The sequence below is a fragment of the Aethalodelphis obliquidens genome, unplaced genomic scaffold (genome assembly GCF_003676395.1).
Source record: "Aethalodelphis obliquidens isolate GAN/ISIS:26980383/991018 unplaced genomic scaffold, ASM367639v1 scaffold23, whole genome shotgun sequence".
Classification (NCBI taxonomy): domain Eukaryota; kingdom Metazoa; phylum Chordata; class Mammalia; order Artiodactyla; family Delphinidae; genus Aethalodelphis; species Aethalodelphis obliquidens.
Genome location: NW_020837967.1, coordinates 9,978,022 through 10,050,110, shown reverse-complemented (window position 1 = coordinate 10,050,110; position 72,089 = coordinate 9,978,022). Strand labels below are relative to the sequence as shown.

General features: G+C 43.5%; 1 long non-coding RNA gene across 1 annotated transcript; it reads right to left on the bottom strand.

Annotated features, from left to right (window-relative positions):
• Positions 1-43,887: 43,887 nt before the first annotated feature.
• LOC113628442 (uncharacterized) lies at positions 43,888-48,794 on the bottom strand. Its single transcript, XR_003436104.1, has 2 exons — positions 48,682-48,794; positions 43,888-46,094 (listed from the first exon to the last, which is right to left on the bottom strand). It is a non-coding gene; the product is annotated as an uncharacterized LOC113628442 (long non-coding RNA).
• Positions 48,795-72,089: the final 23,295 nt, after the last annotated feature.

Genomic DNA, 72,089 nt, shown 5'->3' with positions numbered 1-72,089 from the left:
GTAGACACATCCCCTCAGGCTAAAATAACATTTAAAAGAAAATCTTTGAACAATGTGTAAATGTTCAGTAGGTCATATAAATGCATGGGCTTTTATGTATTTGACTTCTCAGCATATGAAATGCTAGGGTTGCTCACGGTTATTTCACAATACCCCAGGACTACTCTGCTTGCGCTTGAATTTTAATTTTGGAGTGCTTTCTCACAGAAGTCGGGAGATTTATGCAGAAGAGAGAGACATACTTGATCAGGGGTGATAAAGTTTCCCTCCAGAGAGCATACAGATGTTTCAAGGCAAGCTCTCAGGATTTTAAAGGGCTTGCTAGGAACCAGAAGAAGCCCTATGGGAGGGATTGGCACAAGCCAGAGCCTGGGGCTTCAGCCTTGAAAGAGCAAAGGCTGGGAATTTAGAAATGGTCCCCAGAGCCAACTTCCTGGAGACAATGAAGCTAAACCAGCGTGTTGGAACCAAGGCCGGCCCTCAGCACAATTACAAGTTTGTTCTCAGCACTCCTTTTCTTCATCTTCCCTGTCCACGTGATACCATTATGCTCCTGAGATTTACATCTGAGAATGAAGGCCCCGAAGTTCAGACCACGCCTCCACAACCACATTCTGTTCTGAGCCCCTGCTCTGAACCCTGGCTGCCCTGCTATCTGTGAACCCATCCAGGCTCATGGACTATCTTCCACTCAGAAGACATGTTCATTTAAAAAGGGGCACCTTGGAAAAGCTATTTGCCTTCATCCAAATGAATGCAATCATGGAAACATTAAATGCTGGAGACTCAAGTGGGGACCTATTTGGAAGACAAGATGGGCCCCTTAAATCATATGATGTAAATGGCTCTTCTGTCACATGCAGGTGTGACCTGCTCTTACACTCTGAGGTCCTTTCTACATCCCCAAGACATCAGAGATCAATGTCAGCTTTATCACTAAGAGCTGTTCACCATCCAAGAGCAAGCAGAAACCTTTCTCACTCAGATTGTCAAAAAGGACAATCTGAATCAGCAGAGGGTGAACCGTGGAATGTGTTCCTATAAAATGCATACAATTTATAGATCTCGATTTTTTTCAAGTCTAGTAGAGGTCCTCGGGGAGCTTGTTTTAATGAACTGATAAGAATGATTTGTAATTCAGGCATTAATTGCTCGTATGTAAATAGCTACTTCTGAAATGCTTAAGGGTCTGTCTGAAGCCAGTTTGTTCTCTTTACACCTTAGCCTGCCATTTAATTTGCATTTGCAGTTTACTCCCAAACCCTTTATTTTGTTGCTCATGCAAAGGTAAATTTCAGCAAACTAATCCACATATGAGATCCAAATTTCTGTGGTTTTTACCAGAGTTGCTGGCTTTGAGTCCTGGGGTATCTGGTGTTTTATTATGACGAATGCTCCGTTTTAAGGCACATTTAAAACATGCAATTTTGCTCTCCTTGCTTCGTGATGCTAATTTTAGCCAAGGCTGCAGTTATAAAAATCTACATAAATAAATACATAAATAAATAAAATCTACAAGGCTTCCTGGAACTACCACTTTCCTGAAACAATAGTTTCCAGAAATGATTCTAATTAGTGAGCGTTCCATTGGCTCCAGTGGGCAGTTTTATAGATGGTTTCCATTTGCAGTGACTTGTTCACACACGCATCTACTTTCATAAACACACACATACACATGCGTGTGCTTTGTTAGCTTGTTGGCTTTGGTATGTGCCATCCACAGTTCAAACTATCCTGAAACCGCATATTAAACATGGATTTGTAGGGGTCTGCTGACACTCTGAGCACATATCATGGTGGAAATAAACAGAGCTCTCGTTTAAGAGATCTGGTTGCTGATAAATCTGTAATCCCTTTTATAACATTTCTGTACATTGAAAAATAGGGATCCAAGATCCTAGAAACACACACAATGGAAATCCCAATGGCAACGAAGGGGATATTTTGCAGGTGGCCTCTTCAGTCTTGGGAAAGCGTTGACTTCCCATGTAGCTCTTCCAAACAGCTGGAGAAATCCACCCCCAGTGTCAATCAGATTCCAGCGAGTAGAGGTCAGCGCTCACATCTGGCTAGCTCAGCTTCCTGCAGCATACCCTCACATTCTGATCCTTCCCGCACGTGTTCACTCTCCAGGAAATATTTTATTTATTCCACCATCTGCAAAACAAGATGGCCTCTGGAGCATAGACAAGGGATGGACCTCTTCTTCCAATTTGTCTTAGGTCAGTGAACAACTGTGCAGCAGAAAGGAATATTTCTGCACTGACAGAGTGATTAACAACACTCACCTCTCTTTTGGGGGAGTTAGGGCTTTTATTACGTCTCCTATGAGCAGAGACGAAGCCATGAACTTATAGCGATTTTCTTTTACAGGGTGAGAGAATGACAGCATCGTATCAATTAATGTTGGCACAAGAAAAATGAAACTCAATAGTTTTCTATGCCCCAGCCTCGGGAAAGCACTCACTGTTGGAGTTATCCAAGAGACTCATGACAAGCAACAGCCTCATCAGAGGTCCACACCACTGACTTTCCATCATGAACCCTCTTCTGATCCAGAGGGAGGGGCTGCCAGGAGACCTCAGGCAATGGACAGGCTCCAGACTTGGGGACTCTCTAAAGATGTAAATTTCTGTTTGTGTTGGAGGAGCACCCTCCAAATGTTGGCGGACCATGTAAGGATTTTTCTTTTTTTGGAACTTGCTTGAATGGAACTGGGCTCTGCTGGAATTCTCGTCAGAACAGGCTCTCTCATGGCTTCTACCATTTCCTGTCTCTGGCCAGGCTGCAGCAATCCCAGCAGAGCTTCTCATAGTATTTTATCCTGTCTGGACTCCATTCCAGTACAAACCTGAGATTAAGTTGAGGCAATGGAAAACAAGAGAAAAACTGTTGAGGAAAAGATTGGCCTGGCACCTCGATCCCGGCTAGAAGAGCGTGAAAGTTTATTATCGTTGTTTATTTTAGTGGTAGGTCAGTGGAGAGGAAAGCTCGCCGCTTTAAAGCCAGGGACCTGAGCTCCGGCTCCTATTCCACCGCTGCCTAAGGTTGAATTTGCAAAGATATTTGGCCTCATCTGTAAAGGAGACTGGAATTTCTCTCAAAGCCCATCCAGCTTTCACAGAGCCTAATGCATGTTCGGAGGGCCTATGCATTTCATTCTGAAAAGGCTTAAATACTTGGAAAGGCTGCTTTTCTGACCTAGTTCTTGACCTTAAGTCAGAGCACTGATCATCCGTGGAGACTATAACTAGGCATTTTCACTTTACCGCCGATAGTAACATTTCAAGCAGGTACCATAGGAATTAGTTACAAACACATTATCTGTAGTTGATAGTTTTGCTGATCCAGGAAAAAACAAAGCTTTTTGTCCTTTTAAAACTAGGAAAGTCTGATGCCATTTCTCCCTTCAAATCTTCCCCTGTGTAACAAGAGAAAGAGGAAAAAGGGGTCTCCCTTCCCAAGCTTACCCCGTCCTCCCTGCCCAGCCTCTCAGGTTATGCACTAGACCACCCCACAAGATTCTATTCACCTGGGAGACAATGAAATGATGCCTTTTGGAATCATGCAGAGTGATGGCCTTGACCTCCTTCACACCTTCCTGTTCTAATCACAATGGATTACTTGCCTTTCCCGTAATAAGTCAGGCACTTTCCTGCCTCTGTATTTTTGTCCACAAGGTTCCCCTGTCTGAGACCTCCACTATCGCATTAAAAGTATTGCTTTTAGTCTAGTTCCTCAAACACAATAAAATTCTCAAAGGCATGCACTCTGCATGGTGCCTCACTGCACAGGTAAATAAAAGTCTTCGGAAAGCAGGCCGACTTGCTGTGTTTTGCCCAGTTTACATTTTCCAGAAAGACAACTAATGAGGAGAGGGAGAGATTAAACATTACATTGTAGGGCTTCCCTGGTGGCGCAGTGGTTGGGAGTCTGCCTGCCGATGCAGGGGATACGGGTTCGTGCCCCGGTACGGGAGGGTCCCGCGTGCCGCGGAGCGGCTGGGCCCGTGAGCCATGGCCACTGAGCCTGCGCGTCTGGAGCCTGTGCTCCGCAGTGGGAGAGGCCACAACAATGAGAGGCCTGTGTACTGCAAAAAGAAAAACAAACAAAAACCATTACATTGTAAGTGACACACAATTAAAAATGCCTTGTGGGAATCTACACAAACCAATTTTAACCTGTCTTCTCTTGCTTCTGACTTAACATCCCCAAATCAGTCAGAGTCTGTCTCCCTCTGTCATCTTTCTCTGTACCGGCTTGTCATCGAGGCTCCGAACTTTCAGAACATTCCAGAGGGGCAATAACAATTTTCCATATTTCTTTCAGTTTGATCTTTCTTCCATTGTTCGGCATACTGCCATTTTTAAGTGCATTATAATACCAAAAGAAAAAGGAAACATAAAAGAAGGCCCACAGAGCATTAAAATTCAGGGAAGTGGGATAAGACAGACATGTGAAGGGGCCAGCAAATAGAAAAGGCATCAATGGAACTGTAATGTTAGCACAGCCCTGACAGGGCAGTGGTTGGGAGCATGGACACTGGACCCTGAACCTTCCAGATTGAATCACAGCTCCAACACCTGTTTAACATCTCTGTGCCTCAGGGTTCTCACCTCTAAAATGGGAATTATAGGGTTGTTCTAGGATTAAACGCATTAACATACTGTTGAATTGCGTTATCTGCAGTTACATGCGGTATTTATGTTCTATAAAGTTGCCACGAGCTTTGAATTAGTGAACACTGAACCCTGGCTCCTAGGAGAAACACGGGCTTAGCTTTCCGTGAGCCTCTGGTCCCAACATTTTGGTCAATGGACAATACATAACCCTACTTTGTGTATGTTTTTTTTTTAATAAGACTTTTCTTTTTTATTGAAGTATAGTTGATTTACAATGTTGTGTTAGTCTCAGGTATACAGCAAGGTGATTCAGTTATATATATATATATATATATATATATATATATATATATACACACACACACACATATATATTCTTTTTCAGAGCTATACAGCAGGTCCTTGTTGTTTATCTATTTTATATATAGTAGTACGTATCTGTTAATCCTAAACTCCTAATTTATCCCACCCCCCCTTCCCTCTGGTAACCACAAGTTTGTTTTCTATTGTCTGTATAAGTCTAGTTCTGGTTTGTAAATAAGCTCATTTGTATCATTTTTTAAGATTCCACATATAAGTGATGTCATATGATATTTGTCTTTGCCTGACTTACTTCACTTAATATGATAATCTCTATATCCATCCATGTTGCTGCAAATGGCAATATCTCATTCCTTTTTATGGCTGAGCAGTATTCCATTGTATGTATACCACATCTTCTTTATCCATTCTGCTGCTGATAGACATTTAGGTTGCTTCCATGTCTTGGCTATTGTAAATAGTGCTGCTATGAACATTGGTGTTGCATGTAACTTTTCAAATTAGCGTTTTCCTCTCTTCTAGATATATGCCCAGGTATGTGTGTTTCTTTACATAAAGACACTTTATTTAATATACATTGCTGACTCATTAACATTGAACTCACATTCACAGCCAACAGCAGTGTATAACTCATGCCTGAATGAAGCTTATCTGACACACGTATTTTCTTCGTAAAACACATCTCAGCCTTCTTGTGCTTAGGACGCTGGACAGCACTTTAGCACTTGCCTGGGCGCCACTTTAAACAGCATAACCACCACCAAAAAGCACAAAAATGCAAAACTAAATGTGGCACTAAATAGCAGGAAGGATGACTGTTTATAGTCAGAGCTGAAACAAGCAGGCAGAACGTTACCCTGCTCGACCTCAGACAGAAACGTGCGTGTGTGGTGACAACGATTTCTCATCCGTGTCCACAAATGACCATGAAGTGACCACATGGATTGATTTGGGGATTACAAATAAATTTTAGTGTGTAGATGGATCTACATATAAGAATCCACAAATGATTAGGATCAACCATTTATTTTAAGATCTAAGGACTGTTTCTGGCACATGGTAAGCCCCATGTATGTGTTTGTTATTATCGTACAAGGTATTATTATACAAGGTAGTATGCATGGGTGATGGCTCACTTCTTTGCTGTGATGGTGAATTTTACGTGTCAACTTGGCTAAGTTCTAGTACCGAGGTGTTTAATCAAACAATAGCCTAAACGTTGCTGTGAAGATACTTTGTGGATGTGATTAACATCTACAATTAGTTGAATAAGTGAAGGTGGTTACCCTCAGTAATGTGGGTGGGCCTCATCCAATCAGGTGAAGGCTCTAGGAGCAGATTCTGAGGTTTCCTGGAGAAAAAAATTCTGCCTCAAGCCAGCAGCATCAATTCCTAGCTAGTTTCCAGCCTGTTAGCTTGTCACTCCCCACAGTCACATGAGCAAATTCCTTAAAGTAAAGCTCTCTCTCAGACACACACACACACACACACACACACACACACACACACACACACACACGCATCTTCTATTGCTTTCCTCTGGAGAGCCCTAACTGATAAATTCACTTTTGATGATTTTCTCTCTTGTGATGACCAGTCAAGTGGGAGGGGCACTGGACTGGAAATCGGGAGGACCAGTCCTCGTCTCATCTGTGACTCCCCATTCCCGTGGTTGCACTGGCCATTCTCTGTGGGTTTTTCCAGTTCCCTGATTCCCAGGTAGCGGAAATAGCTGAGCAAAGCCTTCCCCTCCCCCATCCTCTCTTCGGATTCTTCCGATGGAGTGTGAGAGTTGGATAGAACCTTCAAGATTATATCATCCGAACTTTTTGTTTCTCTATTTCTTCAAGTACAAATGGCTCGCGTTCCCTTTCTCCCTCCTAACACGGGGCATAAACTCTCATAAGACTTGCTCGGTCTGTTGCCAGATTCTCTGAACCCTTGGGAAGTCCTGCCAAGCGCGGCTCCGACAACAAAAAAATTAGGAGAAATTAGTGGTGGGAGTGGGAAGGAGTGGGGGAGATGGGACTCTTTGAAAGCCCTGAAATGCCAGCAGAAAATTGATCAAAGCTGAGATGAATTTCACCCACCTCTTCTAACGAGCTGCTAACATTGGAGTGGCAGCCTTGTCATGATAATTTGTCACACATGTGACCGTGTGGGCTGAAGCCCCTTCAGAGTCATCTTCCCAACCCACTGCCACAGGCAACTTGTCTGAAACAAAGCTCTAAGACATAATGGAAAGGGAAATGCGGGAGGTGAGGGGGCGGGGAATGGCCCCCCACTCCCCGCAAGTCTCCCCGTCCTCAAGTATCCACCCTCATTAGGCTTGAAGAGCCTGCTGGGACTTCCATTACATTTGTGCTGTTGCCGCGGCTGCAATGCCCACTGCCACAAAGATGCTGTCCAGGAAAAAACACCACCTCCTGAAAAATAACACGGTGTCAACACTAGTTAGCCTACCAATAAAGCTCTGTGATAAGCGAGACTCCCCCCTGAGGCAGGCTGGCAGGGATCCCTCCACCAGGGCGAAGTTCTCTCGGGCAGAGTGACTGCTTGTGACCCCAGAGGGACCTGGATCTGAGCATCAGACGTGGGATGTGTGCTCACACAGCGAGTCCATCCATCAGAGGGGACCCTGGTACTCGCCTAAGTGGCTCTCGGGCAAACCATCAGTTGGCCGACGCTGTTGTCACCACTGAGGCTCACAAAGGTCCCATTCTTTCTACTTTTAACATAAAAACATCAACAGAACATCTATTGTGTGTAGACCAGAAAACAAAGAGATGGAACAGAATCCAAGGTGCAGTGGGTACTGGGGAGAAAAATAATGCCCATGTCAGAGGCCAGGTTATACAAGGTCTCTTCTGGACTGAGCTGTTCAATGTGGAGAAGAGAAGGCATCATTTCCCCTTATTTTTCTGTAGCTTTAACAACATGCCAAATTATAAAAAAGCTGCATTGTGTTTTTTCAAGAAAGACTTCAAATTTACCTATAGGTTGATAGATCTATTTATACACAGCCCGCTCCAACCAAGATAGGTTTGAAGATGCATCATTTCTGTAACAATGTTCACCGCATAACCTTTTTATATGGAAGCTACTTGACTAAGGCAAGTTAAAGACTAGTCACGCTTATTCTAGGACGGTATCTTCAATACCATCCAGCCGGGCCACATCCATCTTTTAGCAGAAAAGTGATTTGCCCACATTGGTGAAGTGACTTTTCAAAACTCATACAGTTAGTGCCTGGCAGAGCATGTTTCAAACCTAGATGTCCTCAAAACCCAGTGTTTCTCCTATGACCACCATGTTAATTTTATAGGAGTAAAGAAAGAATGAAAGCCTAGGGGGAGCTCTCTGTGGACAGGGAGGGGCATCTCAAATTCAAATCCTCAATTAGGCCTCAAAAGTCATGCCATCTGGACTGGATAGGCAGCTAGAAAGTCAGGCTTAATGCCAGGAAGGCAAGGAAATAGGATCCTAGCTAGGGAAGGATGTAAAAATGGTGGCAACCAGGAGATAATACCAACTTAAACAGTGGAGCAGAGAAGGAGTTAGGTTAATATGGAGTAGACTTGAAAACCTTAGGAAAAAAATTATTCAGACTATGAAATCACTAAATCCAACTTAAGTTTTACACTAGGAAAAGCAGAGTGTATAACCGTGTTGCCAGCCTCTTCTGAGTAATGTACAGGTTTACTTACCCGTCAGTCAAGGTGTTCCTTAACCTCCAGATGTGAAATTGCAGTGCTGATGACTGGTAACCTAGAAGTCGAGTTAGAGAACATGGCACAGGTGCATCCCCACACCCCACCCAAAGGTGGGTGGTGACAACGTAGGGGAAGAATGGGAAGCAAAACTCTCGTAAAGTTTTAAATAATCTTCCAGGAGGAACAGCAAGGCAGCATCATGCTATAGAAACAGCAAAGGAGAGAGAACAAATGTTTTCTTTCCCCTTTACTCTGCTCTCTGCCTTCCCCTCTGCCGTATTTCATGCCTTTTTCCATCTGAGAAGGAAATATGAGAAGTTTGAGAAGGAAATATACAGCAAGTTAATTCGGCAGGTACTTTTTGGGGGAAAAAGTCCAGAGAGAAATATTCCTCTAACCAGATGTTGGTAGTCAATTTTACCCATCTTTCTTCTGTTGTACTTTTTCGTCCTTGTTCTTCTTCCCCAGTCAGCCAAAGTAAACAGAATCTAGATGTTCAAGATCTTCGTGAGGCAGAGTTTTAAAGAGACCCATTTATCATACATCATAAAAGCAACTGGGAAGCAGAGGAGTAAAGGGCTCAAATGCATGACCCCAGCAGCTGGGGGTCTCCATGCTTTTCAACTTCTCCCAACAAAGGAATCGTTGCAGAGTTTCTCACTCCTTCTTAACCCTGTTGCTGAGTTGCTGAATTCCCCTGCCACTTTCATTGATCCACGAATGATCCAAATCCTCAACTGCAGAGCACAGAGAGGCTCCAAACAGGTAATGAAGATAACGCATGTAAAGCGCAGAGCACGGGGCCTGGCGTGTATAAGCATATTGTAGCCACTCTTGTCGTAATTCCTATCCTCTGTCTCCTCTTCCTCTTGTTTCTTCTCCTCATCATCTTTATTATCATCTCCAAGGAATGATCTGGTTGTTAGGTCATATTTTGTGTTCCAAGTTTGCTATCAAGAATGAATGAATGAATGAATGTTAAATTTTCTTAGAGTCTTTCAAATGTCTCTAGGGTCTTTGATGAGTAAGTAGACAGAGTTTGGCGAGTAGCTCAGGGTTTAGCAGATCCAGAGTTTCCTTCTCTCTCTCTCTCTCCCTCTATCTCTATTTCTCTCTATCTCTCCTTAACTTATTTCTTGGGAAGATAGAATGTATCAAATATTTTGAACCACTATATGACTATATGAGATCATGTGATTTTTAGTGATAAAATTTCACTTTCATGGTATATATAATTGAAAAATCATTTAATGGTTTAGTGACCAATTTTGATAACTAAAACTATGAATTACATTGCACTTAATATCATTTTGTATTATTATCATATTTTTAACATTATGCAAGTAATACAACTGCTTTATCCATTGCTTCTTGCATTTTTTCCCTGAAAATATGTTTATTGTATTCTACCTTTGAATGATAATTTAGCTAGGTATAGAAGACTAGCTTTTATAAGTTAGGAATTGCATCTGGCTGCATGAATAGCAATTTGATCGATGAGGTTGGTTTGGGACACTTGCCAAAACAGAGATTATTTCTTTTTAATGTAGTAAGTAGTTGGAGATTGGAAGTCTTAGGGTGTTGCAGTTGCTCAGAGAAGTCATCAAATCTCCTTCTACTTTACAAGTCTGCATCTCTCACCATGTGGTTTTAGTTCTCAGTGTCACAAATGGTTCACATATCTATATTCATTAAGTCTATGTTCCAGGCAGGAAGAAGGAATAGGATAAGGACAACATGTACAGGCAGCTTTGTCTGTCTTTTTTACTAAGGAAATAACAGATTTCCAGGGACCACAGCCCAAATAACTTTCTGCTTCTATTTCTGTGTCACGTGGCCAATCCTAGTCCCAAGGGAGTTTGGGGAAATGAGTATTTTTAAGCAGGTACATTGCTGTTCTAAGTAATAGTAGACTTATGTTAGTTAGCAAGAGGTGAAAATAAAATAAATACTATGTAGAAAACTAGCAGTGTTTGCCACACAGATTCATAATTATTTCTTTTCTGTACAGGAAATTGCTCCTTTTTTTTTTTTTTTTTTTTTCGGTACACGGGCCTCTCACTGTTGTGGCCTCTCCTGTTATGCACAGGCTCAGTGGCCATGGCTCACGGGCCCGGACCGGGGCACGAACCCGTGTCCCCTGCATCGGCAGGTGGACTCTCAACCACTGCGCCACCAGGGAAGCCCTCCATATTTGTTTTAATCTAGTTGATGGGAAATCTGATACTAGTCTTTTTTTTTCAAGTCCCCTTCTAATTATTCCATTGATTCTATAGTCTTTGTGTAAATTCTTCCATTTTTTGATGGTATTGCTTCTCTTTCATCATGTTGGCTTTCATCAAATGTTGGAGGACTCTCACTTGAGCACCTGTTTCTGTAACTGAGTTTCTAGGCTAGTTTGCTGGCTGGCTCTATTGTACTGCTGCTTGACTTGACCTTCCAGGGTAATCTGGGGAGTGGGGGGGGGGGCACTGCTGTAGCACAGGGCATCTCAGCATTTAATCCTCCATATGGGGCAACCCTGTACTTTCTGGGAGTTGCAAGCCAGCTCAGGCTCTGCCAGTTCTCTCTTTCTTAAGATCTGAGAGTCACTCCTCTTTTATGAGTCAGATGCATCTACTACTGCTGCTTGTAGAGTAGGGAGAGCAAAGTACAGGGATAAACCCACCTGGCCCCTCCCTCTGAGGTATCACAGTGAATCACCCTCCTGACTGTTCTTGGTCTCATTAGCCTGTAGTTCCCTCCACCTCCAGGCAGAAAGATTGTTCAGTGCTTCTTCCATCTGTGTCTTGCAGCTTCCTCCTAGGCTTGTCCTGGCCTCCAGCCTCACTCCCTGGCTGCTGTTGCCTCTGCAGTTTTCCATTTGCATTCTTTTAAGATTTCTCATAGTTCCTGTCCTCTCTTCTTTCCAAGTAAGACAATACATATGCATTCATTTCCATGGATATGATGGATTTGATGTGAGAAGAGGAAGTCTGCAGTCTATGCTTTTTTCCAACTTGAAAATTAAAGCCTTTTTCAAATATGTTATGAAACACATCTATATGTTTTCTTTCATGAGATTATCTCTGTTGCCCCATAAAGGAGCTTGTGTAGTTATTATGACATGTAATTCACAGATGAGGAAACAGAGAGTAGGGTTAATTATGCTGATCTCCTACATCTAAGAAATACCTTTCTCTTTGCATAGCATTTGCGTTTTTATAGTTGCATTTGCTGTATGTCCTTCTGCTTATATTTTCACTCCTGAAGGCCACTTGTTGCACCATTAGGGAAATTTGAAAGGCAAAGCACCAGCTCTTTCTTTCCTGAGTGACAAAGCCCTAATGAGAACGCTAATCCACATGGCATCCCAGACTGAGTCTGTCTCCCACCTTCTCTTGTGCCTGGCGTTCTTGCTTCCACATGGATATTTCCGCCTTGGTCTCTCCGGTGCCTTCTAAAACTTCTAAATTTATCTCTCTTGTGTTCTCAGCTCCTTACCCTCCAACCTAGAAAGAGGTCAGAAAAGTAACTGACCCTAAGCTTTGGTGCTTGAAACCAGAACTATAATAGCATAACATTCATGTCCCAAATGTTCAAGGTAGGGAGAGTCCAAAGGGAATCGAATCCTGTCCTTTACAAAGTTAAAAGGAAGAAACCCAGGGAAATGAATAATCTCAAGGGATAAAAGTGGTGCTAGACAGAATCAGAGCCAAAGAGTAAAAATATAGAAGAATAAGAAATAACAAAGAGAAACAAAAAGAAGAAGAAGGGGGCTTCCCTGGTGGCGCAGTTGTTTAGAGTCCACCTGCCGATGCAGGGGACATGGGTTCGTGTCCCGGTCCGGGAGGATCCCACATGCTGCAGAGCGGCTGAGCCCCTGAGCCATGGCCACTGGGCCTGCGCGTCCGGAGCCTGTGCTCCACAATGGGGGAGGCCGCAACAGTGACAGGCCCACGTACCGCACAAAAAAAAAAAAAGAAGAAGAAGAAGAAGAGGAAAAAGAGCAGGAGAAGGAGGAGTAGGAGAAGCAGAAGAACAACGATTACCGCCACTATCACCATCACCACGGATTAAGGGCCTTAGATAGTTTTCTCAAACTGAATTATGGTACATGAGGCTCAAATGTTCTGACTCCTGGTAATCTGAACTGTGGGTGGGTAATGTTGATGTAAAGACACAGGTTTGGAGTTAGCACCCCTCACCTTTTCTCTCAGGCCCTTTCTCACCATCAAAGCTAGATGTTCTGATGAATTTAGGAGAAGACTAACATGTTATTCTCTTCTATGCAGTATATTTAGAATTAATTTCAGGTCCTATATACATCTCTTTAATTTACTAATGAGAATTTGGGGCTTCATAAGAATGCTAGAGTAGGTCATTTGGAATATGTAATAGAGAGTCTATATTCTATGGAAATTTGGAATTATCTTGTTGTCCAAGGGGAACCTTGCCAAGAACAACAGTAATTATTTTCAATTACTCTAGACATTCCACAACTGAGTGAAGATGAGGTGTGTTTATGCCCATAATAAATTAACGGACGATATACCATCTTAGCTATAAATACCTCTTTCAAGATCGTGCAACCAATATCAGATGTAATAATAATTAGTGGGAAGAGAAATAATAGCTTTTGGGAGCTTTGATAGTCCTATGAAGTAGATATTGATAGGCAGAGTATGTTTGCCCAGTTTCCCTTTTAGAGCTTTTTCACCTTAACTGTTACAGAAAAAAGCCTAATGAAACTGAAGAGTAGAAGATGACAGAGCTCTCTGTATTTCTAGCATATTCTTTACAAATGATGCCTACTTATAGATCTTGGCATCTTTCCTGGTATACATGACTCCTTTTCTTTCTACCAGATCAGCTTGCCTCCTGAGAGCTTGCTTTTGTAACTCCCAGGACCTTGATATTCCCGTGGCATACTGAGCTGCAGAGCAAGCAAGAGGAAAGCAAGATGACAAACACAAACTCCAAAGGAGAAAGTTCAGTTCTGTGGATCCCTGCAAAATCTCGCAGCTGTGATACAGAGAGATGCCCACTTTGCATATTTCTTCACTAAACTCTCTCAGGTGTACCCTCACACCACCAGCTTTGTTATGAAATGACCCCATTCTTCCTGTGGGTTCTGGAGGAAAGAGCCTGAAATGACCCGTGGGATAGACTAATGGTCCTAGGAAAAAGGTTTAACGGGATGGAGGTTGCCCCGAGCTTACTTAAATTTCATCTCCTTCATAAAAATTTACCTGGCTACCCAACTGAGGATGCTTTTCCAGTTCTCTGAATTCCTAAAACCCTCAGAATATATTGCATATTCTGATGTTTAGCTTATATTCCTAAGTACATTTTTCTGGTTGCTGTTGGTTTAGAACTGGGTCTTCCCCACGGAGGATCATCTCCATATGTTCAGGGATGATGGTTCCGAGCTCTCAGGGCTACAGAGAACCCAGACACTGGACACAGGGACTTAGTAAATACTGGTTCACTTGACCTTAGAGAAATTGACCTCAGGCCAATAAGCTTTTATTTAAAGAAAATGAAGCCATTTTTAATGTCCACAGAGTCCTAAACAGAAGGAGTCTGACATGAATCCAAGAAGGAGAGATTCCTTCAGTCAGGCCCAGAATATATGCACAAAACCTCTGCAGCTGTGGCTGGTGCATATAGGAATGCTTTGTTCCATGAATGCTGGCGACTAATGAGATATTAACTGAAAGTTTCTCGGGTAGGTAGGAGGCTGCTCCCTGACTCTTTGCTATAAACCTACCTAAATCACAGGGTAATAGTATGAAGTGAAAAATAAAATGCTTGTAAGATAAATCCAGCAGAGGGATTTTTTTAAAAAATAAAGCAACATTATTGAGGTTGCTTTACAATAAAATGGACATATAATAAAACGTACCCATTTAAAGTGGGTTTGATAAGTTTGGACAAATGTACACATTCACGTACCCAACACCCCAGTTAAGATAGAGAATATCTCCAAATCTCCAAAGGGTCCTTGCTGTTCTTTTGCTGTCAATTCCAACTTGCCCCCCTACTCACAGCTGCAGGCAACAACTAATATGCATTCTGTGGCTGTAGGTTACTTGCATCAAAAACAATAAAATACTTAGGAATAAATTTAACCGAGAAGGTGAAAGACCTGTATATCGAAAACAACAAAACACTGATAAAAGTAATTGAGGAAGACACAAATAAATGGAAAAGTATTCCATGTTCATGGATTGGTAGAATTTATATTGCTAAAATGTCTATATTACCCAAAATGATCTATAAAGTCAATACAATCTCTATCAAAATCCCACTGGCGTTTTTCACAGAAATAGAAAAAAATCCTAAAAGTCTTATGGTATCACTAAAGACCCTGAATAGCCAAAACAATTTTAAGAAAGGAAAACAAAGTTGGAGGCATCATACTTTCTGATTTCAAACTATATTAGAAAGCTATAATAATCAAAATAGTATGGTATTGGCATAAAAAGAGACTCACAGACCAGTGGAAAAGAATAGAGACCAGGCATAAACCCAGGCATATACAGTCAACTGATATTTGACAAGGGTGCCAAGAACATACATTGGGAAAGGATAGTCTCTTCAATACATGCTTCTTAGAAAACTGGATAGTTACATGCAAAAGAACGAAACTGAACCCCTATTTTATACCACTGCATTGGGGAACTTGTAGTTGATGTATTAAATTAAGAATATGCAGATCATGACCTGCTGAATGAGGAGGCACAAACTACCCACACGCATTGGCAGATAACTCACTTAGCATCCGAATTCTTACTCTGGGGAAGTGAAAACCTCGGGGTTGTTTTCATTTAAGGCACAGATTCAACGCACTCCCACAAAGGAAGCAGAGGGAGAAGGACACAATGAGCTGGGGAAATGCAGTCTTCCATCTAGGTCACAGGTGAACAGGAAATAGAGAACAGGGTAGCAAGTGCCTATTATTTATAAGGTGGCTGGGGAGGAGGTCACTGACTTTTTGCAGGCTCAACTCTAAGTGTTTATTTTAAAAGGTGCCCCAGGAAAAGCAAAGCAGGAGCTTGAGGCAGGAATTCTAAGCTTGGGTCCTTATCTAAATGACCAGACTCTGGTGTGACCAAGGTCGTCATACTGTAAATGCCAAGGCAGCAACTCAAAGTAGTTTTTTTTCTCATCTCAACCATTCACAAACATCAAGTCAAAATGGATTACAGACTTAAATTCACGACCTAGAACCACAAACCTGCTAGAAGAAAACATTGGAACAAAACTTCCTTGACATTGGTCTTGGCAATGATTTTTTGGATATTACATCAAAAGTACAAGAAACAAAGCAAAAATAAACAAGAGGAACTATATTAACTAAAAATCTGCACAGCAAAGAAAACAATCAACAAAACGAGAAGGCAACCTACAGAATGAGAGAAAATATTTGCAAATCACATATCTGATAAAGGGTTAATATCCAAAATATGTAAAGAACTCATACAACGCAATATCACAAAAACAAATAAACTGATTTTAAAAAATGGGTAAAGGTCCTGAATAGAATTTTTTCAAAGAAGGCGTACAAATATCCAGGTATGTGAAAAGATACTCAGCATCAATAACCATCATGCAAATGCAAATCAAAACCATAATGAGATACGACCTCATACCTATTAGGATGGCTTTTATCAAAAAGACAAGAGATAACAAGTGTTTGTGAGGATATGGAGAAAAGGAAACCATTGTACGTGTTGGTAGAAAGTAAATTGGTATAGCCGTGATGAAAAACAGCATGGAGCTTCCTCAAAAGGTTAAAAATAGAAATACCATATGATCCAGCAATCTCACTTCTGGGTATATATCTGAAGGAAACAAAATCAGTATCTCAAAGAGATAGTGGACCCACATATTTATTGTGGCATTGTTTACAAAGCCAAGATGTGGGAACAGCCTAAGTTTCACAATGGATAAATGGATAGAGAAGATATGGTATCAATTATGATTCAGCCATGAGAAAGCAGGAAATCCTCTCATTTGCAACAACATAGATGAATCTAGAGGACATTATGCTAAGTGAAGTTAGCCAGACAAAGACATATTCTGTATGGTGTCACTTATATATGGAATCTACAAAGAAAAGGTCAAACTCGTAGAAATAGAGTGGAATGGTGGTTACCGGGAGCTGGGAGGGTAGGGGAGATGGGGAGGTGACCGTCAAAGGGTACAAGCCTTCAGTTATAAGGTGAATAAGCTCTGAAGATCGAATCTATAGCATGGTGATTATAGTTAGTAATACTGTAGTGTGTAGTTGAAATTTGTTAAGTGAGTAAACCTTAATTATTCTCATCACACAAATAGTAACAAAGCGAGGTGATAGGTGCATTCATTAACTTGATTGTGGCAATCATTTCACAAAGTATACTATGTCAAATCATCACGTTGTACACTTTAAATATACACAACTGTATTTGTGAATATTACTTCAGTAAAGCTGGTAAATAAATACACACACACTTACATAAATGCACAAATACATACATACATGAATTTTTAAAACAGACTCCTTTCCACATTAACTTACCTTGGCACCTCTTTCAAAATCAGTTAACCGTATAAGAGTAGGAGTATTTCTGGACTCTCTATTTTTTTCCATTGATATGCATGTTTATTTTTCTGCCAGTACCCCACTGTCCTGATTACTGTAGCTTTACAGTAATGTTTGAAATCTGGTAGTGTATGTTTTTCAGCTTTATTCCAGTTCTTCTCTTTTTTTTTTTCAAAACTGCTTTGGTTTTTGTAAGTACTTTGTTCTTATAATATAAATATTAGAACCAGCTTGTTCACTGGGATTTGTATTGTGATAGCATTGATTCTATTGATCGGTACAGGGAGAACTGTCATTTTTTGGCAATATTAAATCTTCCAATTCACAAACATTTATATCTCTCCATTTGTTTACATTTTGTTTATTTTTTTCTCAGGTGTGTCATATACTATTTCCACAGGTATTAAGCATATTTTGTTAAATTTGTCTCTAAAGTATTTCATATTTTGGATACTAATAACAGTATTCTTTCATTTCGATTTTCAGTTTTTCAGTCTTTCTTCCTATTGGCGGCTGGCCTGGGCGTGATGAAGTTAGGGTCCCACTCCTGCTTCTTGTGTCAGTTCTCACACTTCTTAGCATGAGGTCTGGGTATCTTATAATTTGGCCGTGAGGACAAGATGCTGAATACAGATGTGCCTTCAGAAACCCAGCTGCCTGACCATCCCCTCCCCCTTGAACACTGGTCCACAGGCTTCTTCCTCTGCCTAAGGTTTTCAATTGCTCAGACAATTAAGAAGATATTTATTAAAGAGGTCTGCAGTGCCTAGATTTCAGTTGTTGTTTTCTAAACAGTGGCTACTAAACGAGCAGCTGTGCTTGTTCAGATCTGATTGCCATACACATTTCCTATTCTATTCATTAAGGGGTGAATCATGTGTTTATTAGTTGAAGCACACCCCTGGAACTGTGCTTGTATTATTAGTCCCATCTGAGAGCAAAGGAAAGAGTTTCAGTGAAAGAACATCATAAAAATGCCTCTTCTTTGCATACTACCCTACACCTTCGCTTGCATGATCTCATCTGGTTTTCAGAGACCCTCCTGGCTGGGTGAGTTCCTTGCTACGACCTCTGTTGCAGCAGATGAAGAGACAAGGATGGTTTGACATCCACGGTCCTGTAGAAGGTCAGTGGTGGAGCATAAGACAGAATGCTGGCCTCCTGCTTCCTGGCTCAACCCTCTCTCCACCCCTACATGCTCTTAAATTATAGTGACTCAGTGGGATGGGAGGACGGGAACAGAGCCTGGACAGAAGACAAGGCAGCGCTGACATCAGGGGACTGAAAGGAAGCCAAATCGAGGACACGTCCTAATTGCCCAGAAACGGATGAGGACTCTGTTGAAGGTCCTTCCTGACTGAAGGCGCATGTCCCACTGCTTGGGCACATCTCCCAGCCCCAGTGGTCCCCCAGCCCAGAGAGATCAATGTCTAGAGTCTTGGGCTCAAGATCTCCATTCACTGCTAGCCTAGAAGCTTCTGCAGAAAGCTGCTCCTCTGTGATTTAACATCCTCTCTTCTGCTTCTCCCCTCCCTCCAGCCTATCGGGTACACCTACTGGAGCTCATCAGAAGCTCTCACCTGAATGCAAAACGGTTTCAGAGGGGATGTTCCCTAGGGGAATGGGATGCTCTCCTGTTGCTTTTGTACTGACCTGGGTTTTCATCGGGGCTGGCGCCCTTTGCTCAAGAGAAGAGAGCTGGATTTTTTTTTTTTTTCTAATGCATTTTCAAGCACTTAGAGAGAACTATTTCTCTAGAGGGGAAAAGGGTGATTATTAGTAGGAAGAAAGAGGTGATAGAGGAGCAAGTCCAAACATGTCCTGCAGGAAAGGGGCTCAGTATTTCCCTTTATTTGCTCCAGCGAAAAGAAAATGCCAAAGGTGACTCCAAGGTCAGCGACTGACAGCCCCCTTCTCCTCTACTTGGAATGAGATCTTTGCATCAATTCTACTTGTTTTTAGATGGTAGCCGAAAAAGGAAATTGACATTTCAAACTGATGTGGGAAGAAAAATATTTGGGGAGAAGCCCAATGAATATTATAGTTTTGGGATTAAGATACAAACAGTGAGGGAATCCCAATGGTAACAATATCTCTAAGGATAATTATTATTGAAGCAGCCACTATGTACTACATACTCTGCAATATCAATATATATTCATATCTATATATATCAATGTGTGTGTGTGTGTGTGTATATATATATATATATATATATACACACACACACACACAACTCATTAAGTAGGCATGACTGTTCCTCTTTTACAAATTAAAACAGAAAAACAGAAACAATTGCTCAAGTTTGGTAAGGCAAAATAACTTGCCCAAGCCCTAAAGTTTGTAAATAGTGTAAATAGAGTTTGGAATTAATTCTATTTGGTTCCCCAGACCATAATCCTTGGTAAATGTTTATATGTTTAGCACTGTGATCAAAATGCTTATTTCTCTAAAATAACAATATTAGGGACTGGTGTCCCAGACTGAGGCTCCAATGAGTATTGCATCTCAGTGGGGTCACCACATATGTCAAACATTGAAGGTTTGGAGACTCAGCTACATGCATTCATCCGAGGATGACAAAGCCTTGGTGAGTTGATCTGTAATAGCCAAATTTATAAGAGCATGATTTTTATACCAGTAGACTGTCCACTCATAGCAGGGTGATTTCTCCTTTCTGAGCATATTTAGATCAATTCCTTAGAAAGATTAATCTAGCACTTGGAGGTAGGTAGGATTGGATCAAAGAGGAAGATGGGGAGAACAGTTTGGAATAAAAGTAATAAGTACAAGCACTAGGATAATGGAACTGGAAATAGACAAGAGCTACTGAAACTAAACTCTGCCTGACTCGGCAGCTGTCTGACCTTAGTGCAGGGGGAGAGGAAGAGGAATTAAAGATTTTTCAGTTTTTTAGCTTCGTGCGGAAAAACAGGTGATCTCTTTTTAGGGAAGTAAATAATTATAGCATGAGGTGTATATAGATTTGAACATGGGGACTTTAAATTTCAAGTAAGTTCAAAAGAAGATGCCGATTTAGCACCTAACATTGCAGGATTAATTAGGATAAAACAATGGTTTAGGGTTTTCAGGGAGCACTGAAGATACAGAGGACACCTAGATTGAAATTTTATTGGGGGCAGGAATTATGACTATTAGTTATTTGTATCCCCCTATAACACATCCCGCTCCTACTATCCAGCTCCAATGCCACCTCCATTCTCAGCACCCTAGATTCTTCTGTAACTTCATGTCATGGACTTTGAACAAGCTTTGGTTGAATGATACAGTAAAGCATATTCACTGGGGTCCCTTTGTTCTCAGCACTAGAGAAGCATTACCTGCCATTCAGGAATGTTGCCTTTAGTTGGGGGAGGATGTTTCCCTACTTAGTTTAGATACTGAGTGTTGCTATAGGGCCCACATATAGGCTTTTATTTATTTATTTATTTATGGTTGCATTGGGTCTTCGTTGCTGTGCGTGGGCTTTCTCTAGGTGCAGCGAGCGGGAGCTACCCTTCGTCGTGGTGTGCAGGCTTCTCATTGCGGTGGGTTCTCTTGTTGTGGAGCCCAGGCTCCAGGTGCGTGGGCTCAGCAGATGTGGCCTGTGGGGTCTAGAGCTCAGGCTCAGTAGTTGTGGTGCACGGGCTTAGCTGCTCCGCGGCATGTGGGATCTTCCCGGGCCAGGGCTTGAACCTGTGTCCCCTGCATTGGCAGGCGGATTCTTAACCACTGCGCCACCAGGAAAGTCCCTATAGGCTTTTCTCTACTCCTTGTGGTGGAGGAAAGAAACCCTAGGAGAGGCGGATGCAGTCAGCTGATGTCCTCGGTTGGTATCCCAGGGGCAATCACTTTAGGAACAGCTGGGTGAAGGAAAGAGTTTTAAATATGGTAGGAAGAAGAGCTGACTCCTTTCCCACACCAGAGCCTCCGAACAACATGGAAATGTCCGCGGACCAGGCATCTTGCCGAAGACCGTATGAGTCAGGTTCCCTGAGGCTCTCAGACGATGTGTCCAAAAGCCTTGTTTGGCCCGTTCTCCTCTCTAAGGCACTCGAGAGTCCTAAGAGCTAAATCTCACCATGGTGGAAAGCAGCAGGGCTGAGCAGATGCCTCTGGCTAGAGGGGAATGAGGAAGTCATTCTTGTGACAATTTTTAAAGAGCATCACTTAGTCCGAAATGCTCCCAGGACCCCCAAACCTATTATTCTTTCTCCTTGTAAAACACTATTGTAATAATAATATAATTATATTTATATATTATATTATGTACTATATATTAAATAATATATAACATATATCAAATAAATTAATGATATATCATTAACAATGATATTTATATTATATGTATTATATATGACATAACAAACATAATACATATTTATAACATATATAATATATATACTACATTAATGGATGGCTTTATCTTATTAATAATAATCCAATAATAGCAACAGTTCACACTTGCTATGTGCCAGACACTGTGCCACACTTTACACTCTTCAAATTTAATCCTCACAGAGCTTTTGTATAATATTTTTATTAGGTATTTTTTTAATCCCCATTTTGTTTACCATTTTGTAATCCTAGACTCTCAGAAGGGAGAGCTATTTCGAGACCACCCAGGCTAGACCCAGTCATGAACCTGGCAGTCCATGTTATCTAAGAGTAGGCCTGTCTGATTCCTACTTTTTCTAGCCTTCTTAAACCTACCTATCGGTTGTATCTTGGATTCTTTATCTCTCAGAGTGTCTGTCGCAGTCTTCAACTTCTCACTGCCAAAGAACACCTAATCCTGCATCCTGAGGCCCACAAGATTCTGAGAGTCCTTTTTGTCCATATGCAAAAATACCAAACTCATTTATTCGCATTAATCTCACCCGGTATGTACCAGAAATCCGTTTTTTACTCTAAAGTTACCCAAAGAGCCAATTATTCCCCTAGATTGTTTTGAATTAAAAATAACCTTGCGGGGACTTCCCTGGCGGTGCAGTGGTTAAGACTTCGCCTCCCAAGTCAGGGGGTGTGGGTTCGATCCCTGGTTGCGGAACTAAGATCCCACAGGCTTCATGGTCAAAAACCAAAACATTAATCAGAAGCAATATTGTAACAAATTCAATAAAGACTTTAAAAAAAGTAACCTTGAGTACTCATATGTGCACCCTCTTCTGCCCTACCTGGACATCACTACTGAGTTCTTGGGAAGTGCTTACCCCCCTTAACAGGTTCAGTAATGATCTAGCCACTCACCAAATAGCAGATGATGGCACTGAAAAGTATACCACAGGAAACTACTCGAAATCTTGACTCAGAATCTCCTCTACACGGTTGTCGTTTATTAAATAACATGACAAAAGAATTTGAAATTTCACATCACAAATATTTGCTTAGAACAGGTCTGTGAATCTCTTAACACACAGAGTTGGCAGTTCTGGAGTGTGAATAATGTCATCCAGGTGGACGTTGAACCGCCGACACTTTGCCCATAGGCAGCTGGGTCTTGGCTTATGGAACACGAGCAGGTAACCTGTGTAGAAGGACTAATTGGCAGGTGACATAATCAGCCCCCACTTCCACAGTGGACACTGTTGTAGGGATTCTCAAGACGGGACGCACAGAGCAAATCGACGTGAGCGTGAGCTAAGTGCCTTCCCTCGCAGGTCAACAACAAAGAGTCTGTTGTGTCACGATTCATGTGTCAGCAATTCACCTGTGTGTGAATTCCCATTTCTTGAGCGCTAAATTCAAAGACTCTGAAAGGCATTCCTTTTAACTTCCAAATTCCTTGCCAGTATTGGTCTATTGGATCAAATTGTTCTATTCAGTCTTTTTTCTACCAGACAGCTGGAACTTGGGGTAGAAGTAACTAAAGAGTGCTGTGACTGTTTTCACGTTGATTCTGGTGTATTTTAATTGAAGAAATATGACGTCCTAGTGCAGATTATACAACCTCTGCTCAGGAATCAGAATGGTGTGCCCTAATATCCAAACCATGCTGGCTAACTTAGTGTCCTGGAGCCCTGTGACCTGCAGTAAGAAGAATGACCGACTCCCCAGGCCTCATTTTCTAAGAGGCATTAACTCTACTGCATCATGGACCCGAGGGTTGGGAGCAGCATGGAGAGTGTCCAGCTTTTTGGAAAAACTAGTCCCTGTCTTGAAACAAGATCCACTTGTGCTTAGCTTATTTACATCTGAATTTTATTTTTCCAAGAATCCCAAATTAAACCACTTTTAAGGGCATGATTCAAATATTTTTCAATCTATGGTGGTTTCTGTGTTTTTCATCTCCATTTTGCCGACTTTTTTTTCTGCTGCAGAACAAAGGCAGACTTGAAGGGAGACAGATGGGGTAAACATGTGTAAGGTGAGGGCTGCTTTAAATGACAGCTCTGGGGAAGGACAAAAATGGGCTCTCGTCCTCATGTTCATGGAACACTAAATATGAAGGAATCAAGCTGCTTTAGGACTCAAACGCTTATGGTAGCTCATATTGCATTGGGAGAAAATGTTAACATTAATAAGTTACATAAGAAAAGTTTCCAAGATCAACACGTTCAAGGCCAGCATATACATTCAGACATGCAATTACACCAGCCACATGAACTCACAGGAAAAGAAAATTCCAGTTTGCATGGCTGTGAGGTTTCTTTCGGTTGCCAGCAGTTTCGAGAGTGTATTGAAATTTTCAAATTAGCTGGGGATGTTTTACTCAATTGTATCTCTCAACGATCTTGTGTCAGTTTTTCTTCAAGGTCTGTGCATTTTACTGATTGAAAGGCTCACACGCTGATTCATTGCAAAGGAACAGATCATCGTTATGAGTTTTTGTGTTTTTTTTGAAAGAAGAGTGTCAGAACTTTCTAAAATTCCTTTCTGTGTCTTCTCTCCATTTGCTTTCCCTCTTCATAACCCTTCCCTCTCTTTATCTGCATCACCTCCTCCTAAGTCATTTCCTATTACTTCTCTGAGAAACTTTTTCATCTGGTCTTTAAAAAGGATCCCTCCTTAATCCTAATGCATTCTATGGAGAACCAGCTTCCTAAAGTCAGAGTAAGATTCCCTGAGAATACCTGGCTATGGAACAGGGTACAGGAGACCTGGAAATGCTGGTGTATAATCTTAAAATTCAAATCCTGTTCAGTAGAGCAATACCATCTGAGCTAGCTGCAAATGGTAAATAAACCCAGCTTATAACTTAATGATCCTTGTGTTTGTGTGTCTGTGAATACATTAAGAGCTCTCAAAGAAAATAATTGTGTAATCGTAAGTAAAAGACAGCAGTGAATCACAGGCAGTCACATAGAAACAGGTGTCAGTCCTCTGGCTCTATCAGTGGGGTTATGAGCACAGGGTTCTTCCCCCTTTCAGCTCACGGTGGCAGCGTGAATCCCACTCTAGAGGCAGTGGCTCAGGGTGTGAGGTTTGAGGGTCTTCATTACATATTGTCTGCCCTGCAAAAATCATCTGCTTTACTTGGAATTGATTTCAAAGCCAGTTTCATGTGGTGTCTGCTATACCAAAATAAACAAACAAATTAGCCTCTGAGATACAAAAATTTACATGATTCGGTGAACTTAAAAGCTGTTAACTGTGAACTTATTAATTGAAAACCGCAGGACAATAATCAGCATGTCCTTCAGTGGAAAAAAAACCAAATCGCTTGTTTAAAGTGAATTTGTAAGGCAATAAAGATGTGAATTTCAAATAAACCTATGCCTCCAGCCTCTTGATATGATATTTTTAACTTTATCTTTCCTTTGTTTGTGGACTATATATTGATTGCTCTCCGAAAAAGTGCGCTAGAACTCTATTTCTCCACGTGGGCTTTTTTTTTTCCACTGCTCCTTGCAGGTTATCTTCATTCCAGTCATTCTTGTTTCTCTGCCTCCTGTCTAGAGAACTTTAATTAAAATGGTCTGCTAAAGCTTGAATCTCTTAAAGGGAGCGCTTGGAATCTTAAATGACGTTGTCATCACAAAACTCCCGAGGGACATATGCCTTCCCCCTCAAACGTGTGCTCCAAGGGGAATGTTTGTCTAGAAGTTACTAGGTAGCACTGAGGACTGAAACATAACAAACTCTGGGAGGAAAATGACAACGATTTTTACATCCAGGAATTTAATCAGGCACATTTCTGAGGTTTGGCCAGTCGAGCTGGCCAACCCACAATCCACCAGGATCCTCATTTGATCTCAAAAAGAGGTCAGTAGAAGATGATGCTGTCTGTTCGCTGCCCCAACAGGCAGAGCCCATGGCGTCTCAGAGCTTGTCTTCCAAACTGTCCCACTGTGGCCGATGTTCAGACTCCCCTGAGAGCAAGGTTCCTGAACAGTAGTTTCATGTGATGATAAAAAACATGAAATCTGCCTTAGACCATTTAGGTAAAAATTTAGTTTAAAAAATTTTTCAATGTCTATCATGTCACTTTACCAATGCTACTGGTTTCCTGTAAGAATCATATGACACCTTCCCCTTCATTCTTCATCTTTTTCCCCTGTATTTTCCTTTCCTGGTTGACTTGTCCTGAGCTACCTGTGAAGGGGAAAAAGCCACCCGTTGCTCTTGATGGTTTCCTTCCCACGGAATTTAATCCTGAAGGTTGTGAGAGTTTCAGAGAAGGCCGAGTGCCATGAGCCCTCAGCTCTCCTGGGTCAGAGCAAGACACCCCCTCCTGCAGTGCTCCATGAGCTGGAGCTCTGGCTTCAGCAGCAACTCGGCACCAGCGGCCACGTTCAGGGTCAACAATCAGACTATTTTGAAGAAGACGCTGATGAAGTGCAGAAATTATATGCATGGTTCATTAGGGCCTTGACTGCCATGTGCCGTTATAATATACTCAGCCCACCAAATACAACGCTTTTAAGTGTTCCACTGATCTTTAGACATGCCTCCAAAGCTGACCTGCTGAAGCAAACAGAAAGTCCGTGTGGGTCGAGCATTACAAGTGCATCGCCCATTCCTATGCTCATCCCTGCTTTCCCTCTCTGAAGAAAGCCTTAACAAAGATGTGTTCTCATTTGATAAGACTTGATAGATTTGGAAAGTGGTCAATCAGATGCCAGTCAGATATGTTTTCAAAAGAATGACCTCAACTTCTCTGACATTATTCCACTGACAGGCGGTGGTGGTGGTGGTGGTGGTGGGGGCTCTTCCCTTGAATCTGGGCAACCGGTAGAGTAAAAGATGCTTAGTGACTTGTGAGGCTGGGTCAGAGGAGACTCAGCAGCTCCCCCTCTGGTTCTCTAGGAACATTCTCTCTCCGGATGCTTCTTCTTGGACCCAGCCCCATGCTGTGAGAAGCCTGAGCCACGTGGAGATGCCACATGTCAGTGTTCAGGGGACAGCCACAGCTGAGCCCATGTGCCTGGCGTGTGAGGAAGCTTCCAGATGATTTCGGCTCCCAGCTTTTTGAGTCACTGGCAGCCATTCACATCTTCCCAGCTGAGACCCCAAACATCACAGAGCGGAGACAAGCCACCCTGCTGTGCCCTGTCCAAATTCCTGAGCCACCATCAGCCAGCATCAATAAAATGCCGGTTGTTTCATGTCACTACATCTAACAGCAGGCAAGGAAGGTGAGTACAGGATAAAAATAAAGATGGTCTCATATATTCCAGCCAAATGATTTGAAAGGGGAAACAGACTCAAAAGCCATTGTCATGTCCTGGAAGGTAGACTTAGATGAAGACATAGAAGGTGGCTTTATTTGCTCCGCAGCTCACACAAAGTTTAGAAGGATAGAAAAAGGTGGGATTATGGAACAAGCTCAATAAGTTCTTGTCAGAATGATACGATAAACCAAATCTCACAAGATGAAATAAAGTAGAGATAAATGTAAAATATTCCATCTGTGTTCAAAAATAAGTAACCTGAACAATATGGTATGAAGGAGTCGTGACTTAATTAACCAGCAACACGATAAAAGGTTTCGACGTTGAGAGTAAGCTTCACATAAACCGAGAACCCAAAGAGGTTGCCTTGAGCAAGAAAGTGGTCTGAGGCCACACTGAAAGGAAGAAAGCCGCCGGAATAAGGAATTAGAAGGCGTATTGGAAGGTCTTCCTCTGCTCTCTGGAATCTGGGAGTTCATTCTGGCCATTTCTCTTCAAGACCAACTGAAGCAGGCAATGTGGTCTAGAGGGTACTCGTGAAAGATCTGTCATGGATGGAGAACCTGGATTATTTACTTGGAAAACGATAGTATATGGGTTTCATAATAACAGTCTTCGATTTTATGGAGGCAAGTAAAGTTGCAGAGGTTGAGCATCCTTGTGTACAGCCCCAAGGATGGGGCCATGAACACTCTGAGTGGAAACTCCAGGGAGCCACACTGAATCAATATAAAGAAGAATTTTACACAAAGTCATCCAAAGTCGTTCATTCTGTCCAAAGCTGGAGCTAAGTGCTGAGAGTGGCAGTGAGTATCTCAAAATAAAAAGTGCTTGGTAGAGATGGTGTAGAGGAGATTAAAGAACCAAAAATCTTTACTAGTCATTTAACCACTGAGTTTCTCTGATTCTTTTGGAGATCATTTATAGTTCAACTTGTTTGAATAAAAGTGTCATTTATTCACTCATTTGTCCATTTATTCAACAAATAATTATTAAGTGCCTATGAGCTAGGTACTGCACCAGGCCACGTAGGGGACAGAAGAATGACTAAAAATCTATCCCTACCCTCTAGGATCTCATGTTATGGTCAATGGCTTGAGGTAGATATTGGAGTTAAAATTATAAAAGAAACACCTGCAAAGAAGTAGAGTCAAAATGCCTTTAATTACATGTAGAGTGCAGTGCAGTGATCCTGAAAATTTTCACTGCTGCCTTTTAATGGTATGCTGAGATAGACCCTGATACACGGTACAAGTAAGAATCTCACATCACTACCTATTTGCATCAGCTTCGGGCGCAGTGTTCGGGTTCTGTTTGAGAAATATATGAAATCTATACTGACATTTTGTTTCAGAAGCATTCATTCAGAGCTCCCCAATTCCCCAATTTTCTGATTTTTATCCCCCCTCAAAAAGAGACTTTAGCAATAGGAGGGAGCGATGAATTAAGAAGATTATTTATTGTGGTTAAAGAGGAAATAAATAGAAAAGTAGGACGGCCCCCGGGGTATTCAAACCAAACACAAAGATTACAACATTTATCACTACCCTAATAATGCGCCATTCATTGTAACTATCACCTCAGTGATAATTACACTGGCTTTCCCAGGAGAACTCTTAGTAGCATATAGACCTAAGTGACTTACTTAAGGTTGGTTTAGTTTTGAACACACTGTCTGCTCTCTTACTGCTGCAGTGAAATCTCATGCCCCCCTCCCCCTCCCTCGCAAACCCAGAATAGTGGGTGCTTTGACAGTTGGCATCAGGGATCTTCCTCGGCCAGCTGTCAGAGGTGTCTCTTCCTTGGAGGCGGCACGCATTATGGAAGCGACACACGTGTGCAGCTCCTCCCAGCCCGGCAGCCAAGGCAGGCAGAGCAGCGAGCCAGCAGCCCTGGCTTCCCCGTGCAACCGGCTGCTGCACGCCCAGCACCTCGGCTCTTCATCAGGAAGGAGAAGAAAGCGTCAGAGGGGGATCTAGGACCATCTTGGCTTTGGGTTTGAGAAGTTTTAGGGTTATTTAGTTCCCCTTCTCATCCCACAGCTGGGACAATCTATTAAACATCACCGAAAGATGGCCATTCAGAGCAGAGAGAGATCACTACTTTGGGGTGACTCCTCATTCTTTTATAAGTTCTCTGTGTATTGAAATAAGACTGGAATCCCTACAATAGATGATGTGGCCGTCATGGACCCGCCCTCCACTGATTTTAGAACATATGGAGAGTAACGTATGTCACTCCTCACCTCCAATCTACTCCACCCAGACTAAGCAACTCTCGCCCCTCTTATTTCTTTTATGGACTGATTTCCATGTTCTCATCCTCGCCACTGTCTGCTTGGACACTTTCTAGTTTTCTAATGGTCCTCTTCATGTGGTTTGCAGCTTTCAATACTGCCGCTGAGATAACTTCTTCAGGGAACCGTGCAGCTACCACTTCCTTAAATTGGGCACATCCTTCCTAGATTTGACATATTTATCTTCTATGTCTTCATTTGTGCCCATTCCAAGGCCAAGTCCAGGCCCACACAGAGCTAAGATTAAAACCCTGATAAAGACCTTCCTCTATGTAAATATAGATCCATTGTTCAAACTGCACAATTCCACCTAACTTCATGATCTAAATCACTGTTTATTTACCTTCTTCCTAAGGATGTTGTTCATGCATTAATTCAACAAAGATTAATTGAGCACCTATTCTGTGCCAAGCACTGCACTAACTTTGTTAAATTCTTTGCTGAAACCAACTTATGTTAAGACCGTGTCACATTGCCCCCTCCAAGGGGGAGCGAGCTGGGTTTGATGTGGTGAAACCATGCTGTTTCTCAGGCATTCCGCTTATTCTCAAAGTACTCGCAAGCCCTCACGTAAATCATCTATTTCTGGGGTTGCTGTGGGTCCTATTAAGCTTACCAAACTGGGGTTGACGTTACCTCCTTTTCTCTGCTTTTTGAAAATCAGGGTGTTTGACCAGCTCCAGTATCCGGACTCTCAATCTATAAATTCTCATAAGCCCTAGGGTAAAATTCACCAAAGCCTAGGGGTCTGGACCCATTTTAAAGGTTAGATGATCTCCTTGACCAACTAGATTTCTATCCTTTCCAGTTCTTGAAGGAGAACAAGGAAGCAAAGGGAGGCTGGGAGGCTCTGTTCCCTCTGACAGCTGTGAACTTCACACCATCTGCTCCAGTCAGGGCCTGGTTCCTTTCTGCCTCTCCTCCAAACAGAAGGAAAAGTCGTTTCTGTTGCCTTCAGTTTCAGCTTTTCCTGGCACACGATGCCCCTTGATAATTTTATGGAGTGGATCCCATATTTTGTACATGCCCTTTTATCAGAGAACACTGTAAAAAGCAGCAAAGTTCCCTCTCGTCTCTGCATCTCTTTCCCTTCCTCCGTGTAATCACGTATGGCTGTGTTGTCAGAGTTCGCTTTTCTCTTAGATCCTTCCCTCCTAGTGAAGAACGTTCACGTTTACAGTCTGTAACCAGGAGGCTATAACACACTTCCTTTGCAGTCTTTGAAATCTGCTTTCCTAAAGTCCAGCGTTTAGGTCTAACTGATGAATATTTAACTTCCTTGCTTCTCTGGACTCCTGGATGAGGCTTTCCCTTAATTCCAATGTCTCTGTCGTATCTTCATCCTCAGTAAGACCAGAACAAGTCTGAAGTAGACTGTATCTTCTGAACCAGGAAATGATCAGCTAGGAAAAGCAAGGCTTTATGAGCTCCATGTTGCACTAATAACTGCAATGGTCAGGTAATTGAATTCTAACAACCTCCTGATGATGCAAGTATAATTATTCTCCTTTACAAATGGAGACATGGAGGCTGCCAAGGATAATGTCCTTGCCTGAACTCAGGCAGATAGCTTCTTTCTGGGGCTGACCACGCTTCCCAGCCTCCCTTGAAGTTCAAGCCAATGGAATGTGAATGTAAGCAATTCGTGCCATTCTGGTCCAACCCATTAAAAAGTCCCCCTCACCCAATCCCCACGCTCTTTCTTCTTCCACTGGTGTGATGCAGATGCCGGAGGGTCCTGGAAGCCAAATGTGGAATACAGCGGAGATGAAAGAATGAAGGAAGCTGGGTTACCGAGGCTGTGTTTGAAAAAGAGCCTCCCATTAATCAGGAACACCTTTTTTGAACTTAAGTAAGAATGAATCTTTTATGTCATTGAGACTTGAGGTTTTACCTGCTACTCTCACCAATGTTACCCACATTACAACAGTAAGAGCAATTAAAACTATCTGGAATGCAAACCCGTATTTAGTTATAACCTCCAATCTTCAGGTTCCTCCTTTATATAATAGGGATGGTAACAGTACTATCTCAGTGGTTGCTGGGGGCGCTATGTGAAATAATGCTGGCGAAGTGCTTGGCAATGAACGGTGCGCCCAACATTTAGGATCTGCTCAGCAAATACACAGCAGGACTAATACGATCAAGACATTGCCCCTCCCTGGAGCCAGACCTGCCTCTAGAGCCACTTTGTAAACGCTTTATAGTGACTTTATCTATGCCATTTCCTTGGCCGAGTGGTCTTTTATATCATAACCCCAGCACATTCTTTCTAATTATCTTTCCCTTACCTACACCTACACGTTCTTCTCTGTGATTTTTTCCTCAGGTTAGTACCATCCTATATAGAAAAATGAAGACCTTTTTTATTGATTTCTATGGGTGTAATCCATTGATTTCAGATTAAGTATACACTTCCTTCATTGTCATCATGTTACCAAATATAATGATATAGAGTCATCCCTCAGTATTCATGGGAGATTGGTTCCAGGACCCTCATGGATACCAAAATCCAGGGATGCCCAAGTCCCTTATACGTAATGGCACAGTATTTCCGTGTAACAAACGTGCACACTGCAGTAGACTTTAAATCAGCTCTAGATGACTCATAATACCTAATCCAGTGTAAGTGCTACGTAAACAGTTGCTGGCGCATGGCAAATTCAACTTTTGCTTTTTGGAATTTTCTAGAAAATTTTGAATATTTTCTATCTGTAGTTGGTTGAGTATCCAGATTTGGAACCCACAGATATGGAGGGCCGACTGTATGACCTTGGAGATAAGATTTGCCTGCTTGGCTAAAATTTTCAAGTGACTTTACTCCAACATCTGAAATAACATTTAAGGTCTGAGACAGTCTTTTAGAGCAGTGCGTCACAAACTTTTATTTGTAGACAGATCACCTGGATATCTTGTTAGGATACAGAATCTGACTCAGTGGAGCTGGGGTGGAGACAGAGATTTTGCAGAATCAACAAGCTTGGAGTAGCAAGACCCTAGAGGTTTATAAAAATATTGGTCAACCACCAGTTTGGTTGCATTTCATTTAATGCATGCCAGGTGATAAACTTATTCTTTGCAAAAGCCAGATAAAGAGGAAACTAAGCCATTCAATAAAGAAGAAGAGAAATGAATAGGTCTTTTAGGGCCAGAATAAGAAAAGTCAATGCAGAAAGTAAAACTCCATTTTCAAAAGATTCAGAGAAACAATCTCAGAGTCTTTTAATGTATTATACAAGGAAATAGAGAAATACATTAAGAATGAGAAGGATAAGAGAAAATGTTGTCTTTTATTAATTCTCAAATTGAGCGCACATCAGAATCGCCTCAAGGCTGGTTAAAACATAGACTGATTATTCTGTGGTCAGGACTACCTGATAATTTGCATTTCTAACAAGTGCCCAGGTAATGGTGACGCTGCTGGTCAGGGGACCACACATTGAGAACCTCTGGATGAAAGGATGGGAAAAATCGTTGGCAAACGTCCAAAAAGTCAGGTTATTCTATCTCAGTCTATACACAGGGAAACCTGGGAATAGAAGAAAGGAAAATGAAGCAAAATAAGAGAAACAGTTAAAATCCATTCCAGGCCCTGAAAACTTGAACTACAAACACTCAGGAACATGCCCAGAGTAATTTCAGGATCATCAGCTGTCATTTTAAAGATTTTTTTTTGAAGGGTAAACAATTTGACCAAAGCAGGAATGGAACAATTCAGATTCTTCTCCTAAAGGGAGAAAGAAATGACCCTGAAAAAGCCTGGACTTCTAACTTCTCTACATAGGAAGTTTGGGAAAAAGACAGAGGAAATCATCACAAAAACTATTGTCAAGCACCTTGAAAAGAAGAGGGCAATGAGTAATAACAAGGATTGCTTTCCAAAGAAAACGTTCTTTCACATGGTTTTGGATTTGGAAAGGATCTTAGAATCACATGGCCCCAGCAGCTTATTTTAAAGCTAAGAAAACTGATGTACAAAGACATTTTTTTGCACCCAAGGTCATGCAGCAGATAGAGATGAGGGTCTCAGTCTCCTGGGTCATTCCTGAAGCAGCTGCGGGTTCTGCTGCTTTTAACTGGTAGGCTCAGCTATACCTAGTCCTTGAGCTGGTCTGATGAGGGAAGGCAGCATATTGGGAGCCCCAGTGTACATCGTGGCCAAGTTCAACCCATGTGCAGCATCCTAGGTCCTATTCCCAAGCACTGTCCTGTATGTCACATGGCCACTCAGACTCTTCCAGTCAGGTGGGACAGGGGTGGCAGAGAGGCAGCTATCTGGCTGTCCTGGAGAAGCCCTGTATCTAACTGCCTTATGACAAGACTGCTCATTCCATGTGTAAAATGGACTCATCAATACCTTGGGGAAGAATAAAGTATATGGTCATCCATCCAGCACCAGTAAGTGCCTACAACACACAAGGGAGCGTTGCTCCGGACACCTGGGAGCATCAAAGGAGAAAAGGTTTCCTTATCCCCAAGTGCTTACTGGGTCCACAGCTGTATCATCAAAGGGCCCTCATCTCCACACTCACAGAACAGAGCACTTAGTACCATCTTTGGCACAAAGTGTGCAACGTGAGGGGGTTTAGAACCCTTCAAGTCCGACACCTTCAGGTTACAGCACCCACAGGTGAGGCTTGGTACATCAGATCATCACTCTTTGGTGAAGAGCTTGGACTAAACTCTGACATCCTGGCTCCTGATTCAGAGTTCTTTCTACTTCACTGCATTGCTGTCAAGACAGATCTTCTTAATGTTAATTAAAGGCCTTCCTATTATTGTCAAACTGAGGGAAGGAGAAAAGGCTGTGGAATACGTGTTTAAGTCACTCTGTTCTGTGAATGGAAGGGATTCTCCACAGCAAGCTCGACTTCTCAACCTCAGCTGCACGCTACACTCACCGGGGAGCGACGCCTGGCGTCCCCCCCAGAGACTTGCACTCAGTAGTCTGGTGTAGTCTAAGCACCGGGGACTTCAAAAGATGCCAGATGATTCTAATGTATGGACAAAGTTGAGAGAATCATTGCTCTATAGGAATTACCCTGAGTCCATTTTGACCTAATAGAGGCAGAGAGCTTCAGAGATGCTGGCGGTGTGGCTTCTTACAAAGAGAGCACACATCCCAATAAAGGAATGAAATCCAGAATCTCCTGGTTCCACTCGTGAAGGGAATTTCCAGGCAAGGGGAAAGACTGAGGGTCCTCCATGCCCTTCGCCCAAGTTTCAGCTTTCCTCGGGAGTCTCTTCTACTACCATCACCACCACCACCACCATCGCCATCTCCACTTCATGTTCACATCAGCCGTGGCCCAGAGGCCTTTCCTTGGCTCCTGTTGTGCAGTTGATAAAGGCTCTAACATCAGTCATATTGCAGAGAACAAGAGGAGAGAAGCAGAGCCAGAGCATGGGATAGACATATTCTGCCTTCCAAAGTACATCTGGAGTCTACCTGAGCCCCTTCCTCCCTGACATATTGCCGTTCCGGTCATGTGTCCAGGAGAGGGGTCCCTTCCAGGGAAGCCCCCTCTCAACCCCCCTTTAATGTTCTGTCTCTTTTTCCCAGTTGAGATCGGGCTCTGTGTGGCTCTCCAGCAGCGCCTTCTGTGATGAGGGAAACATCCTGCACCGCCCTGTCCCATGCAGCAGGCACTAGTCAATACCAGCTACAGGAACTACTGAGCTAGCAACCATTGAACTGAATTCTTGTTGTATTAATTTTAATCAGTTTAAATTTAAGTTGATATATGTGGCCAGTGGCCCATGTGTTCGATGGGAACACAAGAGGATGCTGTCTAGGACATATTCTATTCTGCAATACTTTACAGCCTCACTCGTGTAGCTCTTAGTTCTGAAATGAAAAAAAAAATAGTGCCCTTTTGTGGAGTTGCTTCAGAAAGGACAGTGAAACACTGTCCATGACCTCAACATGAGCTAGAAGGCTCTGCCACCTGGCCAAGACACGACCCAGGTAAAAGTTAAACGCATCATTGGCAAAAACCTCTGACAAACCAACACTTTATTTGAACTGGGGAAAAAGTCAAGTCGAAATGTTGCAATAACCACCTTTTTTCAAGTTTCCAGCACTTCCTGATTTCTTTGGTATCAAATGACTCTGCCTGTCACATTCCTGTTACATTAGCACTTCCTGGTTCCATAAATACTGGAAATAGACATTCGGGATCCCCAAACCAAACAAAGCAAAACACCCAGGTTTTTGTTTTTAGTAACTTAACCTTTTGAACCTCCTTGTTGTTCATTCCAATGGGTAACAAGGGCTGGATTTAGATCCTCAGATAATCTGAAAGACAAAGAGGGCTGGATTTAGATCCTCAAATAATCTGAAAGACAAGGAAGCAGTATTTAACTCAGAGTTGGAAAGTAAAGGATTAGTTAAGATCTGCAATTAACATCTGAGCTCATTAAACCCTTAACAGTTGCCTTGGCCCGAACTGACTTGCCCCCTACCCGTTTTCCCTCCCTCTGTCTGGCCCCTCCGGCTCTGTGCCCTTGTGGTTAAGAGCTGACCTCTGGACTCCCATTGCCTCCAGCTGGAGACTCACCTGAGTGGCTGGGTGGCCTTGGGCCAGCTACTTAATCCCTTGCCTGCATTTTCCTCACATGCTAAGTGGGGATGATAATAATCTCATTCACAGAGTTAAGAAATAGATGAGTTCATGCTTATAAAACACTTAGAAAAATGCCTAGTACATACTTATTTCTTAATTCACTTAAGCCATCGCAACTAGTGACATTAAATTTTTACTCTGCAGACCACTGGTTATGTAACCTTCATCTACCTGCTTCCCTTCTAGGAACCTCGGTTTGTCTCCATTGAAAAAGGACAATACACTCATGCTCAGAGGGCTGTCGTGAAGAGTGGAGGAGAGGATGGAAGTGGCATTAGACAGGAAGCAGGTGGACGTTCCCAAAGGTTCAAGGGCAATGGCAGCTGGGCTCCCCCATTGCCTCAGGAGGGTCCAGGTGTACATGCTGGACCTCAGCTTCGCAGACTTGAAATCTAATGGGCAGCACAAGCGGCAGACCCATCCCGCCGGGGGGAGAGGGAACTGACCACAGCCGTGCCGTGGTGCACTCCAGACAAAGGGGTTTCCTGGGCACAGGTGGTGACTCCACGTGTGTCCCTGTCTGCAACAGGCTGAGGATCCAAGCTGGGGCCAGACTGGTTCCTTCCTCTGGCCTGAGCACTCTCTCCCATTCGGTGTTGAAATAAGCATCACCAAAATCTTGCCCCCAAGACCCACCCACACGGATTGCTGACAAGCACGTTGCTTCATAGATGCGCACATGCTCACCGGTTATTTCCTCGTCCTGAGGACCAGGAAGTCATCTGGTCCCTTTTTACTTGTCTCCATGCTCATCCTTTAGATGTCAGTGTCAGCGTTTGATGCTCACAGGGTAACCTTTTTGCCTCTCGGTTCTCAGGGACTGCATCCCAAGTGCCTCTAAGAAAAGGCTAAACAAATATGTGATTGCTTTTATGCAGCTAGTGATTTAAGGTGATTTCAGTTACCTCCTGAGAGAGTCTGAGGCCATTTTTGTCCCTGGGGTGTGTTTATTTGTTTCTTGGTGTGACAGATGCCTTCTCTTTGATCCTCCAGAACCACACTCTGTCTTCTCCACCCTCCTTCCTGCCCCAGAAGGTTGATGGAGATGGATTCCGTCAATGGACTCCCCGACTCCAGACTTGGCGGAAGGCAGGGAGGGAGGAGAGGAGCTCAGGTTATTTACTGCCCTCAGCCCCATTTCTGAGATATTGCGATGGCCTATTTGCGTTGTTCAAGCCAACGTCCCTGCCCCTCTCCGGAAGGTCTCCGCTATTAGTGGCTTAAGAATTCCAGACATCACTCCCTCCCGTCGTCTCCCCAGCCTTAGTCATGGTGGCTTCTCTGCTGCTATTAACCCCAGGTTACTGCAATATTCCTTTGTGCTTCCCTACATTTTCATAAAGAGTCCCTTTGTGAACCAGCCTTTGAAATTTCCTAATTCAAGTGAGCCATCTGTTCCTTGTTGATATCCTGAATGATGCGCTTTGTTTCGGGTCTTAGTGTTTGCAATTTTCCACGTCGATGTATGGAATGTTAACATCTTAAGGGGTGAGTGAGCGACCTCACGGCAGAAATACTTCAATGGCGTGGGAGGCAGGGACTCTGGGTTCCCTGGCTCAGACCCCGATGGCATCATCCACCACCCAAAATCCCTACCCACAGCCCCATGCCCCGAGCCACAGCTGCAGGGATGCAGGAAACGTCTCATGAGTGTGCACGGCCCCTCCGACATCCAAGAAAGAACAGGCAGGGACCTGAACAGCAGCATCAGGAGAATTCACATTTAGTGTATTTTTATTAATTACAGACACAAAATTTTTAGAGCTAGAAAGTTCATTACAGACCCCAACCCTTCATTTCCCTTGTAAGGAAACAAGCCCAGTTCTACCAAGCCATCGGAGATAAGATGTTTCACGGAACCTGGTCAGGGACTCAGCTTCTTCATTTCCAGTCTGGTGACTTCTAGAAGAAGACAGCTACTCCTTAAAATTTAAGGAGCCAGACTTCCATCCGAGGTTTTAAAATATTGAAGACATTTCATTTGCTTAATGCAGAAGTTGTACCAACTTGCTTCCGATTTAGAGTTCCATTAAAACTCATCAAAAAAAAAAAAGCACGGGAATAAAAAGAATTTTTCAGGCACCTCTATTATATTTGCACATATGTGCGTGAAGGTGTGTATACCCATATGTGTGTATGTATCGTGTGCTGTGTGTGTGTGTTTCCTTCTTAGCCTGAGCTTGGCTCTCATTAGTTTAGCTTGCTGTAGCCCTAGGCAATGCCTCTCTTCATGGCTGGTTTAGCATTCACACTTGGGAATTTTGACAGGCTCTTTCAAACCATGAGGAGAGAGCTGGATATTCGAGAGAAAAATAACCCATCAAATCACATTTTCTTGATGTGAGTTAACTTACAAAAAATTAAGAAGAGTCATTTCTTAAACTTGCTATCTGAGGGTAAAAAGGGACTTAAGGCAATGCCAGGATATTGAAATTCAGGCAAAATAGGGAGGATTGGGTTCACCGAAGGCTTGTCGTATGTACTTTGGCTTTTTATTCAAATTCTTTATGGGGGGACTTTTTGAAATTTGAAGTTTCATTTTGTCACTTAAGAATGTCAAAAGCAAACATTTTCCCTTTTGATATAATTTTCTTATTTGGACAAAATCAAGTTTAAAAGGCCAGATGGCATCTACAAAGCAATATTATACTTCAAAACCCAGGAGTTAAACCCAAACTCTGCCACGTGGGGGCCCAAACCCCAGGAGTCAGGGAGTGAGATTTCCTTCTGGGCTGTCTCTTGTCTCTGGCGAGCTGGAAGACACAGCACCAGCCTGCAGAAGAAGGTTGCCACCGATATGCGCAGAAGAGGAAGTGCCAGCATCTGGGGCATGAGATGTGTGTGAGGGTGATTCCAGAGAAGGTGCCCAGTGAGCTAGTGAGTGAAGGGCAGAGGCCACTAAAAGCCAAGACAAAGCTTTCTAACAATACCCTGGGCTTTTATTAATGATTCCAGGATGATTTCCAGAAGCTTCTTCCTGTTGATAAATGCTGGCATCTTAGCTCATGTAAAGAAAATGAAACCTGACCTTGATGTGCTTTTTTTCCCCCCAACTTCCCTCCCAGAGCAGCACCTGCTGGGCTGGTGTCTCAGGGCCTGGGTGTCAGCGGTTAGACATCGAGGTTGAGCCAGAGACAGCACCCAGGAGAAAGCTGTACCCGAGAGCACGCAAACGGTCCAAAAGAGGCATCAGTCTGAAGAAGCTATTAAAGGCAGGTCCAGGTGTGAAGCTGCAGGACTCAAAGCAGGAGTGAAAGGGGTTGTCATGGGGACGGGGCAGCATCTGGAGGGAACACCTGAGTCACTGGAGCACGACAACCAGGAGGTTTTCTGGGAGCCTAGCGGGGCTGCTAGGACGCCTTGCTGCCCCAGAGACGGAGGGCCTCGCTTTGGAAAGCAGTTTTTCTTTGCCTGACAATTTGTATTTGGAAGTCGACCTACTTAGAAAGATAAACTAAAAGAAACTAAAGCACAAAGGAAAGTCTAAGGCTTTCTCATAAAATTGGTTTGCAAATATCCGGATGGCATCTGGAAGGTAAGAGCAGCATGGAGGCGGGTAGAGGAACGCACTCAGGGGGTGCCCAAGTCTGTGCTCTTCAGCTCAGCCTCATGGAAGTTTCCGTGATCTTCTCCCCTTGGGGCAGGGCAGGCCTGCCTGAGGTGCAGTGGCCTAGGAGTGTTAGAAGAGTTAACCTGGTTTGTAACCCTTAAAAGTCCAGGGGTCCTTCAGTGGCAAGAGGCGTATATGCCTGTGGATTTTCATCAAATGAACTTTCTCACCACCATGCACCACAAGGAGAGTCGCTGTGGCCATGAGCCACTCACTGAGGAAGGGGCCTTACCCTGCAGGGGCTTTGGGGCATAAAAATGGATGAAAGTGCAGCCTTTGTTGGTTCCATTCCTGCCGTTGTGATTCCTTCACCTTTATCTACCCTCCAGTCACATCCCCCAGTGGAACATTTGGACATCTGCTGGCGCCAGGACCCTGGTGAGTTTTACACACATAAACATGGATATACTAGGGCATCTCGTCCTTATCGCTGACCACAGCTTGCCATCTTCTGTTTTTCCACTTTCCATTTTTATTTATATTTATTATGCAGCCACCATGTTATTTCACTGACAACATAGATTTAAAAGGTTCTATTGGCTTGAGATTTTTTTCCCCGCCAAGATTATTCATTTGGGGAGAGGACAAACCACAGGAGATCCTGTCAACTTGAGCTCCCCAAAGGACAAGACCTTGATATGTTAAAACAGCACTAGGTGCCTTCCCAGCCCCGCTCTCAGGATGCTGGTTCTGGTTTTGAAAGCTGACCAGCTGGGTTCATGTCTCGTCTCCACCATGGACTGGCTGTGAGAACTTCTTCCACAAGCTACTAGACCTCTCCTAGCCTCAGTTTCCTCCTTTACCCAGTGGGGACAATGAGAGTGTCTAGCTGAGATTGTTGGGAAGATTAACGGTGTTTGTATCTGTAAACACTCAGAATGGAGTGTGGTACAGAGTAAACACTGGCCCTGGGGATTGGTGAGGATGGTGACTCTACTCCACGTTGGTGTGAGAACTTTCTTGGGTTCCAGGAGCTGAGTTACAATACCAAACAGGTGTGGAATAAACAGAACATTTCCCCTACCACTGGGGAGGCCCTCGTGGTGAGGCATATTTAGCTTGAAAACTTGCCCTGCCCCTCCCTGCACCAGTGCATGCCAGAGACCTTAAAACAAAGACGGATAGTTCTTAGGGCTCTGCAAGTGACTGTTAAACAACGCTCTCTGCTTCCCAGGGTCATTGTCAACTATCAAAGCCTCCTCTTCACTTACATGCTGACGATTTTCCTTGAGACGTTGAGCTGAGCCCCCTCTCTGAATAGACCAGCAAGTAATCACCAAGGATTTGGAATCTGTGTTTATTAATGTACCTTTATCTTCCATTCAGACTGTTTTTAATCTTGTACATCAGTAACCAACCAAGGTGACTGCTGCTGATTTTAAATACTTCATGTTGTTTTTAATGGGTTTTACAGAGCTGGGGTCTGATGAGCATATATGTAATAAAAATACATCCTCCTTTTTTTTTTTTTCTTAAACACATTTTCCTCATATGATTTGGCAAAAAGACAGATACTTATAGAGTAAGTTCTTTTGCTGTGTATATTTCTCCTGGCAGAGCTCCAAAGAGCATTTAGCAGTGTATTAGCCAGAATGTGAGCTCGACAGACCACTGCCCTTTCCTGCCACACCTGAGAACTCCGGCTGAATACTCAGCGCTCTGGTTGAGCCCAAAATGTCTTTTCAGCGTACATTGAATTCATGGATTGCCTATTCTCACCTTTCCCTTCCAGGTGAAGGCAGAGATTGCTAGTGGGATCTCCTAGCTCTGGGATTGGGGCAGATAGGAACCATTTGCCCCTCTAGATCTCGGGGGGAAAAATGGTGAGCTCTCTCTTACTCATATTACACCTTAGAAATGTCCAACAGGATTGCCAATAAGGGTGTAAGATGAACATAGCCATGAAAATGGGACAGTGTGATTAGTTACCCTCTCCTTGGTGATGGATTTGAACAGGGGTGTCAGGGGCAAGCTAGGCTTGAATGAAATTCAGCTGCTAAGTTTTTTTAAAGTAAAAATGGAATAAAAAGAGGAAATGGATTTTGGATATTTTTGTACAAGAAAATCCAAAAAGTCAATTTATCTTCCTTTATTAGATTTGCACAGATCTAGGAACTATCAATAAATTTCAAGTAATCTAGCAGCTTTTCTCTAGAAAGCTGTGCTTCTAGGTCTTCCGAGGCAAGAGTTGCTTCTTGCCTTGTCTATTCTTCTTGGAGACTTTATATAATAAGCTAAACGTGTGAGTTGCCAGCTCTCAATCACACAAGAGAAAGGAACGCTGATCTCAGAGGCCCTGAGCACTGAAGTAATTGCCTCAAGGAGTATGAAGTCGACAGTGTGCCCGGCACTGGTAGGAATAATCTAGAACGAACAGCCATATCAGCAAAATTAAATCCCTGGACATGAGCATTTTTTATTTTATTTATTTATTTTTAATTAATTTATTTTTATTTATGGCTGTGTTGGGTCTTTGCCCCTGTGCGTGGGCTTCCTCTAGTTGTGGCGAGCGGGGGCCACTCTTCATCGCGGTGCGCGGGCCTCCCACTATCGCGGCCTCTCTTGTTGCGGAGCACAGGCTCCAGACGCGCAGGCTCAGCAGCTGTGGCTCACGGGCCCAGCCGCTCCGCGGCACGTGGGATCCTCCCGGACCAGGGCTCGAACCCGTGTCCCCTGCATTGGCAGGCGGACCCTCAACCACTGTGCCACCAGGGAAGCCCCAGAGCATTTTTTAAATTGGACTTATTGCCTCTAGTTGTGAATTGTGTGTGTGTGTGTGTGTGTGTGTGTGTGCACGTGCACGCGCGCACACACATTTGCACTCAAAGCTATGAAGCTATGCCATGAAAACCTAGCTTGGCTTACAAACTGCCCCAAAACAAACTTCTGAGCATAATATTTCCATAAAGGTATGTCTTGCAAACAAGGAAGGCTCCTATATTTGTATATTTTCTCTAACTCTGTTTTATTCTTGGAAATCTGAGGAGTTGATTCCCTGGAGCCTGTTTCTAACGATGCTTCGGGTTCAGCTGTGTGTCCCCTTTGGCTTTCTTCCTGAAGTGGAGAAGCATTTGCACAGAGCACACCAGGTGTTACTTTCATATCCGTAGACATACGAGAATACATGAGCGCAAACACTAGATCAAAACATAGCAAAATTAATGATCATCGCCGGGGTATCTAGACCAAACTCCTCATTACTGCGCAGGATCCGCGTGCATTGCGTCTCTCTTCTCATTTGATACTGAGATTGGACAATCTGATACTGATACTAATCAGTATTTTTAACTGTTAGTTGATGTTCACATAAATTATAGACCAGAATTCATCTCTTTTAGTCAGCATCATGTCATCCATTTCCTTTGGCTTGTTAGGTAATGACATATCCAAAGACCGAGTTCTTGGGGTTTCATTTTGCTGGCCTGGACCCAAAGAAAACTCACTCCTCTGGCTTGAGCCCCAATTTCATGCCTGGGAGCTAAAGCACATGACAACTGTTCATCATTCCCATTTCTTTCTTTTATTTTTTTCCCCCACTATCTGGAAACCAAGTCAACAAAGGAAACTGGTAAAACTCTTTTGTAAAACGTTAAAGAAACTGAAGTGGGTGGGTGTAGCTTTCCTAAAGATGCCAAGGGCACAGGGTTACTGGACATTCCACAGACCTTTTCTTTTGCAGTACGCGGGCCTCTCACTGTTGTGGCCTCTCCCGTCGCGGAGCACAGGCTCCGGACGCCCAGGCTCAGCGGCCATGGCTCACGGGCCCAGCCGCTCCGCGGCATGTGGGATCTTCCCAGACCGGGGCACGAACCCGTGTCCCCTGCATCGGCAGGTGGACTCTCAACCACTGCGCCACCAGGGAAGCCCTCCACAGACCTTTTTAATTGTATCCACACCAGGCAGCTGTATATGTGCCCAGTCCTCTCCGAGATAAACTCCATCCCATGCAGCTCAAGTAAAAACATAATTACCTGTCACCTCTTCTATTAGCTGTACATTCTTCTATTACGCTCTAATACAAATGTTTCTAGATAAAATATCATCTTTCTGATTATACTTTCTGGGTTCAGCCGTGGTAACCCAGCAAAAGGGAATGTATAACTTGCTCAAAACCTATGGATTTGGAAAACAAAGTTGCTGTAAGCTACCCCAATTTATCCAGCTTACAAAAACTGCAGAAGTGAACATAATCGGTTGCCACGAAGAGAGGAATGCAAACAAATAAATCTCACTCGAATTTCTCAGTAACTGGGTGTTTCCCCTTCCCCACAAAGGAATGACCGGTTTTCCTCTTACAGTGGCAATGGAGGAGTGAGGAAGCTCCTGTCAATCCACTGGAAAAAAGATTGGGGAAGGATTTGCTCCACAGGATCCTTGGGGGACCACCTTTCTGGACTCCAGGTACATCTCTCTGTCTATGATAAACCCGAATTACATTCCTGAGAAAGTTCCTGAAAGGCCAGGACGTGTATTGAATGATAGGTGACCAAAGGAGATAGGGAATTCCCCAAAAGAAAGCAGAAAATGATTTATTCATCAACAGGGGAGTTAGATATTGCTAAAATTATTGAGTCAAAACTTTGCCCTTTCATTCACAAAGGAAGTTGGGGAGAGCTATCAGAAGCAGATGGTAATTTCCCAGATGGGGATGGAGGAAACCCTACGTAAAAGAATAAGGAATGTTCTGGTCTCACAATGAGTCAAGGACTTAGAATCCTTAGGAGATTGTGCAATTTCATGGCCCCATAGGTCTGTCTCTAAATTCTGAAGTAAAGAGAGGATGAAATGAAAAGAATTAACCTATCTAAGCTTTCATAAGTAACTGTAAACTTGAGTAAATATTGTAAGAGTCTGAATGAGGACAAAAGATGAGAGAGTGACAGTGCAGGGGATGATTTTGGGGCCCGTCAGTGGTGCCTCAACCTGCCCAATTCTCTCTCTGTTCCGTATCTACTCCTAGGCACTCACCGGCAAAGGAGTTAATGTCTGGTTCATTTTCTCAGTTCCCAGGATCCTGACAAAGAGAAGATGCCTACAACGAACCTGGTCCCTCAGAAATTACTGCAGGTGTTTCTTCCTACTCTTCTGTTTCATTTTGATTTACTTCAATTCGAACCAAAAAGTGACTGGTATGCACTTAGTGTGTGCTAAGCCCTGGACACGGATGACAAAGATGGACAGGACCAAGCCCTGACCACGAGATGCTCAGAATGTAGCGCGGCGGTGGGAGGGGGCGAGAAACCAGCCAATGACCGGGTGATGGGTGTGATGTGGTGATGAAGAGGATGAAGAGCAGAGGAAAGGGCGACTCTAACTCTGCACTAGGGGATCCGGGAAGGCTTCCCAGAGTACATCAGAGACGTGTCTTGAAAAGGGAGGTGACGTGTGCAGGGAGGGCAAGGTGGAGAGGGAGTCCAGGGAGTGTGGGGAAGGGCGCTGAGGAGGTACCAGGAATGCGCCCTGCTTTAGAAGCCATGGGGAGTTTGATGTGGGTAGGCTTTTTCCTATGGGAGATGAGAGGGAGAGAAGAGGCTGGAGAGGAGTGCAGAGTCCGGAGGGAGCTGGGCCTCACATGACAGACCAAGGAGCTCGCACGTATCTGTAGAGGAAGAGGTGCCACTAAAGAACTGTAAGCAGAGAAGTACCGCCATCAGCTCTGGGTACCGGCGTAGGGCATAGGCTGGAAGAAGGCAAAACTAGAAAACTACCAAGACGTGAGGTCCCTGCAGTACCCCAGGTGAGGAAGCAGAGCATCCAACTGACCGATCACCAAGGGTCCTTCTGTCGACCAGAACAGATTGAAGCAAACGCTCTGCCTCATATCAGGTCCTGGTTTCCTTCTTGGGACAGTGCTGTGGTCCTCCAAACTCATGCAGGTTATGCAGTCAGGTAAGGAACACCTGAGAATATGGAAAGAGAATAAAAATGGGCTGCTTCTCTGGGCGGGTCCCAAAGTCACCTGATGGAAATACATCCCCATTAATGGTACCTGTCACATAGTTCCATGAGTGGCAGCTCTGCAAGTGACCAGGGGTCTCAGCAGCCCTCGGCCGCAGACTGGCGCTCAAGTCCACATTCTCCCTCAGCGCCAGCCAGTGCAAAACTCACCTTTCGGGGCCACCTTAGTCAAGTGCAGTATTTTGAGCACTGGCCAATTTAAATCTATAATTCAACTAAAGAGTGACAATAAAAAGTTCTGCAAAATTTTCTCTTAATGTGATTTTTCCAGGGTTCAGAATTTCCTCACCCATCAACCTCACCACCAAAGTCAAGACTTAAAACAACATAAAAAACAGTCCATTTACCTGAGTGCTTTAATAATGCTTTTTTTTTCCTACCAGAATTTGCTGCCACTACTGGTCAACATTTAGAGCTTTAGTTCACCAATATGACATGACTTAAGGAAGGTTTCATCAGTCAGTAAGTTAACAGATATTTATGGTATGTCTCCTGGATCAGGATGCTTTCAGTTGTGGAAGATGAAGACCCAATTAAAAGTGGCTCGAACAACCACTGATATGCATTATCTCGCATAAGAAGTTGGCAGATAGGTTGGTTCCAAGGTTGGTTAATCAGTAGTAGCTCAACAATGTTGTTAAGTCCCCAGAATCTTTCTTCTTCCCACTCTGCCGTTAATGGATCTTAGCTTGTGGTCTTGAGTTGACTCCCCTCATGATGCCAAGATGGCTGCCACAAATCCAGGCATCACATTGCCCTTTTCTAGGGGCAAGGACAACAGTCACAAAAGCATAGAACATGCCCATTCCTAAGCCAACCGTTAGCAACAAAAATAGGAAAACCTAGGATTGACTTAGAATGATTACAGCACAACCTCTGGGCCAGGTTGAGGGCTAGCCTTTTCTGAAGCAGTCAAAATTAGGGTTGTGTCAGCAAGGAAGCAAGGGCAGCAGCCGATAGCTAAGCAGCTAATGAGAGCTGCTCTGTTATTCTTAGTACCAGAGACCCATCAGCACACAAGCCCCACAAGATTCTGGCTCTCAGGAAGTTTGTTTTCTAGTTGAGAGATGGGAATGCTGGTGGTCACCTTAAAAGGAGAGAGGGGCTTAGCTGAAGTAGCTCCCAACCTCAAGAAGTAAAGTAACATGATGCACATGTCTCTTGTTGGGTGAGTTTTAGTTCCATCAGGTGTAGATGAAATATATTAAGTATCAGTACAATAGACTTCACAATTGTGAGAGAGAAACATTTTAGACCTGGGAATGTAATGGGCAAATAATAGGATGGGAATAAATTAATCCTCACTTAATTTCTGAGTATCTAATGCATGCAGAACACTGGGCAGGACTCAGAAAAGGTATAAGGTATATAAACCTTGGCCCTCAGAAAAGGTATAAGATATAAACCTTGGCCCTGAGAACGTCAACGTAGTTGGGTGGCAATGGACATGTGATGGGTATGAAATGTAGCAGGAGTTCCGAAGAGGACCAGAGATAACAGGCTTGTCACTGGAATAAATCCCATCAACTCGGTATTTGGAAAATAATATAGGAGGAAAGAATATAAAGGGAGTAATTTTTTTTTTTTTTTTTTTTTGTGGTACGCGGGCCTCTCACTGTTGTGACCTCTCCCATTGCGGAGCACAGGCTCCAGACACGCAGGCTCAGCGGCCATGGCTCACGGGCCTAGCCGCTCCGCGGCATGTGGGATCTTCCCGGACCGGGGCACGAACCTGTGTCCCCTGCATCGGCAGGCGGACTCTCAATCACTGAGCCACCAGGGAAGCCCAAAGGGAGTAATTTTTTAAATTATATAAATTAATGGGTAGCTAAGAAGGAAGGTAACAAAATTAAAATTGGAAGGACCAAGTGTAAGAGCATAAGCTTGAAAATAATCCCAATGCATGTCATTGACTAATATCTAGAAAAATTAATTTTATAAGAACAAGTTCTCCACGCATCAAGCAAGATTCATCTCAGCAGTAACTACTGGATAAATAATACCGATATGATAATAACGGTAGCTAACACTGACATAGCACTTTCCATATACCAGGCCCTGTTCTAGGCACTTTACATATCGGGCTATGTAATCATTACATAAACCTTAAGTGCTACTTTTATCCTTATTTTACAGATGAGGAAAATTCTGGAGCAGGGAGATTAAGTAACTTGCTTAAAGCTCACATAAGCCAGTGTCAGAGCCGGATTCAATCCCAGGCAGTTGGATTCCCGAGTCTCTGATTTCAACCACTGCTTTAGCAGGAAGGAAGCAAGCCCTGAAAAAGCCAGATTATCAGAGGGAAAATAAAGCCCATCTGAGCAGTTTCCTTCTCAAGTTGGAGAAGAGGCCCGGTGAATCTGGAGCATAATTCTTTGCAACTCTGGCCACCTACGTAAAAGCTGTTTAAAAAATGAGGTGCTCCCAGGGGTGTCCGGCTGCTGTCAGGGACGTGTGGGCAGGAAGCATCCTACCTGCAGAGGATTTAGGGGGGCTGAGCAGAGAGCTCCAGTGGTCCTACGCCCCCGGGCACACATGCGGAGGGGTCACCCCGGGAGTCTGTAGGTAAGACCATCACGTCTTAGAGGGTGCTGCCCCCATCCTTCTGATGGGGACTCATAGAATAAAAGCTCAGCAGTCACAGCAGGGACACACAGCGTAGAAGCTTCCAGAGCAGCCGACAGCCAGGAGGACACATCGCAGGATGTCCCCAGCTCACGCCTGACACTTCGCCCGCCCATGCTTCCCAGTTCAGCCTCCACTGGGTTGCCCCAGGCTTGCCTTTTGGCATCATCGTTGCCAATTCCTGCAGTTTCCATCTTGTCCTCCGTCTCATAAAAAGACCCTGCTGGGCTCCCTCATAGCTGCTTTCCAGCTACTCCACACCTGGGAACTGGGCCCCTTGGCTGTCACACAGATGCTGAAAACCACGAAAGAACTGAAATTTTCACCAGCCCAGCAGAAGTCCCTCGGCCTCATCCACTTGGAGATGCTCTGCATAGTGAAAAGGATACTGGGTCAGGCTGCAGTGGTCCCGGAACATCAACCCTCGGGGCGATTTCAGACAAATTACATATATTATGTAGCCTGTTTAATACCTCAGTTTCACCAGGTATTATGAGAACCGAATGAAACGCCGTGCATGAAAGCCACCTGAGAGGAACGAGTCACAGGACAACAGCAGGGTTATTGTTCCTCTCGTCCTCTTGCCACAAACCTGGTGTAAGGGAGGGCACACACCTGCCGGGGGCTCGGACCTGCCCTCCCCACTGATCACCACACAAACAGCTAGGCTTGAGGGCACCTCTCAAGATACCACAGAGTAGTGGCTTAAGCAACACAAACTTACCTTCTCACGGTTCTGCAGGCTGGGTGTCCAAGGTCAAGGTTCTGTCAGGGTTGGTGTCTGCTGGGGCCCCTCCTCCTGGCTTGAGGATGGCTCCCGCTCTTTCCACATGGCTTCCCTCTGTGTGGGAACAAGGACAGAGGCCTCTGGCGTCTCTTCCTCTCCTTATGGGGACACCAGTCCTATCAGATCTGCGCCCCACCCTTAGGATCTCATGGAGCCTTAATTATCTCCTCAAAGGACCCATCTCCGAAGACAGTCACATTAGAGGTTAGGGCTTCAAATAAGAATTTTAAGGGAGCCCAATTCAGTTCATAACAGACACCCAGAGACAGGAGCGGGCGGGCTGAGTCTTTTTAAGGAGTCAGACGGTCTCTGCCCTGTGCTGTGGGCATTGTCTGTAACAGGGAGTCCAGCCAAGCCCCTGGGGCATCTATTTTGGCTCTTTCTAGAACAAAAGGACTGGGGACCAGTCAGTATCCATCAGCATAAATCAATATACAGGAGGGTGCCGTGTTTTTAAATGAAAGGAGAGGGTTTTTTTTTGCCAATGTCGTCGTTTTATTGATTTGGACAGAACCACCTGAGAACAGGGCAGGGTGACATCTGCCCCAAGCCACACTTCATGGTGGCTTGGAGTCCTCTGCAGGGTAGGGTTAGCAGCAGAGGCTGAGGGAGGGCTTAGAACCCATCACTCCTGGGACTTGGTAGATCGGAAACATGACAGGCTGGAACCTCAGCGCCCCTTCAATCGAGTTCCCAGCCAGCGGAGCTGGATGGATAGGTGCGGGGTGGGAGCTGTTTGGCTGCATCTGTGAGCGTCCCAGACCTCAGGGGACAAGCATCAGGGGAGGGAGGTGAAATGGAGATTGGCTTCACAGGATTGCAGGCAAGAATATTTAAGTATCGTATTTGCATTACTTTTTGAGTTAGATGCTCACGGTGCTAGGTTTCAGGGCCCAGATTGAGGAAAGGGATGAGAAAAAGCCGAGAGAGCAATTTCTGACGGTGACCTCATGGGGCCTTACCTCCCCAGTACAGGTAGAGCTCAATCCCGCAGGTACTGACAGAGAGAGGTGTGAGGCGGACTCTACTGGTCCCACATCTCCTGGGACAGGACACCCATGGTGTCTAATCAAAGCACAAGGTACCAAGAGGATCAGCCCATTCAAGGGCTGTAGCCGAACAGAGGAGCCAGGGTCCAAGCCTCTCTCCTCCCCTGGAGCAAGGTCAGCAGAGTCAGAAGACCCGCTCTAATCTTGACCTTGTTCACCTGACCAGGGTAGTCAGTACCTGTCACAGCAAGGATTTAGTGCCATCCTTACACCCTGATAGAGATCAGGTGTAGGGACCCTTAAACTTTACTAATGCTTTAACCAGGGAGACAGTTTCCTTGGGTCCCTCACTTGCTCATGTGAACGCCGTCTGAACAAAGCCCGTGAACTCACAGCAGGGACTGAGTGCCAGCAGCAGAGCGGCCCGTTGCCAGAGATGGGGACTCGGGAATATGCTGTCCTGGGCTCGGAAATCTCCCTAGCCGTGGCTCTGTCGCCAGAAGAGACAGCCGGAGTGTGCGATGACTTAATCAGAATCCACTGCTTCAGCCAACAGGGCAGGTGGGAGGATGCTCAGAAGTTGGTCTTGGGAAAAGCCAGAGAGGATAGGCGTCCGCCTCTAGTCTGCTGGAGGATCGCGGGCAAGCAGGCAGGCAGGGAGGCTGGACCTTGAATAAAGCTCACGATTGTGAAAGAAAAAAACATCTCCATTAAGATCTCCTGCTCGCAATCTCTGAATGAGTTCCGATTTATTTCAAGAACACATTTTCCCCCAGCCCTGAAATAAGTGTGAACCGAACTGTGAAAAACAGACCGTGACCATATTGTTGTCACTACCAATTCACAGCAACAATCTTCAGTTTCGAATTCTCACCCTCTCTTTCTTTTTTGCATGGAAGGATTTGGAGATTTAAAGAAATCTCTAGCCAAGATGACTCAAAAGATTTCCACGTTTGAAATTGTGATGCTGCTTCTCCCATCCTGCAGCTCTGCAGGGCATCACCCAGGGGTGCTGCCTGGGACGTGCCTCAGGAGAGGAGACCTTCTTTCCCCTGGGTCTCCGGCGAGGTCCCTCCAACATAACTGAGCTCTCCTCTTCAATGAGGGGGAACTCCCCGGGGAAGTCAGACCTCCAGCAAAAACCTGTTCTTTTCCATCATGTTCTCAGTCCATCTGAATGCATTACAAACCACAGAGTCGCAAATTGTATTTGATTATTTATAACCATAAAATGAATGGAATAATGTAGATTTTGTGAATTTTTTTTTTCAGTGACAGATAAGGCAAGGAACAGAAAACTCCTGGTGGGGCTAAATGATTAATGCATGATGAATTCATAACCTTCTTGCATTTGATGACCTTTCTTGAAGGAGTGGGAACAAGTTTCCAGGGTGTGATGCCTGAAGCTTCCGCAACTTTCAGGTTTCCTAGCCCTGAGCTCTTTCATGAACTACTGGGGTTCAGAGAAATGCATAAAATTTGAAGAAGAATACATATTTTTTCCCCGCTCTGGGCAACTCATCTCATGGCAAAGGCAATAGCATCCTTTCACCTGCTTTTAATTTGGTATAAAGGCAAAAATAATATGCCTAGGTATTTACTTCTAAAATCATGCTAGAAGAACACTTTGAGATGAATGGGAGTCTTGTGAGTTACTATCTGTCATTGGCTTCCCATGATTAAAGGTAGGGTACCTGTGCAACCTGGACAAATCACATCAAAGCCTTTATCAGGCTGACAGGTACGGTGCCTAGAATCTGGCTACAGTGATGCTCTGAAGTTAATACGCTTTCATTTGATGAAAGTCTGGACTCCTGACAAAACAGTGATATGGAGACAACAATGCTGTTTCTCTGTGCTCCCTCCTTTGCATGGACGTCTCTCCTTTGTGAAACTTCGGGTAGCTGGACCACAAATTCCCTTTGTTGTTGTTATTAGTTTGTTAATGGCTGACATTCGTTGACTTATGTGCTCAGCACTTTGCCAAATACTTCAGCCACATTATCTCATGTAATTTCTACACTGAGACTCTGAGATGGGTTTTACAGGTAAGGAAGGTGTCTAACATCCCACAGCAAGGAAGGGGCCAGCCAGGGTCCCCAGGCTAGACTACCTCCCCATTTCAACTTCCTACTATCTACTCAGTGAGAGGAGCTTAAAAAACCCAGAGCAGCCTGGCCTGTGAGTTCATTCAAGGATACCCTCAAAGGGCCCCTTATCAGCAAGGAGTCATGCAAAAGTCAGGTTAGCCTGCCTGGTGGCTGCTGTCTTTTGGAGCAAAACCTAAGGGAAAAAATCACCAATTTGTTTCTTTCTATTCCTGAACCTCAAAGTCTTTGCAAAGCAGTCTAAATGAACCCAAGAGTTCCCCTGCCCCCCTAAAGCACTCATAATCCTATACTGGTCCCCTAACGGTTACAACAATGAAAATCTTACACTCCAGCGGAGGGGAAGGGGAAAACAGTAAATACAAGATGCTTCCAGCCCCACAGTGCAAGAACCTTCTTTGAGAACACCTGCAGTTCCATGGGCAGGACGTGGAAGCTGGAAGTAATTGCCTGTGAAGTAGATATCACGGCTGTGAGTGCTGCCAACACTCCCATCCGACGTGTGCTAACAGGTCACATGTAGGATGTGTGGAACTATTCCACCGGGAGAAATCTGTCCCATCAGCCATGCAAGTGCAGCCCGGAACAGCTCCGCTGAGCAGGCTTTTTTTCGTGGCAGGTAGCTTTTCGTGGCAAAAACTACCCCTGCCTTGAAAAGAGAATGTGCTAGAAACTTAGGACCTCTACTATACCTAGACTTAGGAACAGAATATCCACCAGTCTTCCACAAACAGCTGTGAAGTCTGAACCCAGACAGCAAATTGACATGACATTGCTGCTGAAACAAACATGCTTACCACAGAGAACTATTATGCCTAGGACACTCTTTTTAAGTGGTAACAAACTCCATGGCTGCACAATTGGACAGGCATCATCTGTACCCATCCACGCCATCAAACTTCCTGGTGTTCCTGAAAGTTCGTCTAGAGTAAACGGTCCACATCTTAATATCTTTCCATACATTTTATTGTCTAGAATTGGGGCAAGGTGAAGAAACGTTTGCCTAATACAAAATTAAATCGGCAGGTGTCAGAACACTCCAGTGCTTTCCTCTGCCCGACACTTTGCATGATGGGAAGACACAAAGGTACAGGAAAAGCATCCAGGACTGCAAGCGTGCTGATGTGTCTGAAATCTGGAGTTCTTTTTCGTCCTTTATTGCTAACTTTCAGAAGTAATTAGGGCACTCATTTCTAACCTAATGCCTTCTAATGGTCACTTAATTCTGAACAAACTGCAGAGTAGTATGCTTTTGAAACTAGAATTAATTGTTTAAAAGACATTATTGGGGTTAGTCTGGTAAATGTAGAGAGAGAGAAAAAAGATCTTTTACTGAGACATTAAAAATAATGAAGTCCCCTCCAGTTCCAGACCTCATACATTTCGGGGGGGGTTTTCTTTCTTTTCCGGAAAATAATCAGCCAAAAGAATGAGGCAACACCAGAGATCTTTACACCTGTTTATGAGAGTTCAGTCATGTCTGCTATAATTGTATCAAATCAGTCGGACTAAGGGAACACACAGAGCCAGAGTGGGCTTTGCTGTAATTATTTTTCTCTCCTCTGTCATTTCAAAACATCCATCTAATCACTGCTGTGTTCAGAGTCTCAAAAAAGCCCGTATAAAGCACAAAGGGAATAAGTTTCAGTCGTCTATAGCTACAGGCTACCGAGGGACAAAGACGTGTAAACCGCAAAGAGCACAGAGGCAAATGCTATGACCAAAGTGCAGAGAGGATGCAGTAAGAGTCCATCAGGTGAGAGAATTCTGAGTGGGAAAAAGCTGGGCAGGTTTCAAAACCTTGACATGTGTGTCGACCCCAGCGGTTGGATAAGGAAAGGAAGGAAATGCCAGGCTCAGGGGGCAGCTGGAGCAAAGACCCCGAAGTGGAAAAATCATCACGGAGCTTACAGGTATCTGACTGTCCTGGGGTAAAGGCAAGAGGGTGGCCACATCAGGGGAAACCCTGAATGCTACAGAAAGAGTCAGGATGTGGGTGTATGAATAACCGTGAGCCATGAATGGTTTTTGAGCAGGAAACTGCATTAATCAAAGTTGTAAGTTCAAGTTGGCATTTTGAGTTTCTTTCCTCCCCACAGGAAAGATAGGACAGCTATAATTGAAGCATGAAAAGGAAAAAGGAGGAAGAACCATGGGAAAAAAGACGGAAAACAGGACTGGGAACCTCAATGATACATATTTCTACTTTGCCATGTTGTTTGGGGCAAACCTATCATTTTCTTTATCTACCTTCTCATTTCCTGTTTGTTGTCAAGTGCTGACATTCTTCTCTCTTTAACTTCTTGGCAATATTTAAATATCACTTCAAAACTGCATCACCATACTGGACTTCCATCCTGAGCTTTTGTCCCAAATTTTCCAATGGAAGCTTGCATGTGAAGATAGATAACGGCATTGATCTTCAAACTCAACAGAGCCTGGTCAAATGCTATTACACCTGGTCAAATGCTATTACACCTGGTCAAATGCTATTACAAAACCTCTCTTAATATCTCTGCATCCACCCCCTTCACTTCATCCCCTCTGCCACAGGCCTGTTTCTAGTCCCCTGGCTTCACTTCAGCCCTGGACCACCAGATTAATCGTCTGATTGGTTTCCTTATCTCCAGTCTCTTCCCTCACTAATCTATCCCTCGATGTGTGGCAAAAAACACAGATCAGAAGGTGCTATGCCCTTCCTCACGAAACGCTGCTGTTCTCTTCCCACTGAAGTCAGCCACTGAGTGTAGCATCCAGCGTCTGGAATGATCAGCCCCAAACCTCCAACAAACCCTCCGCACTTTCTAGACCCCCTGTTCTCCAAGCCCACACCTTGTCCTCCAGATCTGCCTGCCTGCTGAAATCCTGCTCTTTTTTCAAGTGCTAGCTTGTAGGTTAGCTCCTCCACAAAACCTTTCTGATTTCCCCAGCTCAGCTGAATAAACGGCTATTTCCTCTTTGTGTGTGTGTGCACGCACACACAGAGTTCCTTGAGTGTCTTATTTCTGTCTGTCATTTATTATTTTCTACGTGCTTTCTCAATTTTAAATTCCTTGCATACAGAGTCATGTTACATTCATCAATATATTCCCTACGATCTAGCATAATGGTCTGCAAGTAACAGGCTCTCAGAGAATGAGTGCAGATTTGATTTATCCTTAAATTTCTTCCCAGGTATTAAAATTTCTAGAATTCTAAGTTTCCTGACCAGGAACCAAATCAGCCAGTCAAACAGGGGAATTGTGTCCTTACTAGTTTGTTAAGTAACTTGGGCCTTAAGTTTCTAATAGTTAATCAAATATGTCTTGGGTCCTAACTATGCATTCTAATTAATAATTTATTTACTTACTCATTAAACAAATATTAAACATTTACTTTGTTCCTAGGACTGTTCTAGGTGCTACCGATACAGCGACGAATGAGTCAATTGGTTCGATTTCATCTAGTTTACATTCTAATGGGGAAACTGATTTTTTAAACTGGATAGAGCGCTTCCCTGGTGGCACAGTAGTTGAGAGTCCGCCTACCGATGCAGGGGACACGGGTTCGTGCCCCAATCTGGGAAGATCCCACATGCTGCGGAGCGGCTGGGCCCGTGAGCCATGGCCGCTGGGCCTGCACGTCCGGAGCCTGTGCTCCGCAACGGGAGAGGCCACAACAGTGAGAGGCCCGCGTACACGCCCCCCCCCCCAAAAAAAAACTGGATAGAAATGCATAGGGGAAGGAAGATAAAACAGAGTAATAGGATAGTTACTTGCGTGGTCAAGAAAAGCCTCTCTAATGAGATGACATGTCATCCTACAAACCCAGGTGCTTGCAGGTAATAGGGGTACATGTTAGGAACTCTAAGGGACACCAGGGTTTTTTTTTGTCTGTAAGTGAGTTCCTGGATCAGAAGTAACGTTGCGCGTTAAACCATGATGACACTTTCCTCTCCAAGATGGAAAGCCTCCCACTGGATTACTGCTGGCTGCCCACCTCCCCAGCCCAGGGATATAATACATCCGGGTTTCAGGAATGCTCACGGATGCTAAAGAGGCTCTTAGGGATGGCAGTATCAGATAAACTTTACCGACAAAATGTCCAAGTTGTTGAAGCTATGCTCTGTCTCACCCCTGCCACCATGGTCACCCATGGAAGAGCCTGAAATAGTTGGGCAATGAGGTTAACTAATACCCACAAGGATACTCCTCTCAACAATCTAACAACTGAGACATATTTCTGTCGTGGAATCCTCTTGGTGAGCATGAGTATGAGACACGAATATCTCATTCTGGACCCATTCCAGTAGGTCCACCTGCATGCTGCCCTCCAAACCTCATTGTCTCACAAGTCCTCCAACATTTTTCCTTCTGTGTAGCTGACAACAGACCTACCATTAACCAAGCCCTGAGCATAAGTTGGTATAGATTTCTCATCTCACGTTCTCTCTCCTTTCTGACAGCATGGCTCTGAGATATTCTATTCAGTTATTTGTGCTGGAAAAAAATGTCCTTTCTCCACTCCCCTGAGGACCACCTGTGATAAATGCAGCTGTAATAACACAGCAGTCCCTTTCCAGTGGGACTAGCACACTCACACTTAGCAGAGCCATCTGGAAACCAGGCTTAAAAATGATTCCTCTGTAGCCATTTTTCATGGGGACCTCCTAGGAGGTTATAGGGCAGATTCAAGAGGGTGTGGCAGGCGGGGTGCGGGGGGGGGGAGTAGTTACCCTGGGAATGTGAGCCACGTGCTTATGTAATTGACTGTGCTCTCACAACCTGCTTGATCCCTGCCTCATAGACATTGCTTCCGTGTGATGAAGGCTCTCTGGGGATGTCTGAGTTTATGGCAAGGGGAATCAGATAATCCTTAATCCATCACCGGCACCATGAATCACATGGTGGCTTGAAGTTTGTCATACCAAAGCCCAGTATAAAAAAGCTTTCTTTCAAAAGGAGAAGATTTTCTAAAGAAGGCATTGTTTTGCTCCAAAATTCTGGTGATACCCCATTAGGTGTTGCCAGTGTTTCACGTGGTATTTCTATTTTCCAAGACGCTTAAAGCGCCAGAATTCTGCTGGGCCGTGAGGATCGAATAGTCAGACAGCACATCCCCAGCTTGCGTTACCAGGTCAACATTTTGCTCTAGTTTGCACCCAAGTCTTTCAATTCACCTTGTAAATGGATTAGAACAGGATGTGCAAATGTTGTTTATATTACCTCCAAAACCCAAAGAGGTGCCCCTCTTAGTGATATGAAGCCAAGGCCCAGTTTTGTCTGGAGCACCTAGAAGTTAGCAGTCCCCATAATGTCACCAATGCGGTTGTGCCCTATATTTTCAAGGGATTTATCTCAGATCCTCTGGTTAGCATGTGTCTTACTGAGGCATCTAGAACTATCCTTTCAGTTTTCTAGGTATCAGCAACAAAACACTATAAACGTAATGGACCGGTACGATGCTGTGTGGGCTGCAGAAAAGATCAATCTGTTTCTGGACCATATGTGGCCCAGAGTCAGAGTAATCTGAGGCATAATTGTGACAATGTATTATAAACTCTACCAGGTAAGAGCAAATGAATTCTGGTGTTCGTTGTTTAACAAGACGGAGAAAAAATATTCTTTAACTTAATACCATATTCCAGGTTGCAGAAATGCAATCATTTACTTCAGTAAAGAAAACACATCTGAAACAGCAAGTGCAATTGGAGTCACCCTTCATTCGACTGATGTAACAATAATATACTACGATTCTCCAAGACCCATGAACAAGCCACAGTGGAACGTGAAATTAGGATGTGATGAAAATCACCAAACCTCTGCACTTTTCAAGTCTTTAAAGATGTAGGATTGCTCTTGTAATACTATGTTGGTGAAGAGAGGACACCCAAGGATATTGATTTGGTCCTCCCTTCACAGATCAGGGAGCCAGTGTGCATGGCTTTTGTCTGTTGTCAATGTTACCTGTTAACTTGATGTGGTTGGACTGGGGTAAACACAAGGGGTAGGTTTAGGGTCCCACTGAGTCATGATGCGGCAGACGTGGATCAAAACTCCATTAATCACCTGACCTACTGCTTTTTATCCTCCGTCGAGGACTTTTCCCTCTCCGTCAGATCTCTAATGACTGAGGGCTGTGGTCCAGGGCTCTGATTGGCATTCATCTCTGTGTATTTCTATGCACGAATACACGCATATATACATATATGCCTGAACTTCTCCCCTGGGCTTCTATCTTTTCCCCCTACATACCTCCATTTGGATGTTAATAAGCATCTTCAACTAATAAAAGAGAATAGTTGATTTCTGTTCCCCACCAGGCAAGCCTGCTCTTTCCCACGCAAGGCTTCCACCATCTACCTAGTTTCCCAGAATGAAAATCTTTGATGTTATTTTTTATCCCACTCCCATGTCCACATTTAATCCATCTGTAAGATCTATTTACAAAATACACCTCAAATCTGATTGTATTACTCAATAGCTGTGGCTACAACAACACTTGTCTATACAGTACCACTATCATCTCTTCTTTGACTAAGGTAACAGGATCCTAAAGAATTTTCACTCTCCCACCCTTGACTGCCTACAGTACACACCAGAATCGAGGGGGTAGTTTTTTCAAACAGATATCAAAACATGTCCCTCCCATGCCTTAAATTCTCAAACATTTTTCCACTTCGAACCCTTCAGTGGCTTTCAAATATGGACTGTTCAGTAACATCCAAACTCCTGGTCACAGCCTACAAGTTTCTTCTGGGTCCAGCTAACCCTCTGCTACCAACTTTTCCTAATCTCCTTCACCTTCTATATACTGTGACCTACACTAGCCTTATTTCTCTCCTTGGAGACAATGACGTACTTTTCCATCTCAGGATCCTTGATCATCTGTTTCCTTTGTTTGGAACTCTATTCCATGACTACGTCTTCCTCATACTTCAGGATACAATTCAAACAGTACTCCTCAGCAATGTCCCAAATCACTCTTTAGTAACTTCCCGTTTATCCTTTTCAGACCATCTATCAGCTCCTGAAATTAACTTCTTTATTTATTACCTCTTTCTTCCATTATAATATAAGCATCTTAAGGACTCTATTTTGCTCACCACTGCATTTCCCGTATTTATTTGGCTACGCCACGTGGCTTGTGGGATCTTAGTTCCCCGACCAGGGATCAAACCCGTGCCCCCTGCAGTGGAAGCATGGAGTCCTAACAACTGGACCACCAGGGAATTCCCCGTATTTCCTGCATTTAGAATAGCGCTTATCACATAGTAGGTGTTCAATACATATTTGTTGACTGAATTACTGACCCCCTGCAATTCCTCACTTTGCTTGGTAGACAGCAGCATTATTTGGGGTACTAGAAATTAATATTAGCTCAATCCAAGGTCTAATGACCCCTGGAATGCTTGCGTATCTCCTTTGTCTCATATATGGTTACCCTGATTAACAGCCCCTTGCTTTTTTTGAGGAAACCTAGGAGGATGTTTCATGGCCCTACTTGGCGTTTTATTGCACAGTTTTCAAGGATTCCGTCCTTTCCCTTCACTTCAAGGGCTCCAGCACTAGCACAGCTCTGGGAATAGAATGAGGGTTTTTCACTTTCTCAATGTGCCTCATTTCAGACCTTTCTTCATGCATCCTAGAATTTTGTTGTCTACTTAAATATAAATAGGGTTTTAATATAAAGTGGGACCTTAAAGGAACGCCGCTCTCTCTCACTGTTAGGATCCATCATTGATTCACTATGGGCCCTGGGATACCCTGTTGGTCAACACATTCTGTTCACCAGGAGGAACCCAAAGCCAGCCACGCTCACCTTTCTCAGTTTGCCTCTAGCTCTTACTCATTGTTGCTTAATCTCTGTCACCCCAGGATTCTTCTAACCACATGGAAAGAGGTATGTTAACTGTACGACTCATAGAAAACAGGCACTAACAAGTTTTTCAGAGATGATGGTACATTTTTACCAAAGTCCTCATGAATAATGTCCTCTAGGCACTCTTTTTTTTTTTTTTTTTTTGCGGTACGCGGGCCTCTCACTGTTGTGGCCTCTCCCGTTGCGGAGCACAGGCTCCGGACGCGCAGGCTCAGCGGCCATGGCTCATGGGCCCAGCCGCTCCGCGGCATGTGGGATCCTCCCGGACCGGGGCACGAACCCGTGTCCCCTGCATCGGCAGGCGGACTCTCAACCACTGCGCCATCAGGGAAGCCCACTAGGCACTCTTGAGGGTGAAAAAATAGGACAACTTACAAGAGTAAATTCACTCCAGCATTTCTAATGCTGAGGAATTTGAATTTCTTATTTTTAATTTTACCAAAGTACCTCCCATCTCAGCCTCATTTAATATAGTCCACTGTTGAATATGGGTTGAGTCATCTAATGCGGAAGCAAGTAAGCCACTACGGCAATCAGGAAGAACAAATCTGATTCCATATTAGATCTGCTCCTTTTCCTGTGCTCAGTCATGCTGGCTGTGCACCTTTTGTAAAAGAACGTTGCCTACACCCAGAAATATACAGGATAGCCCATTCTCAAGGCTTTGACCTTTAAGAGTCCATTCACATAGAGATAAAAAGGTGCAGAACAGAGAATAACATTTGTCCCATTGGAGGTTTACAGGAACATTGTGACCTGACCTACATGGACAGCTGCAAAAAGAAAGGATTCTGACATTAAGAAGTTTGCAACAGCCAACCACGTCCTTCCCTCCACTTTGCCTTTAAAAGTGCTTTGCTGAAACCTTCGGAGGAGTTCCGGGTTTTCTGGGCATGAGCTACCCGTCCCCTTGCACAGCCCTGAAATAAACCTTTCTCTGCTCCAAACTCTGACGTTTCGGTTTGTTTGGCCTCACTGTGCACTGAACACATGAACTTGTGTTCGGTAACACTACCAGGGCTCAGAGTAACTCACTGGAAGAGGTATGGTCTTGTCTCTCACTAAGATTCACACAGTGATGTGTTCTCGCCCAAGTAGGCAGGGGGATTCAGATTCTAGGAAGCTAAAAAGTGTCACGTATAGACTATGCAGGGGTGGGAGGAGAGGATATAGGCTATGTGAAAGGTGGATTATCAAGGGAAAAGAGTAAAAGCCGGAGTCCATCTGTGGGGATGTGGCAGCTACCCAGGTGAGCGAGGATGGCGGCTTGGTCTAAGGAGATAGCCAATGAGATGGTGCAAAAAAGTAGGACTAGAAATGGATTTTGATCACAGAGCTGACTGGATTTACTCTCTGGATATAGACAGGACATAAATAGAGAAAGAACAAGAATGAGGTCTACATTTTTGGCTTGATATCAGTAACTAAGGTGAAGAAAGCCTGTGGAGTAGTGGGAAGTGAAAGGGGTATTCTGACTCTGCCTGGGTGCTTCCAATCAGTTTGTGACTCTCAACAGACACCTGTTAACAACTAACAGAACTTGGTCTGTGCCATAGTTGTGACTGAGGTAGTCAGACACAAGAGAGGAGGTACAGCTAGATTTGTTAGGAGGGACTTTACAGAAAAGCTGAAGCCAGTGATCCTGCAATCCCCGTCCTAGGCATATACCTAGAGCAAACTCGAATTTGAAAAGATACATACACCCCAATGTTCACAGCAACACTATTTACAATAGCCCCAAGATACGGAAACAACCTAAATGTCCATCAGCAGATGAATGGATAAAGAAGATGTGGTACATACGTACAATGGAATATTACTCAGCCACAAAAAGAATGAAATACTGCCATTTGCAATACCATGGATGGACCTAGAGATTATCATATTAAGTGAATTAAGTCAGACAGTGAAAGACAAATATATGACATCACTTATACATGGAATCTAGAAAAATGATACAAATGAACTTATTTGCAAAACAGAAGCAGACTCACTGACATAGAAAACAAACTTATGGTTACCAAAGGGGAAAGGGGGGGAGGGATAAATTAAGAGTTTGGGATTAGCAGATACAAAATACTATATATAAAATAGATAAGCAACAAGGTCCTACTGTATAGCACAGGGAACCATGTTTAATATCTTGTAATAAACTATAATGGAAAAGAATATGAAAAAGAATATATATACATATATATATAACTGAATCACTTTGCTGTACACCAGAAACTAACAAAATATTGTAAATCAACTCTACCTCAATAAAAATAAACAAACCAACAAACAAACAAATAAATAGAGCTGAAGCCAGGAGGATGAGCAGGACTGCAGCTGAGAAGCATGGGGAGTAGGTACCTGGTCCCAGGGAGGAGGGACCTGTTCAGGGCCACTGCATCTGCTGTGCACCACACACCTCTGGGTCTGCCATCACCCTGGCTGTGTGTAAGTTCAGACGTACAGGCGGAGGAATGCCAGGCATAGCGTTGGGATGGTAAATGAACCAGCATAGCCAAAGCAAAGGGTAGAGTTAAAGAAGGTTAGTGGAATTAAGCCATTAGATGAATCTATGATTTGGCCATTAAAGGATTCAGTTTTAGGCATATTTGAATAATCTTAACTCCACAGAATCCAGCAGGCGTGGGGAATGTTAATAGGCACTCTAGTCACCCAAATCCCCTGTTAACTCATTATCAAGTATTAGCTCATCCCAGCTCCAGGAGCAGAGGGGTCATAAGCATTTTTTATGAGCAACTTTTTGCTTTCATGTGTTCAGGTGAGACAGATGAATCCTCTAGTCCTTGTTCCAAGAAAGCACTCTGACTGCTGAGATTAGACTTGGTTTCGTCAATAAATGAGCTGTTAAAATTGATTTCTCCTCATTGAAAGACACTTCATTCACAAATATCCTCCGCTACATGGAGACCATTTTAGTCCACAGTCTGGGCTGCTCCAAATGCAGCTCTTTCATTACAAGCATGCCTTTCAGAACTCTTACTGGTGGTATCAGCGTGGAACCTCCTCTATTTTTCCACATATTCGCAGTACCTCCAACTTGAATGCCAGTCAGGGTTTCAGGGCTCTTTCATCCTTAGAAACAATACTTGTGTAGATAGAAAGCCTTTTATTCCTGTCACGGCCCCCAGTGAGCTATTTGGGAAGGATAAGTATCACTTAAGGAAAGATGACTTGTGATTGCCTTCTTTATATCTCGTGATAGCGTGATTCCATGTAGCACGTGGGCAAGAGAACATTTACTATGTTACTGCCATTTTCAGGGAGAAAAATACCTCTACCAGAATAACACTGGTCATATTTTTGGAAATCAGGGAAATGTACAAAAATATGGCTTTAGAAAAATATGTGGGCTGTCAAATAACATCTCCGTTCTTTTGACAGACTATAGTGAGAAATTAACAAGCCAGCACAGGGTTGGGAGACCTCAGGAGTGGAAAATGCCTGTGGACACCATCTCCCTGTCCCATTTTTGCTGCCTATCTATTTTGTTTCACTCTGAGATTCAAAGAAGGAACATATAACAATGTGTAAATTCAACGGCAAGCACATTTGAAAAGATGTCTGGGATCAACCTATTGTGAAATAAATATAATTTTATGGATAGTATCCTGAAAGTGCCTGACAAGAAATGTTTAAATTACCGAGTCAAGATGGTCAATATTGTTTCATTAGGAGTTAGACTCAGCAAACTCCTCGCCGAACCCCTGGTCCACTGTTCCCCACACAGTCCAAGGTGGACGCTCCTTCTGTACTACTCCACACCCCAGAAAAGCTCTTTATTTGTCTGTGCCTAGTGCTGTATGTTTCTTGTGACATCTGCTGGTATTTCCATTTAAAATAAGAAGATCGTTGTAAGTTCCAACCATATCTGTCCTTATTTTGGGATGTGAGCCATTTTGCAATGCCTTATCCTTGAAGACTATGTGTTTGGGCTCTATGTATAACATCTTGGTTTAGGAAGATGCCTTTTTTTGCAGAAATATTTGAAAACAGTCCAGGGCGGGAGCTCAGCACTGGGGTAGACATGAGACAATGAAGTATTCTTATTCTTTACCTTTTGCTTTTTCTCAAACTGTTTACAATAAGAAAGGGAGGGCAGGTTTTGTTCCTTAGAAATTAAGAAGGAAAGAAGAAAAATGATTATCCATTACAGATAATGGGTGGCCAGCAATTACATAAAAATGGAACAAACATTCCGAAGGGCCAAGCTATTCTATCAGCACAGCTGCACAATGACAACCATATGCTCTGGCCTGAGGGGTTAACTATTACACTGAAACTGATTAGAGTAGTTTATCTTCACGGAAAATAGCTTCATTTGAACTGATCATCACTAGCAATAGGTAAACATCAATGGGTTAAGAGCTTGCTTCACATACCTCCAACTATGCTCAGAACGATATGCAGGTTAAAAGAAATGATTATCCAATCAGATGTAAATTCACACACTGACATTAAGCAAGTGTTTTAATAGCATGAGGCTCTAGGCAGCTGAAAGGAATTAGGAAAAATTGAAGGCAGGAGACTGTTCAAGAAAGATTTCCATTTTGTTGGAACCCCATGTTAGAGAGACGGAGCCTTAAGTATGTGAGACAGAGGTTCTCAATGGATGGGAGAGATGGACAGAGTTATCTTGGTGGCTTTATCAGTCTGCCTACCAGCCCCACACTTGCCCTCTTCAATTCTGATACGCCTTCATATGATCAAGGTAGTGTGTGTGTGTGTGTGTGTGTGTGTGTGCGCGCGTGTGTGCGCGCGCACACACGCATGTGCGCACATGTCAATCTTTCTTCCACTGTTTTAATTTTTTTCTCCAGAATTACAAAATACGTGTGTGAACCCAAATGGAAAGCTGCTTCTTTTCTCCTGGACTGATTAACTGATTCATCCATTCATTCAATGTTTATTGAGACATTGTTTTAGGCGTTGGGATATATTGGTAAACAAGACATAGAAAGGCACTAAATAAATGACAGATATAAATGTCGACTTATCTTGAACCTAAACTAGGATGTAAAGAAGGACAGAGACAATCCGTAAAATAACCTGCATGACGGGGAAGTGGTAAAGATGATGATCATGCTTACTGTTAATGAAACATGATGCTTGTGTAGTCATTTAATGTGTATAGGATGTCAAGTGTTTGGAACTGTTATCAAGTGGTATGCCATCTGTCTACATTGTATGCATCAGTTTATAATGACTTGCTTGACTAATTGTCTTATACCTGTATAGGTGTGATCTTCCTGGCTAGGTTGTAAATCCCACAAAAGCAGGTACTGTGCTTTTCATTTCTTGATCTTTCCTAGTGACCATCAATGTTTTCAGATGAAAGTAGTTACTAAAATATTACCTCCCATTTATACAGGTCTTAATAGTTTTCAAACACTTTTTATAGATTATCTCATTTGATTTTTATAATATCTTGTTAGTGAATTTCAACGATGAGAAATGAGAGGTTCAAAGAGGATACATTATTTATTTACTGAAGGTCACATAATTAGTTAGAAGCAAACTCCTTTGTCTTTTTTATCTTTTTGTCTAATGCTTTTTTTTCTTTTTCATTGTACTATGTGGCTTCTCATATGCTGTGTATACATATCAGATTTTTCAGGCATATGTCAGATATATATCAAATATCTATTTATATACTGTGAGGAATGAACTCATTTTTGGAAATTAGAGATGCAAGCAGAGAAGATTAGATTGCTTGATAACTCAAATCAAGCTGTTTATCTTTGGATAGCCAAGATGGTCTGAGAATTATGTGAGCAAAGGCAGAGATGTAACTGCACCACAGCTGTGGTTCAGGAGGAATGATGAGCTGAGGGCAGAATAAGTCATGAACACCCAGAGTCAGATGAAGAGGTTCCATCATCAAAGAACACATTCGAGGGTGTGGCAGCAAACATAGCACCGTGGAAATGATAACAGGGCAGAAGTGAAGGAGTTACCCCAGCCTGCACCCCAGCCACGCTCTTTATGTCTTCTCCTTGCTTTTCTGAAAATGAATGCCAATACCATTCTAGGGCTTTCTTAATTCATGCTGGAAGCCCCCAGGGCTTGACATAGAATATGACTGTATGTCTACAGAACGTGCAGTCTGTCTGATTATCAAGCAAGAGATGTAAAAACTGTTAAAGCTCCCAATAGCCCTAGAACTCACAATGGGAGACAGAACAGAGACTGATTATGTTTCTGCTGTTTCTGAACATCACACGGTTCCAGCCAGACTCAGCCTTATTTGTTGCAAATGCACGCACAGAAAAATCAATCAGGGATTCATGTCTTGCTTTTCATTTGACAGCAAGCATCAAAAAGCAGCAATGTCAGCCATGGAACATAACTTTTATGCCAGTTACAGCTATACCCTATTAAGTTTTTTTCTCAAATCCGTAAGGTCACAAAGACTTTCTCCTTCAAGAGCACAGCTTAGATGTACAAATTAAAATTCCAATTCCTGTACACCTTCCATTCATAAGAAGCAATTAAAGTAGAGGATCTAATATACTCTATGATGCTGGCGAGGACCTTAATCTTTATTTACCTCAATGGGCTCTGCCAAAATATCTCTTTCATTTATTAAACCCATTTGCGATTGCCACCAACTTTGAGCTGAATGGCATCCCAAGGCCAAATCTGTTCATTCATCCACTTGTTTAAAGAAACAAAAACCACTAGAGGAGCCGCCATCAACTGATTAACCTGTGGCAGTTCATTACATTAGCATCTTTATCTGTATGTTGAAACAAAATATACAGTAATGGAAGCAACTTTTTGCAGTAAAGGCCCTCAGCAGGAAACCCCTTCTCTTGTCAACTGAGCAAAGGTACATTGTAACTAACTTTTTAAAAAGGAGATCTTTATTGGAGTATAATTGCTTCACAATACTGTGTTAGTTTCTGTTGTACACCAGAGTGAATCAGCCATATGCATACTTATGTCCCCATATCCCCTCCCTCTTGAGCCTCCCTCCCATCTTCCCTATCCCACCCCTCTAGATGGTCACAAAGCTCCGAGCTGATCTCCTGTGCTATGCTGCTTCCCACTAGTTACTTTACATTCGGTAGTGTAAATATGTCAGCTTCCCCCTCCCACTCTGTGTCCTCAAGTCCATTCTCTATGTCTACATCTTTATTCCTGCCCTGCAACTAGGTTCATCAGTACCATTTTTTTCCCCCTTAGATTCCATATATATGCGTTAGTATACGGTATTTGTTTTTCTTTCTGACTTACTTCACTCTGTATGACAGACTCTAGGTCCATCCACCTCTCTACAAATAACTCAGTTTTGTTTCTTTTTATGGCTGAGTAATATTCCATTGTATATATGTGCCCCATCTTCTTTATCCATTCACCTGTCGATGGAACCAGGCGCCCTCATGCTCTACTCTTCTCCGGCCCTGGCACACCATTCAAATCTTTGACCACACAATACCTTACCTAACCTGTTGGTTTTTTCCATAGATCAAAGAAGTAGAAATGAAGAATAAGTATTTAACAGAGGATCAGATGTCTTCCCTAGCTTCCCCTTCAGCCTTCTCACGAACAAACTCTGTGAACAAGATGGCACCTAAAGAAAGATCACAAGAAGCTGACAAGCTTGCATGCAGTCTGACCCCCTATCTCAATGATTAACTGAGAGTACTTCCCTTTTGCCCTTTAAAAACTTTCAGGGCTGAGCAGAATCTTTGGAGTTGGTTTCTGGGGGTCATGAGTCCACCTTCTCCCCAGATGGCCAACATTCTGATTAAAAGTAATTTTCCTTTCTACCAACATGTGCCTCTCTTGGTATTGATTTCCGATCGGCGAGCAGCCAGACCTGAGTTCAGTAAAAGTAAGCCTCTATAGAACATGCGAAGCTGTGCCAGAAGCTACAGGGAGACTGTTCTGCAGTTCTAACCTTTTGTTTGGGATACTCGGAGTTTGGCTACCTGTGGCCATACACCCTCCGGAATCAACCTGGGCTGTCCAGGGAGTAATAGAAGCCCACCTGGCCACGCCCCTTGGACTGCTGGCCATTGCAGATAACAGAGTGGAGAAACATATGTAGTCTTCCAATGACATCTTGGATAGTTAGAGAAAAAAAATTGGGGGTATATATTTTTTACTTCAAATGGCAGATATGGTGGATAACAGAAACACTATTGTAAGGGTGGAAGCTGGGGAAGACAGTCGATCAGAATCCTGTCCTTTATGGCAAGTCACTGAATGCTTGCCTAAAGTGGAATCCAATATGATAACCCAGGCAGAAACAGCCCAGCTTCTAAGAACCCTCCAAATGGGTCTGATAATGATTTGTTTATCTTTAATTCATTTCCCTCCTAAACATTAATCATACAGAAAACCTACTAGATTATGTCTTAATGACAGGGGTCATATCTAATTTATCTTTAAATACTCAATGGCTTGAAAGTATCTTGGTATATGGCGGGTGTTTATTAAGTATTAGGAGAGGAAAATTAGCCAAGTGAAGCCTACCCTTCGATAGTTGGCATCATGTTAGCTGACTTGGTTAGTCAGGCCTTTACTGGAAGCTCACCAGTTAAGTGGGACAAGAGAAAGGATACAGTCCATATCCACATGGAAAAGCTTACCAGTCTAGCCCAGGGAAGAAACATATTTTTTTTAAATGTATACTACACAAAGCAGATACCAGAAACGTGTGCCTGAGATCTAGCTACTCAAAGAACTTACTATGCTTGGGACGTCTTCTTAGCTCACAAGGATTCCTCTTTCTTGGGGAAATGACTTTGATGTCCAGACCTTTCTCCAGAGAAAGCAAATGAGTCTCTACAAAACGCCGGTCCTCTTGGCTCTAAGTCCTTCACGCAGGACTGGGCCATTGGGCAACCAGAGCTAAACTGGGTCAATCAGGTTCTTCTCTGTGGGAAGTCAGAATTTTCAATCAAGTGTCTCCTGGGTAGGAGTCTTTGCAGCTGAATAATGTTGGGGGTGATACTCAAGAAAGGAAGTTTATGTTGTCTTGTCCCTGAAATCACTAGAGCTGCCCTTCTTTCTTCCCTTCTGAAGTTTTATTTGTTCAGTTCTTCCTGGAATTCGGTGATCTATTCCACTGTCCTTCCACTTCATTCCTTCTCTTGCTTGAGCCGCTCAAGAGGTGGCTTCTATTATGTGCAACAGAAAGAAACGTAAATGCTTTGCAAGTGCAGATGGATGGCTCTAAGAATCAGTGTAGCCAGAGCTAAGTGAGCTGAAACTGGAAAGAAAGCAAATATGCAAAGTTGGATATAGGAAGAAACACTTTTGTAGTACAATAGAGTGAAATAAAACAACCCAAAGTGAAGGAGTAGAGCAAGTGACATGGAAAACATAGCATGGAGTCAAATTGGGAAATTGAGAGTGAGGGGCAAAGCTCTGTTGCCAGGGGAACAGTGGGATCCATGGCAACAGTCAAGAGAAGGTAACTGTGATGGAGGAGGCTGGCCGGATACTTAGGGGAAATTTAACGGTAGTTTTTTTTTCTTTGGTCTGGGGCTTTATGAAGTGACATTCCATTTTACAGGTGCAGATCACAGTAACTTCATGCTGTGGCTTGGCATATCATAGCATTGCTGGTTTTGCTATATGAAAGGACATTTAATGAGGAACGTCTTGAATAGAACTTCAAATTTGAGGGACTTCGAGGGATGAATGGCCCTGGCGGCTGTCACAGAACAGCTGAACCCCAGCTGCAACATGGGGCTGCCTTGTGCTTGGCCAAGACCTTCCACGCCACAGCCCTGAATCTCCAGGTCCTCCTGGTGACTGGACCTGCCTGAGGACTGGATGGGGCAGTCATGGTCACACCCAACACCTGCCTAGGCAGGAGAGGTCACCTGTAGCCACACACTGGCAAAATTGGGGAAAAGGACTTGATTTGAGTTTTATTTTGAAAGACGCAGACCAAGGGCCTCATTGGCTCTGGAGGGGTAGGGGGCGGGGTCCAGCCCATTTCACTGTCAGCGCAAGGAAGTGGCATACGTGGGAACAGAAACCGTGACTGCACAGCCCGTCACAAATCTGGTTTTCTCAGATCATCATCCGCTGCTGCAGCTTTTGGGTTCGGTTCTCCAGTGCTGTCAGCCCAAAGAAGCGTATGAGGCTTTTATTAATTTTACTTGTTCAGCCTAACGGAAGGACAGTTAGACATATTTTGTTCCAAGGCCCAATTTTCAGGAACTAAGTTCATACATATCAAAAGCCCAAGAAATCAGAAGGTAGTGTGGTTCTTTTGTTAAATCTGTTCCTATCACGTCTTCTATTCAGTGTCTTCCAATATGTCCTTTGAATTCTTCCAGTAAACTTAGCCTGAGGAGTTGGAGACCAAAAGGTATGGCTGAATATATTTGACCAACTGGATCTTCTTCAATTAAAAGTTAAGGCTGATATAGAATGTTTCTCACCATGTTACAAGCATTTAGAGAAATGGTTAATTCTTAACATGATGAGTAACTATTTTCTTTCCAGTGGGTTATATAATTTTCATTGAGAACTAAGATTTTGTTCTATAAATTTAAGTGCTAAATAAACAGTATACCCTAAACTCCAGTCCAGACCCTGTCCTGGCCCAGAGGAATTTGCTAAACAACTTTTCATTTGTACCAACAATTTTACTTTTTCTTTTTGTCAGTCATAAGTGCAACACAGAAATAACCCCCAGAAAGTCCATCCTCTTGGTATTTGCAACCTGGCAGGAAGCTCTAAAAGTCTCCTGGGAGCAGATTAGCTAAGTTCTATGAAATTTCCAGTGTACTGTAGGATATTTATCCCAACCCAAATCTTAGTTTTTAAAAAGATTCATTTATTCCTAGTTTCAGATTTCACACCAGGCTTTTCCACTGACCACAGAAATGTAGCAATAATCTTTGCTCGAGCCTCTGCAGAAAATATTAGGCAATCTGAAGCAGAATCATGAACTATAATAGCTCTTAAGCCACCAGTTCATCTTAATAACATATCTCTCCCATCAGCTTTCCCAAACCATTCCAAGGCATTTGGAGCCTGTGTTTTCATATTGTAGTCTTGAGAACCAAAATTTGTCTGAGTTCCTCTTGCAAGATTAATTAAAATGGACATGCTGTGGAAGCATAAACAAGACTAGGATTTCTTTACTATAGATGCTTGTCATGACAGCATTTGCTATAATGTCATTATGACATCTTGCTTTATTTCTTTAAATATGAAAAAATAAATAAGGGAAGCAGACTTGCAGTGAAAAAAAAGAAATTATGCCAGCTCTATTCCTTATCATGAACATAAAGAAATAGAGGGCTAAGAGCTCTTACCTCTCTCTGGTGGGATAAGAACAGCACTAGAAAGAAAAGACAAATCTGGCATTAATAAGACAGGATCGTTAGTAATAATCAATACAGAGAAAAATGCTTTCTGAAGACCAGCGTTTGGCAAATAATTGTGGAAAATACAAAATCAGTGCACGTATATGTGTAACTGAATCACTTTGCTATACACCTGAAACTAACACAACATTGTTAATCAACTCTACCCCAATATAAAATTAAAAATTTTAGAAAGTGCTCCTAATAACTTACTTGGGGAGTAAGAAATAAGAATATGGGGCAAGTTAATTGTGAAAGAAACAAGGTATAATAAGTTCTTTCTGAAAATGGACTTGACTCTTGAGGTTAGGATGATTGGAAAAGACTTAGGGAAGGAAAGAACGAGGTCTTCAAATTTCAGTGTTATGTGCAAAGTCAAGGAGAAACTGGCTTGAGGAAGATGATGAGTTCAGGTTTGGAAACGCTGGGAGGGGTGGGTGCCTGAGACTTCCCGGTGGAGAGCCTGGTGGAGCTGGAAATGTGTAACTAGAACTCAGGGGGCCTTCGGGGCTAGAGATGGAGGTGGCAGACGTCAGCATGGGGGCATCAAAGGAAGTTGTGGTCAGAGTTGAGCTCATTCAGGAAACTGAAGGACGGGCTTGCTGAGGACAAGTACCTTCAATATTCCAGGGTGGAATAGAGGAAGCAATCTGTGAAAAACAGACGGAGAAAAGCATTCGATGAAAGGAAACGAGGAGGGAGCAATGTTGGGAAAGACAGAAACGGAAGGATCTACAGTGAGAGTGTAGACCGCAGTGTAAGGTGCTCTGGTGGAGTCGGGGTCTGGGTGTGTGGGGACTTGGAATCACATGGCCTCGTGCCTACAGTGCTCTTGTAAGGAAACCAAGCCCAGGGGAAGTTAAGGTGCTTGTTAATCACACAACTAGTTAGGAGGGAGCCAAGACCAGAACGCAGGTGCTGGACCCCTTTCTCTGCTGTCTCTGCTCTGTCAGGCCGCACCTTTGGGTGAGTGAAGCCCAGGTTTCACCAAGAGAAGGAGTGGGAGATCAGGCTTAGCAAGATAAGGCCAGGCA